This window comes from Lactuca virosa, chromosome 3, assembly GCF_052849685.1.
Source record: "Lactuca virosa cultivar CGN04683 chromosome 3, Lactuca_virosa_CGN04683_v6, whole genome shotgun sequence".
Lineage (NCBI taxonomy): Eukaryota > Viridiplantae > Streptophyta > Magnoliopsida > Asterales > Asteraceae > Lactuca > Lactuca virosa.
This window is the reverse complement of record NC_136428.1, coordinates 61,287,493-61,359,581: the sequence shown is the minus strand read 5'-3', so window position 1 is coordinate 61,359,581 and position 72,089 is coordinate 61,287,493. Positions and strand designations below refer to the sequence as shown.

Below are 72,089 nucleotides of genomic sequence, written 5' to 3'. Positions count from 1 at the left end.
CCTTTCTTTTCTAATAATCCTTTCCTATCATTTGTCAAGTCTGTAGACAAAACAAAAGTATAAAACATCTACATGTTTTAATACAAAAACTAATATTACAAAAGTACCCTTGAAAGCAGGTGGAGCCCCAACACACATATGATAGAAGATAAGAAATGGTCGTTCTCCACAACATATTTGAGATACTCTAAAGTGCACAAATCGAAATTACCTCAAAACTTATACTCTAAGCAATACTACACAAGTAAATACCTTTTCAAGAAGAATTGTTGGCAATACCACAAGATGTTGATGTTTTTCCCATGAAAATATCAGGTCAGTATCCAAGTAAGAGTCAAATTAAAATAATGGTCAATTTCAAACTTATGTGTTTTAATACAAGCACCGGATATTGTCCCCTCTATGTTATAATAAATATCGATTAATTTCCCATGCATTGCAAAAAGAACTCCAAATCAGATACATTCAGGGAATAGGAATATGAATAGGAATAGGAAATCATAGCAATCAATCACTAGAAAGGGAATGGAACCCACAAATCGGCTGGAATTGCAATTCTAGGATGTTTTGCATTCCCAAAATGCAACTGGTATGAGTTATTTTGGATGCCAACTCACAACTCTCAACACCTCCAACAGATGCCAGATACTGTAGTGCAAACTTTGTTGTTTCTGTCTTCCAAGACCCACTTTCACCCCCAACAACAATAGATTGATTTTACCATCTGTAAGAACTATCAATAAAAAAATATGAACTATGATCAAACGATTCAATATGAACTCTTTATTGAATCTCACATTTCATCAGATTATTGTAAACAGTGTCAGTTGTAGCATGTACATGAGGGTTCTCCAAAATCTTTACCCTATAGGCAGTCACATAATCGTCTCTATAAATGTGAACATCTTTGAAGGGATTGATTGCTAATAGGACGGGACCCACCTTACTCTGTAAAAGCAAACTGAAGTGCGTTAACATCAATAAAATGTTGGATTAAAGAGATTTGTGATAATTAATAGACTCGCACTTCCATCCAAAAGCATAACAGGGGCTTCATCTCCTACGGTTGATTTGATCTTTGCCAACTCCCATTAGTCATTGCATTCTTTTCTTCTAAAACCCGTCAAATGCAGCAAAACACATACACATTAAACCACCATAATCAAATAATAGAGTGGAAGTAGGTGTGAAGCTGCCATTTTCTTCTATTTGCACAAAAATAGACAAATAATAAATGAATTGATAAAATAACATGATAAAACCCCAAAATCGTATAGAAACAAAGATGGATGTGTAGTGGTGTGTAATTTCCAAAAGCAACAAAATTCATAAAATGACATGGCCCACAACAAATCTGTCACATTAAAAATAACAATGGTTTCTAAAAGTATACGAAAAATTACCTGAAATGACTAAAATTCATAAGTATCAAGAATGCTTATTGTGTTTTGGAATTTATTATTTTTTTTTTTGTCTTTGCACCCCGTGAAATTCCAAACGGATCCCCTTTATCCTGGAAATTTAATTAGTCTATGTTTATTTTCTTGTCAATAATTGTTGTATTATACGTAAAAACTTATAGAATTCACATATTAAGGAGAAAGAATTTTGACCTATGCTGCGTAGAAACAAAAAAAAAATCACAAAGAAAGGAGTGGGTGGGTCTGTTACCTGGTGGTGAAAATGGAGATGATCGTTTGATTCCCAAATCTGATGACAACATCTGGTCAACCAACAGAAACCCTACAAAATGACCCCTACTCCAACATAATCAAAATGCCCTAAAACGGAAACATCAAACATTAGATTTATTAAGAATTATATTTAGTCATTTATTTAAAATAAAATAAAATGCCACCTGGACACTTACATCACTATGGAGGCTCATAAACTTGAATTTCTCACAATATTTGGCAAGAACTTCCTTTTCAAATCCATAAATTGAGGTGCTTTATTTGGATTCATGGTTCCCATGAAGAAGGAAAACTTTTTGTAGCATAAAGACCTGATAGCATGCCATATTAGTATAAATTTAGAATCCTGAATCTTTTCTGCATCTTAAGTCTCGTGCTTCACACAACCATTACTAAGTTAAGAAAATAGTCAAATTCATGATTACTACTAACAAGGTTGTAGAACTCGTTACTCGGTACATGTTCGGCCGACTACCGAGTAGCGAGTACTTGAGAGTACTCGGGGAGTACTCGGATTCAGTAATTCATGTAGAAATATTTTTAGGGAATTTATATGTCAAAATCATAAGTTAAAATCATAAATTGTTTGAAATATATAACAAAATTAGATACATGTGAATACACAAAAACTGAAAAACACATAATCGTCTCACTTCGTGAATAATTACTGAAAGTTTAAGATATATATGTAGTAATAATCACATGTGTGTGTGTTATATAATAAATCATTAAGTATATTATATATATTAATCACCGAGTTGACCGATTTTTACAACACTGCTCAGTTCAGTAAGAGGCCGATCGGGGAGTAATCGAGATTCTATAACTCGCCTCGGTAAGGGGTCGAGTAGCGAGTACTCGTAGGAGTAATCGGCTAACTCGGCGAGTTTTACAACACTGACTACTAATGTATTAGACTGAAAGAACAAATAAAAATCATAACTTTTTTTGTTGGAAACTGAAAATCAACAAAGAAAAACCCAAAAATTGATATGATTATACTTCTTTGTGGATAAAGGCATAATCAGAAAATATAAAATCAAACATAGATGGTGAGATGACAAATGATCTGGTTCATAATTATAATACGTAAATATTTATTCCAATCATAAAATAACTACCTTGTATACGAAAGTAGATCCTAAAGAGAAACTTGATTATCTACAATTACTTGGAAGAAACTTCTTTTCTTCTGGTCATTCCTGTTAGGTTTTGAGCATTCTAACACTCCTAAGTGTACATGCAACCCTAAATACCTTGGATCTATGTTTTCTCTATTATACATGCAAATATGAATATTCCAAGGTATTACCCTAACTAGCATACAAAACATTGATGCATATGTAATATAGCAAGTTAAAAGACATACCTTTTGATGTATCTTGATTCTATGAAGCTTAAGAGCCTAGTGCCCCAAGTGTGACACCTCAAATGGTTCACACAACATCAAATACACTTGGAATAACTTAGAGAGAAATGAACCACTTCATAAAATCGGCTAGCCCTCACCATACCTTCATAGTCGCCGATTTTGGGAAGAATAAGATGCTTATATAGTGTGTCACAATTAGGGTTACACCATGTAAACCCTAATTGTCATGGCCTTTCATTTCCATGATCCATGGGTACAAAAACACCATGGAGCATCCTATGGGTTTTAGCCCAACTTGATAATCCATGGAGCATTAGTCCACTATACAAGTATGGATGATTTACACAATCAACCCATATATTTAATTAGTCTCCTTTTGATCACTTAATTAATTCCAAATTAATTCTTGATCAATACTAATTAAATAATCTTATTAATATATTAGAACTTATAATATATTAGTAAACCTTAAGTGTTATTTCTCTCATTATAGTCTATCCAAATGCATGATGCCATGCAACCCAAATGGACCATGCCAATCGGGTCAAGTACATACCAATTATAGTTGTGGACTTAGACACTAATCCAACAGTCTCGCACTTGGATAAGTCTAAAACTATTATTTTGTATGACTTCAAAACCCGACTAGCAATCGTAGCTCTTAAAAGCTGCTGCCGTCGAACTCTGAACAAATCAATGACGCATCCATCAGATAAGGGATCATATATTCCTCCATTCTAGATATCATATGGACTGAGACATGGATTATAATCATTCTCTCTGTCCATTTGTCGTTTCCTGATTTCTGATTTATGACGACCGACTAATTGAACAAATCACATTAGTCTTGGCTTGGCCAAGCACTCACAAGTGTTATCATTAAATCATCGAGGGGCCCACAGATATCACTTTTATCCCTTTAAGGGTAAAAGGAATGGATAAACTTCGACTCATATAGCTTGTTCTACTACTTGTTGAATCATACACAAAGGCACGTTTTATAACATCGAGTTACCAATGCGTTTTCGTGCAATCAATGTATAACCAACTCATAGTAACAACTCATATCTCTAGGTTTGAAGAATATAAGATATTATCGTCTCATGATCGCTCGTGATAAAATCCATGAAGTGAGTCAAATAAGCGTGGGTTGAATCCAATACTCAGAACTTATGAGCACTCATGAATGTTGCAGCAACTCTTGCTATGTCCACTACCTTGGACATCTACAAACCAGCTTCATGACAGTCTTGATTCATATCTACTTCCAACATATGACCGACTGTGGATGGTTTGCATAACTTAGTCATTCAGGAAGAACAACCTAGTTATTCTGGAAGTCAAAACATGCAAAGTGAAACACAATAATAATCGAATCCAATATGGTCTCAGAACTTATGAATATAAAGAAACATACCTTTTATTTATCACCATATTGATTACCCATCATTCATTGCATACTGTTTCAAACTATCAACTTTATACTTGAATTAAAACAATAGTTGTCCCATGCTCCAAGCATGTACACTATGTTTTTCTAAACACTAGTCATGCCATACACCAAAGTATGCACACTATGTTTGTCTAAACATTAGTTATGCTATACACCAAGTATGCATACTAAGTTTGTCTATGATCTTTACTTTGTGAAATAGATCGATTGAACATAATTCCAATGATTCTCATTTCACAATCCCAAATCCTTACCGCAAATACAAGAATTCCAAATTCTTGCCATTTACCTAAATCTTGTTATATTCTAAACTTATATGCATTGATCCTCTTGTAATCATTATGCACAAAGTCACAATACTTGTCAACAGACATTACAGAGTATTCCAATGGAGATCATTCCATGGAAACGAAGTCTCAAATTCAAAGTACATTGCTTTGAACATCCTTCTTGCATTAAGTTTCCTAATCTTACACAAATCTAATGAATAACTTCCACCTATGGGAATATTTCCATATTCTCATTTTGACTATCACTTCTGAACAAGAGTTGCCTCTTTTCAGAATATGTCAAAATGGTCCTCTCCAAAATTTACATCATACTTCCAACTGTCCCTGAGCAACCAATATTTGGTAAACCTTAGATTGTCCTCGACAATTGCTTAATCATTTTAGTCATATCCAATTCTAGACCTTTTTCCCTTCTTAATGCCCCAGGCATTTGGAAAAAATTTAGAAAGGATGAATATTATAGCACATGCAATCGATCCTATATCTGAAGCATATGGGACACGATTCATGATGTCTCACATAAAGACATGATACTAGACCAGTCCTTTTGCTATAATATTTCTATTTGCCAAGTTCTCATAATTCGGATTATGAAAAGGGATGACGTAATCATAATCGAATTTTAGAACGCAAATAATGGACCCATATATAGAATTTCCTTATGTTGAGCCATTCCAACATAAAATTCATATATATATATATATATATATATATATATATATATATATCCTTGACTAAAGATGATTAAGACCTCAATCTAAACTTTTAGAATTGAAATGAAGTATAATTTCCTCTCCCTTAATTATAGCAAAACAACTTTTCCCAATTGAAACTTTTGTTTTCTATAATTAACTTGCTAACTTGCAATACTTACCATAATTATCATGCTCCCACTAACATGAAAATTATTAGCATAACACTTATGCTCCCACTAGCTTTGACATGTACTCAGAAATCAGCTGGACTTCTAGAAATCAATAATGTATTGACTTTCTTACCAAAGTTCAAATTTCTGAAACGAGATGCTTTGATAAAACTTTATCAAAATCATACACATTTCCTTAGATAGCACACATGTGTGTCTAAACAATTTCAGAACTATGAAAATGGATGTCGTAATCATAGTCTCAATTGTTTAGACCTTTTCCATTTCTCACAAGTCCATGTTAGTGTGCCGGTTAACCACACACGCTCCACTAACGACTTTGAGAATGCAAATATCACAATTACTATCTACTTCAAATCTACTTAGTGAAAGCGTTTCCTCACCATCATTTTCATGAATCGGAGAGAAACCTTATGACACTTAGATTTTATGGTGTATGTGTTCCTATCCATGTGAATTTGTCAAAACCATAATCTCAAGACAAGGTTAGTGACAAATCCAAACTCATATGGACTGGACTTGTGCATCCTTAACTTCTTGCCACCTGGCAGCACAAGGGCCTGTCATTGCTTCCAAGTTGTTATGCAACCAATTGAGAACTATTATAACTCATATGCAAAGCCAACTTTAACTAGAATGGACACAGAAATAGGAATATGTCAACACGATAGGTTATAAACCTCAAGTCGTGTGCTAGTGATAAACTACAAGTTTTATTCTTGATTAGACTCTTTCAAGATCTTTTAGACTCCCATTGTCCTCTTGACATATAAGACTCTCTTGCCAAGACTCATTCCTTGACAAACAAATATTCAAGAGATAGTGCGGATTCTTATCAAGACAAACACTTCCCACAATTGGCCTAAGTTGGTCTCTGTTTTATCCAAAACATCACAACTTACCAATTTCAAATGTACAAGAGTAGGACACATTCTACTCTTACATTTGAAAAGTGTTAGTAATGTCACTCAAATCTTGTTTTTGGAGCAAAGTATGACTCATCTTCTTGATTTAACCATTTCATCAATTCTTGATTCCTCTTCTTAGCCATAGGAATGTACTAAGATGTCCTTAGAGGACCAATTGTGATATGGTTTCTTAATCATTAAGATGATCACAAAGCATGATACTAAAGAACTCTCTTATCTTTTCAGATTTGAGAAACTTTTATCTTTCTGCCTAATTTGATTCTTCTCATTCGTACTTCCATACATCGAAACTTTTCCAATGTTTCAGAATTATACTTAAACTTGTAAGTATAACCATATTTACTAAACTTTAGTAAATCATGACGAATAGTCTTATCGATCTTTTGTGGTGGACTTGACCAGTGCACGCGAATGTGTACTCGATCCCTTAGTCCTTCACTTGACTCACATATACATGTGAACAAGGTATTGGTCTTAATTTTCCAAAGATGAAAATTCTCATTCACCATACTATACAACTTGCATGATTCCAAGTTTCTATCCAAATGAAACTTGGTTGATGAGAATCTTTCCTTATTTGGTAAATTATGACTCTACCACAAATGAAAGAATCATTTTCATATTTCCATTATTGTTATCAATGGAATCATATAAACAACAATTTTTCACAAATGCCATTGTAAGGATACTTAGAATAAATGAAATAAAAAATTTTCCTTTTATTTTAAAACTTTGCAGAAAAACTTATCCTTACAGTGCAAAAGCCTATGAAAAACTTGTTGTTATCTATTCCTAAGCAATATATCATAGCTCCTAAGTAACAACTCCAAAATTCTGATCGCCGAACCATGCGATCGAAATCCATCTTCGTGATCAGAATCAACATATACTTCCTTTAAGTTTCTTCACTTTTCTTTGATTCTTAAAACATCAACATGTGACCCAGTCACATCATGCAATAAGAATCTCAGAATAGAAACTTAATAGAGTTAGATAGTGGACTTTACCTGAAGTAGAGTCAAATTTCTTGACTTGATCACCCTTATGATCTTTCAGGTAAATAGGCAGCTTCGCAATCAATGCCCCTTTCTTTGGCAATAGACACATATGGACCCTTTGGGAATGGTTCATGGGACTATCTCAGACTTAGCCATTCTCTTTACCATTTGGTCAACCGAGTTGACTAAGGTCGATCCCTTTCCATTCGGAAGAGGAAGCATTTTCTAGATATCCAATGTTACCATTGTCAATGTCCATGGAAGTTTAGGAAGTTGATCTTCTAATCAAATTTGCTTTACCAGTGCTCCAAATCATAGCTGATTCAGTATCACCAAGCAAATAGATAAAATCATTAAGGGTCATGTCATATTCTGTTTCATAGTGGTCCCAAAGGAACTCGCTATGTGACTTAGAAAGTGATTGAACAACCAACTTTCTCAAGACTTTGACACCCAACTCTCCCGGCTTGTCAATATGTGACTTCATCTCCAAGATGTGAGCACACATAGACCTTGCTTGCCAATAGGGCTTGAGTGACCTTAAACTTTTCAAGAACTTGTGGGTTAGGGAGAATAATTGGAGGAGGTGACAGAAAAGAAGTATGATTTCCATGAACCAACCATGGGCCATCATCTTCATTAGGAAAGCTTGTTCCAAGAGATTTGGGATGATCATAGATGTCTAAACCAGACATCTAATATGGGAGATATTCAAGTAAGTTGATTAAAGTCCTTAATATAACACCCAATATGAAATATTAAGGCTAGGACCCAACACAATATTTTATAACTTGGAAGAGGGATGCCGTAATCCAGGCTATAAAATATTTGAAGGTAGGTGAATGACGATTCACCAATTTCCACCATGAAAAACGAAATAATTTATTAGGTTTTAATTGGTTTTGAAACTCCTAGATTCTTTTGAGATTTATTGAACTTTTCAATGGCATGTTTCAATCTCGATTGTGCCATTTAGGTTTTGTGACTGGGATGCCGAGGATCACAAAACAAGGTGTGAAGTAACCATGCAAATTACTTGGTACTCTTAAATGTTTATCACTCAACCGATGTGTCGGTTAACCACACACGCTCCACCGGCCTACGACAAACTTTAAGAAACCCTTTGCCTACTTTGATAAAACCAGTTAGTGTGCCGGTTAACCACACACACTCCACTAACAGCTCAAACAAAGTGCAAAGTGTAATTTCATGGATTAGCACCTTATTCACACTTTCCTAAGTAACTAAGATGGGGAATTTATAAGTGTTTAGTTACTTAGTATTTATCATTATACTTATAATGAAGGGAGAATTATAGTCCTTGTCCTACCCGTTCGGCTAATGGCCCTCCACCAGTCAAGGAAGCGGTGGGTGAGAGTGGACACCCATTAAGCTGCCATTTTATAAGCAACAACCTTATACCCCCTTATAGACCGGCTTCGTGAATGAGGCCTACTAACGGTAAGACTGACTTGCTCTTATACATATATATATATATATATATATATATATATATATATATATATATATATATATATATTAACTTATAATACTATAAAGTATAAGGGTTAAATTTTAACTTTTAAAATTCTAAGGGCTTAATTTGGAATTAAAGTATTCATAAGGGAAAACTTTACAAGTTCCAAAACTTGAGGGCAAGTTTTGAAACTATTCAAAACTATTCAATTCCATAACTTATGTGTTTAAAGTAGTTTTAATTCAAAAAACTCTTCAAGTTCCATAACTTGAGGACAAGTTATGGAAGACTTTAAACTATTAAAAGAAAATGACTTTTCTTTGTTCATAACCTATGGAAATATTTATGAGTTTTATGAATCTTAAATGTGACTTTTCATATAACTTGAGGACAAGTTACAAGAACACATTTTAGAACCAACTCTTAGATTAATTTGGATTGAAAACAACAATTTCACATAACTTTTCTATTAATCTAAGCAACTCATAAAAACAAGATAATTTAATCAAACTTTTTCATGTAATTAGCCTAATCATTAAACTAATACAAAACATGAATCTATTGACAATTATCTTTGAAATTGGATTAGCATGAACATTACCACATCAAAAACAGGTTTATAAGTTGGAAAACAGCTTAGGGTAATGTTCCTAGTCCAATTCTAGCCAAAACAGTCGAAGATATGTTGTCTGGGGTCCAACTCGTCGAGTGCATGAACCAACTCGGCAAGTTGGATGAATTTAGCCTTGGACTCGTCGAGTCCCTTTATGGACTCGGCGAGTCTGCTGAGCAGACAACAACAAACTTCGATTTTTCAGCCAATTTTGCAAGTATAACAAGAAAACAAGTGTAACACCGGGTTCATGGTATGATTTTATTTAAGTTTTTATCTTATTTTTGCCACGAACTCGGCGAGTCTGCGTCCCGACTCGCCGAGTAGCAGCAGGGTGGACACGGGATTTGAGCGGTGAACTCGGCGAGTCGATGCATGGACTCGGCGAGTCCACCTGTCTAATGATACTCTATTTTCAGACATTGCACCCTATTTTACCCATTCTAAAACACCCATTTCGTCCCATTCTCTTCCAGAAGAACTGTAGAGCGAAACCCTAGCCCATTTTGATCCTTGTGAGTGATTTTGGTTTGGTGAAGGAAGTTTGAAGCTTAAGAGAAGAAGGAGGAAGTTGGAGGGTGCAAGGAAGTGTGGTAGATCCGAAATCTACCCTGGGAGAAGCTCCTAACCAGGTAAGAAATCTCCTTCTTGATCTTTAGTATAATAGATTCCCTTTGTGTCCCTTATGTGGATTGCAAGACCTTAAACCTCCCAAACTCCGTGTGTTTATGCCCTAGGAGCTTAGATTTATGGTTTGGAACCATTTCATGTCTCAGAATTGGCCAGAATAGGTGAAGAGTCGAAGGGTACTCGGCGAGTGCCAAAGTGCACTCGGCGAGTTCCATGAAGATGGCCTTAGACTCGGCGAGTTGGATAAACAACTCGGCGAGTCCTATGAAGATTGTCTGGTACTCGGCGAGTCGTTCTTCAAACTCGGCGAGTCCCTTGAATAAAGCCTTGAACTCGACGAGTTGTTCTTCCAACTCGGCGAGTCATATGATTAGTCATTAGGATAAGAAGGGTTTAAGTGTAGGAGGTCCAACCCTCCGTAGTCGCACGTGGAATTAGCAATTTAACGTGTAGCTATAGTCCCAGAATCTCCAAACCTCCAGGATTGATGTTCGGATGGAAGATTGGAGCGATTTGGGAGATCTGTTCGTCGGACTTGGCGAGCTCCCCCTTGGACTCGGCGAGTCCAGTCGCGGGTTTGTTAGTTGTCCCCGTCTAGCGAGTCAGGCTGACTCGGTGAGTGGGAACAGGGGCCCGATGAGTCAGAGTCGGGCTAGACATAGAAGGACTCGGCGAGTCCAGTCAATTAGAAGGTTGACTTGGACCAAGGAGTTGACTTTGACCAGTCATTTGACCTTAGGGGTATTTATGAGTACCTAATCCATGTTTACGAATTTATAGCCGGAGGGATTACCGGTGCGGCAGCCAGGAGTAGTCTGAGCAGGTTTTCGGCAGCTACTCTCGAGGTGAGTTTCCTTCCAGTAGGGACGGGTCTAAGGCACCAAGGCCGGCCCGTATAGACGATATGTTAGTATCGGAGTGTGGGCGGAGCCCGTATCTCATAGCTGAGTTTGATTGTGATATATGCCAGTATGATAGATTTGCTTATACTTGTTGTCTGTGTGATACTTGTATGTTATGGTTTAGTAGCGGAGTGTGGGCGAGGACCGTATCTCCATGGATAGCAGAGTGTGGGCGAGGCCCGTATCTCCTAGCTAGTAGAGTGTGGGAGAGGCCCGTATCCCTATGGGTGTGGGCGAGGCCCGTATCTCTTAGCTGTACATTATATGATTGCATGGTATGTAGCATTATGGGGGGAACTCACTAAGCTTCGTGCTTACGTTTTATAGTTTTGTTTTCAGGTACCTCTTCAGCTAGGGGACAGGAGCCGGCGCGGTAGCGGCATATCACACACTCTCATGTTTTCCGCACTATGGATTTTCTGGGATGTACTCTGAATATTTTACTATGATGTTACCGGTTCTCAGACATCAATTAATATTATGAATGTTTTGTAACGATGTTTTTATGAATTAACCTAATTTAAAAATGAAATTTTTAGCTGGTATTTTTGGGATGTTACAAGTTGGTATCAGAGCCCTGGTTTGAGGGATTCGGACACACCTTCGGGGGTGTCTGGACTCAAATCGAGGGATTAAAAGATTTTTATAAGAAATGATTTTCTAAAGACTAAGTAAAAGGGGTTTCTAAAAAGAAAAAGGTGTGTGATGTGCGCGACCGGCCGAGCTCAAGTAAGTTTTCCCCAAAGTACCCATACAAGTTTACGTTATGATTATCAATTTCAGTTTCAGTAGAACAACATGCTAGAATGGGACTAAGGATCTAGGAATGATGCCTTATGTGCCTGCTTTATGTGTTTCGGCTTTTTGAGAATTGTATGCTAGTACAGATCAGTCAGTATGATAGCCAGAGTAGTATATACTTGATTATGTGTACTCAATGCCCGAATGCTGCTTGCTTTGTGCTATTAGGAGTTCTAGTCGTCTTTCACTAACTAGTGAACGAATATGCTAAGTTACATATTGCAAGGATTAAATAATTTCAGAAGGTTGGGTCTAGCCCTATTTCGCAGCTCTTGTTTGAGTCCAACCGTTGTAGGGTAGGACCTCTCATTCGAAGAATTATCTAGTCTGAGTAATATGTAATAGTATTCGCGAGCTAGTTAGGGAAAGAAAGCAGGGACTTCTTGTGCAGCTGATGGCAGAGAGTGGGATGGCGATTACTTAGGGCAAGCCTAGGGCGAGAGTAGCACGAGAACCGCAGTATTAGTAGAAAGGACTTGGTTGAGTTGAGGCAATTCTTGAGGAAAGTACGGATAGACGTGGAAGGTAGTATGGGCCCGTACTACTGAAAGCGGAGGATCCGTACTCGATTCAAAAAGGGCCGAGACGAGACCGGGGACTTGTGATATGAATGTGAGCCTCGTTAGTGGAATATAGTATGATGGTGGTTATGCTATGTTTTGCAGTATGGTGACCACACGACAGGGAGCGGGAGGCTCAGGATCAGGATCGGGTTCGGGTTCAGGGTCCGAACCAGTTGATGAGGGTCTACGCGAGTTCATTGCGTCAGAGATTACCAGGGGCATCCTTGAGTCGACTCCCATCATCTTCGGGTCGATCAAGGAGGGTATTGTAGAGTTGATGGAGGATCGTCTCAGGGCGTTCAGGAGTGATATGGCGGCTAGCCAGTCAGGACCACGCACACTGTCTTTTAAGGACTTCAGGGGCAGTGGTGCATCAGATTTCCATGGGGCGAAGGACCCCATTGCTGCCAGACGATGGATTGCAGACCTTGAGTCTGCACAGCTGATCAGCTTCTGCCCCGAGGGGTCGAAGGTACGATTTACAGCAGGGTGTCTACGTGACAGAGCTAGAGATTGGTGGGAGTCGGTTTGTGACTCTTTGGGAGCCGCGGCCATTGAGGCTATGACATGGCCGGACTTTGTGACACGATTCAGGGCGGAGTCCGCGCCTGCGGTGGAGCTCCAGCAGTTGGCACGGGAGTTCTTGGATATGAGGCAGACGACAGAGACAGTGGCGGAGATCACTGCCAAGTTCCGGGAGAGGGCGTTACTGGTGCCCCAGTATGCAGGTGATGAGGATATGAGGAGGACCCGCTACCATGACATGCTGCGAGCCGACATTCGGGAGCATGTCAGTTTTTCAGCTTGCCCTACCCTGGATTCTATGATTGCTAGGGCGAGGGAGAGGGAGATAGATCTGGAGCACATCCGGAAGAGGAAGGCAGAGGAGGGACAGACGATAGGGACTTCGGGAAAGAAGCCCAAGGGATCAGATGGTAGGCTGAAAGGCCATTCAGGACCGGGCCGCTGCAGGAAGTGCGGCAGATCGCATGAGGGAGCGTGTAGATCAGGATCGACAGGCTGCTACAGGTGCGGCAAGACGGGACACTTCAGCAGGGATTGTACTGCCCCTGCTCCGGTTATTCAGACATCTGAGTTGCTGTGTTTCCACTGCAACTAGAGGGGCCACAAGAGGGCCAACTGCCCCCAGTTGACAGCAGCAGCGCCAGTACAGGCGCCAGCTCCAGCGACCCTGCGGATTACAGATGGCCGGCAGGGCAAGGCAGAGGCTCCGGTGGTGAGGAGCCGGGCATTTCAGCTGACAGCCGAGGAGGCACGCGCTGCACCCGATGTGGTGACGGGTATGATTCTTTCCCTCTGACCTATTTATATGAGATTTATGATATTGATATGTGCTCTGTGTATATACGTTTAGGATCGTTCCATGTGAACGGTATTCCAGTCCAGGTGTTGTTTGATTCGGGGGCTACCCGATCCTTTGTTTCTCTTGCACTTAGCAAGAAGTTTCCTGAGTCCTCGGGCATGTTGGATTGCCCTTTAGAGGTCGATATTGCGGACGACCGGTCGGTGCGAGCATCAGAGGTCTTCCAAGATTGTGTGTTAAGGTTGTTCGAAGAGCGGTATTTGGTTGACCTAGTTCCCATTCCATTGCGGGGAAACAAGGTCATTTTTGGTATGGATTGGCTGAGTCCCAATGGGGCAGTGATAGATTGTGCGCAACAGTTAGTACGAGTTAGAACCCCAAGTGGGGGAGAGTTAGTAATTCAGGGTGAGAGATCACAGCGAGGGCCAGCCTTCTGTTCGGCAGCGAGGGCAAGGCGTTACCTTCAGCAGGGTTGCGCAGGATATGTCGCATATGTCATGGACACCCGGGAGGCGGGTAAGGCGACGGTGGGCGATGTGCCCGTAGTACGAGAGTTCGCGGATGTATTCCCCGAGGAGCTGCCTGGGATACCTCCAGAGCGACAGGTGGAGTTCAGGATCGACCTAGTCCCTGGTGCGGCTCCGATAGCCAAGGCACCGTATCGGTTGGCTCCTGCTGAGATGCAGGAGTTGTCTACACAGCTTCAGGAGCTGTTAGACAAGGGTTTCATTAGACCGAGCAGTTCACCCTAGGGAGCCCCGATTCTGTTTGTGAAGAAGAAGGACGGGTCGCATCGGATGTGTATCGATTATAGGGAGCTGAATAAAGTAACGGTGAAGAACCGTTACCCACTCCCGAGGATTGACGACCTCTTTGACCAGCTTCAGGGAGCATCTTGGTTCTCCAAGATAGATTTGCGTTCAGGGTATCACCAGGTGAGGGTCAGAGAGGAGGATGTGCAGAAGACGGCATTTCGGACACGTTATGGCCACTATGAGTTCGTGGTGATGCCTTTCGGGCTCACCAATGCTCCTGCCGCGTTCATGGACCTCATGAACCGCGTGTGTAGACCGATGTTAGACCGGTCGGTGATAGTATTTATTGATGATATCTTGGTTTACTCCAAGACGCGAGAGCAGCATGAGGAGCATTTGCGGGAGGTTTTGGAGACCTTGAGAAGGGAGAACTTGTATGCTAAGTTCTCCAAGTGTGAGTTCTGGTTGCGCGAGGTGCAGTTTCTTGGGCACCTTGTCAACCAGAATGGGATTTCGGTGGATCCGGCCAAGGTGGAGGCCGTGATGAGATGGGAGGTTCCGAAATCTCCATCTGAGATTCGGAGTTTCCTGGGATTAGCCGGCTACTATCGGAGATTCATCCAGGATTTCTCCAAGATAGCATTACCCCTGACCAGGTTAACGAGGAAGGCTGTGGTCTTTCGTTGGGGGCCTGAGCAGCAGACAACATTCGAGACACTGAGACAGAGATTGTGCGAGGCGCCAATCTTAGCCTTGCCAGAGGGCATGGAGGATTTTGTTGTATACTGCGATGCGTCCATCTCAGGTTTGGGCGCGGTATTGATGCAGAGAGGGCATGTCATCGCCTACGCGTCGAGGCAGCTGAAGCCTCACGAGGCGAACTACCCGACGCATGATTTGGAGTTGGGGGCTGTTGTGTTCGCCCTCAAGATTTGGCGTCATTACCTCTATGGGGTTCGCTGTACGATTTACACGGACCACAAGAGTTTGAGGTACCTCATGGACCTGCCAAATCTGAATATGAGGCAGCGTCGGTGGCTTGATGTGGTAAAGGATTATGATTGTGAAATCCTTTATCACCCGGGGAAGGCCAACGTGGTGGCCGATGCGCTTAGCCGCAAGGCGGCGCCGATCAGGGATATTTGCATGCGGATGACAGTGGTGACTCCGCTTTTGGAGCGAATCCGGGAGGCTCAGCAGGAGGCTATGAAGGAGGAACATCGGAAGAGTGAGCGGATTGTGGGACAGGTTTCCTCCTTCGACTATGACAGCAGAGGATTATTGACATTACACCGCAGGGTGTGGGTTCCATATCTCGGAGGTGTGCGCCAGGTTCTGATGGAGGAGGCGCACAAATCCCGATTCTCCATTCATCCAGGGGCAACGAAGATGTATAGGGATCTTCGTCTGGACTATTGGTGGCCCTGCATGAAGCGGGATGTAGCATGGTACGTCGAGCGGTGTCTGACCTGCAGGAAGGTCAAGGACGAACACCAGAGACCGCACGGCAAGATGCAGCCGTTGGATATCCCGCTGTGGAAATGGGAAGACATCGCGATGGATTTCATCACCAAGCTTCCCAGGACCGCGCGGGGAGTGGATTCGATATGGGTCATCGTCGATCGATTGACCAAGAGCGCCCACTTTATCCCGATTCAGGAGAGCATCTCGGCCGAGAAATTGGCCGATATCTACATCAGAGAGGTGGTGGCACGGCACGGAGTGCCAGTTTCAGTGATTTCGGATAGGGATGTGCGGTTCACTTCCAGGTTCTGGAAGAAGTTTCATGACGAGCTGGGTACTCGTCTGCATTTTAGTACAGCCTTTCACCCGCAGACGGATGGCCAGAGCGAGCGGACCATCCATACTCTGGAGGATATGCTGCGGGCGTGTGTTTTAGACTTCGGTGGTAGCTGGGATACCTATCTTCCTTTAGCCGAGTTCTCATATAACAACAGCTATCACGCTAGTATTGACAGCTCTCCCTTCGAGATGTTGTACGGGAGGAAGTGCAGGACCCCGATATGTTGGGGCGAGGTTGGACAGAGAGTCATGGGGAGCACCGAAGTAGTGCTCAAGACGACAGAGAAGATTCAGCAGGTCCGGAGCAGGCTTCAGACTGCTCAGAGTCGGCAGAAGAGTTATGCCGATAGGCGCCGATCAGACCTGGAGTTCCAGGTCGGGGATATGGTTCTCCTGAAAGTGTCGCCGTGGAAGGGCGTCATCCGATTCAGGAAACGGGGCAAGTTGGGTCCCAGGTATATTGGACCGTTTAGGGTTGCAGACCGGGTGGGCAAGGTGGCATATCAGCTGGACCTGCCAGCTGAACTCAGTCAGATCCACAGCACTTTCCACGTCTCCCAGCTGCGGAAGTGCCTGGTGGACGATTCAGCAGTGGTACCTTTGGAGGACATCCAGGTTGATGACAGCCTGAATTATATCGAGCGGCTAGTGGCTATCCTAGACCGGAAGTCGAAGGAACTGAGGAACAAGAGGGTGGAGCTGGTGAAGGTGCAATGGCAGCACCGGAAGGGCTCGGAATGGACTTGGGAGCCCGCGGATGAGATGGTGGAGCATTATCCGGAGCTGTTCTGAAAGGGAGCGGCAGACTTCGAGGACGAAGTCTAAAATAAGTGGGGGAGATTTGTAACACCGGGTTCATGGTATGATTTTATTTAAGTTTTTATCTTATTTTTGCCACGAACTCGGCGAGTCTGCGTCCCGACTCGCCGAGTAGCAGCAGGGTGGACACGGGATTTGAGCGGTGAACTCGGCGAGTCGATGCATGGACTCGACGAGTCCACCTGTCTAATGATACTCTATTTTCAGACATTGCACCCTATTTTACCCATTCTAAAACACCCATTTCGTCCCATTCTCTTCCAGAAGAACTGTAGAGCGAAACCCTAGCCCATTTTGATCCTTGTGAGTGATTTTGGTTTGGTGAAGGAAGTTTGAAGCTTAAGAGAAGAAGGAGGAAGTTGGAGGGTGCAAGGAAGTGTGGTAGATCCAAAATCTACCCTGGGAGAAGCTCCTAACCAGGTAAGAAAGCTCCTTTTTGATCTTTAGTATAATAGATTCCCTTTTTGTCCCTTATGTGGATTGCAAGACCTTAAACCTCCCAAACTCTGTGTGTTTATGCCCTAGGAGCTTAGATTTATGGTTTGGAACCATTGCATGTCTCAGAATTGGCCAGAATGGGTGAAGAGTCGAAGGGTACTCGGCGAGTGCCAAAGTGCACTCGGCGAGTTCCATGAAGATGGCCTTAGACTCGGCGAGTTGGATAAACAACTCGGCGAGTCCTATGAAGATTGTCTGGTACTCGGCGAGTCGTTCTTCAAACTCGGCGAGTCCCTTGAATAAAGCCTTGAACTCGACGAGTTGTTCTTCCAACTCGGCGAGTCATATGATCAGTCATTAGGATAAGAAGGGTTTAAGTGTAGGAGGTCCAACCCTCCGTAGTCGCACGTGGAATTAGCAATTTAACGTGTAGCTATAGTCCCAGAATCTCCAAACCTCCAGGATTGATGTTCGGATGGAAGATTGGAGCGATTTGGGAGATCTGTTCGTCGGACTCGGCGAGCTCCCCCTTGGACTCGGCGAGTCCAGTCGCGGGTTTGTTAGTTGTCCCCGTCTAGCGAGTCAGGCTGACTCGGTGAGTGGGAACAGGGGCCCGATGAGTCAGAGTCGGGCTAGACATAGAAGGACTCGGCGAGTCCAGTCAATTAGAAGGTTGACTTGGACCAAGGAGTTGACTTTGACCAGTCATTTGACCTTAGGGGTATTTATGAGTACCTAATCCATGTTTACGAATTTATAGCCGGAGGGATTACCGGTGCGGCAGCCAGGCGTAGTCTGAGCAGGTTTTCGGCAGCTACTCTCGAGGTGAGTTTCCTTCCAGTAGGGACGGGTCTAAGGCACCAAGGCCGGCCCGTATAGACGATATGTTAGTATCGGAGTGTGGGCGGAGCCCGTATCTCATAGCTGAGTTTGATTGTGATATATGCCAGTATGATAGATTTGCTTATACTTGTTGTCTGTGTGATACTTGTATGTTATGGTTTAGTAGCGGAGTGTGGGCGAGGCCCGTATCTCCATGGATAGCAGAGTGTGGGCGAGGCCCGTATCTCCTAGCTAGTAGAGTGTGGGAGAGGCCCGTATCCCTATGGGTGTGGGCGAGGCCCGTATCTCTTAGCTGTACATTATATGATTGCATGGTATGTAGCATTATGGGGGGAACTCACTAAGCTTCGTGCTTACGTTTTATAGTTTTGTTTTCAGGTACCTCTTCAGCTAGGGGACAGGAGCCGGCGCGGTAGCGGCATATCACACACTCTCATGTTTTCCGCACTATGGATTTTATGGGATGTACTCTGAATATTTTACTATGATGTTACCGGTTCTTAGACATCAATTAATATTATGAATGTTTTGTAACGATGTTTTTATGAATTAACCTAATTTAAAAATGAAATTTTTAGCTGGTATTTTTGGGATGTTACAACAAGCCTAGGCTCTATTACCACTGTTGGGTTTAGAGCATTCTAACACTCCTAAGTGTACATGCAACCCTAAATACCTTGGATCTATGTTTTCTCTATTATACATGCAAATATGAATATTCCAAGGTATTACCCTAACTAACATACAAAACATTGATTCATATGTAATATAGCAAGTTAAAAGACATACCTTTTGATGTATCTTGATTCCATGAAGCTTAAGAGCCTAGTGCCCCAAGTGTGACACCTCAAATGGTTCACACAACATCAAATACACTTGGAATAACTTAGAGAGAAATGAACCACTTCATGAAATCGGCTAGCCCTCACCATTCCTTCATAGTCGCCGATTTTGGGAAGAATAAGATGTTTATATAGTGTGTCACAATTAGGGTTACACCATGTAAACCCTAATTGTCATGGCCTTTCATTTCCATGATCCATGGGTACAAAAACACCATGGAGCATCCTATGGGTTTTAGCCCAACTTGATAATCCATGGAGCATTAGCCCACTATACAAGTATGGATGATTTACACAATCAACCCATATATTTAATTAGTCTCTTTTGATCACTTAATTAATTCCAAATTAATTCTTGATCAATACTAATTAAATAATCTTATTAATATATTAGAACTTATAATATATTAGTAAACCTTAAGTGTTATTTCTCTCATTTTAGTCTATCCAAATGCATGATGCCATGCAACCCAAATGGACCATGCCAATCGGGTCAAGTACATACCAATTATAGTTTTGGACTTAGACACTAATCCAACAATTCCTACATATACAAAGGGATAATTTGAAAACGATTAATGCAGACAACTGAAAGTAATCATCAAGGAAATAAAAATTTTCTTATGTTATCTGTGTTCGCCACCAAATCTAGATTGGAAAAACTTTCGTACAGGGGAGCACCCTACCCATCTTCCACAAAATACGAATTAAATTCACATCGTCATTTAAAAATTGGTAACTGCAACGTCTTTAGAATTCAGAATTGTACCTTGATTTGTAGAAAAAGATTAATTTAAATTCGGAATCACTCGAAATCTCCGGTTGTTGAACCCACAACAAATCATCATCTTCTTCTTTTATAGCTTTGGATTTACCCTTTGAAGATAGTGATGTTGATGGTGAAGGTAAGATCAGGGTTCGAGACGCTTGGTTAGAGGGATCTTCTGCGTGTATTCCATACCTTCCAATTAAACATCCAATGGGTAATCAGTGGTCTCAGATTTCATATCCGGAGGGTATTCAATGCTGGTCGTTGATTACATGCATCCATTCCATCACCAGAATAGAAATTTGCAATAATATAATAGAACCCTAAATAAAACAAAAGCACCAAAAAAATTAAAAAAAGAAAAAGAAAGTTACGGGAGAAATGTGAAGAACACATTAATCGACTTTGAAAAATTAGATTGAGCAAAGAAGATGATTAGCTTCACCGATTCCAAAAAAAGAAATTGATATGCTTCATCTCGTGTCATTGCTCCCACCTGATGATATCGAATGGAATCGGAGGAGGAGACATCGAGCCAAATCGACATTGGCTTCAGGCTAGGTAGGTGGCATCCTCGTTGGTGCGGTGACGATAGCGGCAGTGAATCGAATCAGGGAAGAGAAGTGGGAGTTCTACAGTTGATTCCCTATGGAACCGAGAGAAACATGTATTAATGGATAAGCTAGAGGAGACGAACATGTTGTAGTGATACATGTGTTGGATTAGGTCTCTAAGCCCATAACTATAATTTGTATATACTTGAATTGATAGTAGCATAGTCCTTTTGGGTTGCCCTCAAACCTAGCAACTGGACAAGATGATTTTGGAGAGAGAGAGAGAGGTTGATTTGTTATTTGAGTAATAAATTGAAATAATTGATTTATTAATATATTATGAAAATAATATATTAATTACAAATCATATTTTTTTAATTAATAATTAATCAGAGATTAATTATATATATATATATATATATATATATATATATATATATATATATATATATATATATATATATATATATATATATATATATATATATTAAAGTTGTGAAGAATAGTAACAGTAAATATGCATCTTATTTGTCTCTTTTGGTCCCTGTACTTCCATTCGTTAGGTTTGGCAGAATTGATCTATAAGTTTAGATATTTTCATTTTCTACCCTAGTCTGTTCCTATGGGTTGAATGTTACCCGACCACGGTTACTGTTTATGGGTTACCACATCAGTTCCGATGTCGGTAGTGGACCTTGCGACGTGTCCTCCACCCACGATGGACCGACTCAAACTTCCAATACCATTGCTCCAGCTACCCATCTCCTTCCTTTTACCGTTTCATCCCAATCTTCTTCTCTCCACCGCCTTTTCACCTAATATCGATGTCTCCACCGCTAACTTCCCACATATGGTCATTTTTTTCGCTTTCCCCTCTTTCATGCTTTCCAGATATTTCTCCTTTCTCATCCTTAATATTGATCTCCACCTCTCTGTATCGCCGCCCCTATCATCGGTCGGACCTGCTTAAGTGAGGAAATTGTGGCTTTTTCCCTTTTGTTTCTTCTGCATCCTCTACTTTCGATTCTTCACAACTTCTGACGCTATTTGGAATTTGCGTTTTCCCTCTTCAATTGAAGCTTCAAACGGGTCTGAGGTTGTTTATAGGCGACGTAGCAACATCCTGATAAGCCCTAATTTTTAGCAATTGGTCTACCAAGGTCCTGGTGGAAGTGGAGTGTCGCATGTTGAGGATTCGAGTGAGCTTAAGAACGGATTTGCTCCACTGAATCAGGTTTGTTCGATGTTTACCACCGCTATTTTATGCTTCTCACCGGAACAGAAGGCGGTGATTATCTCAATTCCTTTCAATTGCTCCCCGATTATATGCTTTGTTGCCGAATATATGGCCTCCACAAACCCTACGCACACTCCATCGTTATGGATTCAACTTCACCCAGTCAAGTATACTTATAGTTGTTGTTGATTTCATATTTCACAGATTTTTTTGTTTGTTTCGTTTCGTTGCAGGTTTAATGAAGATTTCAACACTTCAAACTTCTGTTTGTAAGTTTTTTTTTTTGAATATTCTTTTGCGCTTTTTATTTATTATTGTTCTATAGTTGTAAATTTTGTTCTCTAATAGCAAATTACCTTTCAGTAAACCCAGACAACAAAGCTTACTTCAAATCAAGATTTAGAGTGGTATCAGCCACTTGGTCAGGTGTGTGGAATCTGTCGTACAGGAAACTAGAGGAAGGGAAACAATAGCCAGTACTCTGTAGGAGATTATGTGGGTTCGATTTCATTTCCAGGAAGAGGAATGAACAAAAACCCATTCATTAGAATCAAGAAGCACAAGGATTTGGAGGTAATTCCAATTCCAGTATAATTACAATCGTTGTACTTGGTTGAATTTTCGTGTATGTTAGGCTTTTCATAAACTTAGTTTTTTTTTGTTAGATTTGTTGGCAACTTTCAGTGCCAGCCTTCTTGCAATCAACACCTTTGATTTATTGACCATTTGATTTTGTTTACTCTAACATTAACATCTCTTGGCAGCCTCACTATCAGCCTTCTTCCAGTCTTCTGTTACAGGTTTGAAGTGCAGTTCTGGTCAAACAAATGCCTTGGAAAGAAGGGGTTGTTTTGGTAATTTGTTTTATCATGGTGTTTCAGGTTTCTTTGTGATTATTTTTTTGCCTTTGTGATGATGGCTGCCTTAGTGGTTTTCTGATATGTTTACGGTTGCTCATGTGCTCTTGATTCAACAGACAATATCTACACATTTTTGCGTGGAATGAATCTTACAAGTGGAGAATTCAGTATCATATGAATTTTTAGCATTGGAGAAATTGATAGCTGCATGGGCTGTCGGTCTTAGTCTTAAGTTGAACAGGATGGGAAGATGGATGGGGCTGTTGAGACCTGCTGTATAATCTCTTTCAATTTAGCAATGTACATTCTTTTTTTTTCTATTCTTTTTTTATAGCATACTGCAACACTTTGATATCTTTTCTTATTAACACATTGTCCTGTGGAAATTCTATCCAATTATTGGATTGTATTTTCTTATTATAACATTTACACGTTTGTAAATGGACAAATCTCCTACAATGGCAACGTACCTTGTTGTGGCTAACAACTTAGGCAATGTACTTTACTTTGTGTAGGTCCCTAATCTGCTTGTGTATCAATCAGATCCGTTTGATGGTGCGGATTCCCAATCAAACGGATGATGTCAGATCAAATAGAAGAGAGGGAGAAGAAGAATAATATGAATCTCAATGTATTAATGAATAGAATGATGATCCTTTACATGAGATTCACACACACTCATACACACTCTCTTTTCTCTAGTTTCTCTCTCTAGAACACCTTCAAATGCACACACTTAAGCTCCTCTAGTGTTCATCAATCTACTCCTCACCCCTTACACTTATATTTATACATAAGAAACATGGGCTTGGTGAACATGGGCCGTGAATGGGTTTATGGTCGTAAATGGGTTTACGGCTGTAAACACCCATTGGGCCGTAAACAGGGTTTACGGCCGTAAACCTGTTTACGGCCGTAAACCTGTTTACGGCCGTAAACACCGAGCTGTTTACGGTCCTAGACATAAAAATACATTTTCCTAGAAAAGCAAAGTATAAACCATATTTCTGACCCAACAATCTCCCCCTTGGTTTATAGCTTTCTTTTCTTTTCTTAAATGACCCAACAAGCTCCCCCTAAAAAGTAGTTGGCTTTCTTGTTCATCTTCATTGTAAGCTTGGCTTCAGCATTTATCTTCAAATTCTTCACAACTTCAAGATGAACTTGATGAATCTTCAATGAACGACTTCATCTTGAGCACTTGGGCATTTCTTCAAAATTTGGCTTTGAACGTTCGTTGGGTGAGGAGGCTTGACGTACTGATTCTTGAAAGAGAGCGCTTTCAACTTGAGAATCTTCAGAGAGAACATCAGAGAGAACTAATCTTCTGGATCACTTCAGTAGGTACAAGATAGCAGCAGACTGATTGAGGAGGCTTCAATGTAATCCGTCACATAATCTTCAAGTGCGGCTTCACCTTGCTTTTGGGGTTTAAAGATTGAATGTCGAAAGAATAATCTTCATTTCTTGCTCCTTCGAATGAGAATTCTTCGATGATCACGGATGAAGCCTTGGCTCAGAAATCTTCGACACAAACTCCATGAGTTTCATCTTCACCTGAATTCACTTTTCAAGACAAAACAAAACTAAAAGAAAACTTAGCACACGATATTTTTGGATTTTTCATATTTTCTGAAAAAGAAATAAAACAGAAATAACACTATTTTTGGATTTTTGTTTGGTTTTCAAAATTTTTAATTCTCCCCTAATATTTAAATTAGAAGAAAACTATGAACAAATTAAACAAAAATAAAAATGATATCTAACTTTAAGAGTGATTTGGGATCAAAGTTTTTAGACAGCCTTTATCCGTTTATCAGTACCTCTCCCTTCATGAATAGATCTGGTCAATCGCCGGTATTGTGTTCCACTTAAACACGAGAGATTGTGACAAAATTAGGACATACTATAAGTGACAAGACAATGTGATCCTAAGTTCCTAGATAATATTCCTTAAGGACCATTCAGCTGACGACGACCAAAGATATTGTTGTCCACCTAAATTGAGCAGCGAGATCTACAGACAACCTGTAAGTGTTCAGTTTTAGTTGTATCAAAACATGTTTCCCACTTCCTGATATGCTCCAGTAATCAAGGACTTCCAGAATACTCCTTACATCGGGTGAGCAGACAATTATTAAGAGAGAAGATAGATTTAGAATGCATATGCTATACACCCAGGTCGGATCTCTTCCAATCACGCAGAGGGTGAAACATATGACTAACTGAAGTTTTAGAGGGATTGAGAAAAAGAATGATGCATATACTATGTACCAGGTCGGATTGTGAGTCACGCAAAGGAGACAGTATATGGCTAACAGATAGAAAGAATTGCATATATAGAAGATGCAGAGAGATAGAGTTGCATATGCTACATTCCAGGTCGAATCTTTCGATCACGCAGAGGAGGCAACATATGACTAACAGATAGAAAGAAAGAATATAACCTTCTACAGACCTAACTTATCAGAATTCACCAGTCGCCCCATCAATACCGGAATTAAGGACAGAATCCGCACATCGAGGAAAAGTTAATCCACGGTTCCAAGTACAGGTTCTTTAATGTGACCAGTAGATTCCCATATATATCTCCCTGCTCAACCTATCCAAGCGTCGTATTGTCAGGCTAAACGGATCTAACTAGGTCAAGATTTGTCAAGTCTATGAATTCCTTAAGTTCAACTCTGCCTAGTCATGTCCATTTAGAATCTTTCATGCCTACCAACGCATCAAACCCAGAGCATAGACAATTCAATTTTGGGTACATTACGCAGACTCAGAATTGCATATATAGAAGATGCAGAGAGATAGAGTTGCATATGCTACATTCCAGGTCGAATCTTTCGATCACGCAGAGGAGGCAACATATGACTAACAGATAGAAAGAAAGAATATAACCTTCTACAGACCTAACTTATCAGAATTCACCAGTCGCCCCATCAATACCGGAATTAAGGACAGAATCCGCACATCGAGGAAAAGTTAATCCACGGTTCCAAGTACAGGTTCTTTAATGTGACCAGTAGATTCCCATATATATCTCCCTGCTCAACCTATCCAAGCGTCGTATTGTCAGGCTAAACGGATCTAACTAGGTCAAGATTTGTCAAGTCTATGAATTCCTTAAGTTCAACTCTGCCTAGTCATGTCCATTTAGAATCTTTCATGCCTACCAACGCATCAAACCCAGAGCATAGACAATTCAATTTTGGGTACATTACGCAGACTCAGATTGCCTGTTATCACTTGATAATATCACTTCCCTAAACATCTCCCTCAAGCACATTCCATAACCAACATATTTTTTTTGATTTTCTGATTTTTCTAATGTTTTTGGATTTTTTTAAAATTTTCTAATTTTTGTTTTGTTTTTATTTCTCCCCCTAAATTTGTGCATAGGAGAGAAACGAAAGTAAATGCGCAAATTTAAACTATCCTAAAACAAAAATTAGTCTTTAAAGCGAATCAGCTTACGAAAAACTCATGAGTATAAAGAAGAAAACTCAAACCGTAAGTCACCGATTGAATTTGCATCCAGAAGGTCTGAGAACAGCACGTGTAATCTCAGAACAGATCCAAAAATTCTTCACATCGTTAAGCACTAACCCCATGAGTGATCCCTTCCTTTCTTCCCTTCCCGCAAAGGACACATACTCTCAAATAATGTTCTGAGTGTTGTATAGTTGAGAGATGCCTCCTATCATGTGCCAGGAACAGCCACTACCAACAAACCGAAGTCTGATGATATGCCTCCATAGCTGCTCCGACACAGAGCGGGATCAGTTGGTCTTTGGAACCCAGTCCATTTTGAAACTGGGTCGACCTTTGTCATCCTTGCACGGTACTCTCTCCCATGACATATCCTGTTTATCACAAACAGAAGATGAAGAAATATTAGAGTCATTAGTTGATTTGGGAGAGTGAGCCTTTGGAACCCATTTGTAGTTGGGTTTAACCCATTTCTTTTTCGATCTGATGGGTGGCTCGGTACTTGATTTTGAACTTGAAGTCGGCCGTTGAGATGACTTTGATTTTGGCCTCACGGGAGCATCTCTTGGATTTGGCTTCTTGGCCGGCATTCCCTTCTTGCCCTTGGGATTCGGATTCTTGGCCTTGTAGGTTTGATTCTTGGCCTTCTGCGCGTTCCAGTCACCATGGTCTGAACGTGACCTTGAGGGGTTTCTTTTGAAGTATCTCCCTCTTGGCACGTTCTGCCAGCCTTGTGCATAGTAGGGAACATATGCGCGATTAGGACAATTTATGGCAATGTGTCCAGGTGTTCCACAGTGAAAACATGTCTTTTTCTTCACTGTGAAGTTGTTTCTTCCTGCCCCTGGTGGCGTGTCTTTGCCTTGTCTCTTGCTTTTCCTACACGCACAGTTGCAGCATCAAGTTGTCTCTTAATATAGTCATAAAGTTCACATTTGTCACTATATTATGTCTGAATTCTCTTAAAATCCTTTATTTTTGTTTCTAACTGGGCCTTCAGGGGTTTCTGTCCTTTCCTGAGTTGATATCCTTCATATCTCAGGTCCTCAACTTCTCTTTTTAATAAATCATTATGTTCACGAAGAAGTTTAATCGTAGCTTCACATGATTGAGAACATGAAACTTCATTGACCGGGATGTTTGCGGAACTCATTGTTTTTCGACAATTCAAAGCGTCAAGTTCTTCAATTATATCAGCAAGACTAAGACGATTGAGATCTTTTGTCTTCTTGATGACAGCCACGTTCATATCCCACGATTTCGGAAGTGAATTCAATAGCTTTTTGTTTATCTCAGATTTGGTCAAGAAGATCCCATCTATATTCATCTCAGTAGTGAGTGTGGTAAATCGCTGCAACTGAGCTTCCAGGGTTTCTCCAGGGATATAATCGAACATGTTGAAGTTTTGTCTTAACATCTCCTGACGACTCTCTTTCATGTATTCAATTCCCTCGTAGACCTCAAAAACCATTAAAAGCACAACTAGAAGCCAAAATAAAACTCAAAAGTCAAACCCTTTGACTACAAACCTCAAAAGTCAACCTTAAAAGTCAAATTTAAAAAGTCAAACTCAAAAGTCAAACTTGAAAAGTCAAACTTAAAAGTCAAACCGAAAAGCTAAATTTGAAAATTTAAAAGTTAAATGAGAAAGTCAAAGGTCAAACTTGGAAGTCAAAGACAAAATTTTAAGTAAAAAGTCAAAATTAAAAGTCAAAAATTAAAAATTAAAATTTTTGGTTGAAATTGGAATTTAAAATGAAAAGAAATTGAATTTTGGGGCTAAAATTGTCAATTTGCGAAACTGGGAACCGGAGGTATTGTGTTTAAGTTAAAAAGGGAAGGAATGTAACATCCACCAATCTAGATCAACTGGTAAGGCGGAAAGCTGATGAACCAAAGGTTGCGGGGTTCGATCCCCGGCACCCCCAAATCCGTTTCAATTTTTGAAGTGCGAAGGCGAGGAGACTGCTGCGATGCGAGGGCGCTGCTGCGATGCGAGATGCGAAGACCGACGACGCGATGCAAGGACCTGGTGCGAGGCGCGAGACCGAGGCTCCTGAACGAGGCGAGGTGCGAAGCGCTGATGCGAAGCTGCTGTGTGAGGCGAAGACCTGGTGCGAGGATGCTGCTCACCGAGCCGTCCTTCAAGCCGTTCACCGAGCCGCTACCGAATTCCGAGCCGAGGCCGCAAACTCCGGCGACCGTAAACACGTTTACGGCCGTAAACTCCAGAAAACCCTAGCCGCCGCCGCAGACGACCGTAAACCCTTCAAAGACCGTAAACTCTTCGCAAATTACGTGAAAAACAACGTTTTTCACCTCTTTTTGCTCCAAAACTCGATCAAAAACTCGTTTTTATCAAAAACGCGAAGAACAAACCCCCCCCCCCCTAATTTTCAGAGATCTATCCAAAAACGCAAGAATCTTTCAAAAATAAGATCAAATATGCTCCAGATCTGACAAAAATGACTGATACAATCCAAGCTCTGATACAAATTGTAAGTCCCTAATCTGCTTGTCAGATCAAATAGAAGAGAGGGAGAAGAAGAATAATATGAATCTCAATGTATTAAAGAATAGAATGATGATCCTTTACATGAGATTCACACACACTCACACACACTCTCTTTTCTCTAGTTTCTCTCTCTAGAAACACCTTCAAATGCACACACTTAAGCTCCTCTAGTGTTCATCAATCTACTCCTCACCCCTTACACCTATATTTATACATAAGAAACATGGGCTTGGTGAACATGGGCCGTGAATGGGTTTACGGTCGTAAATGGGTTTACGGCCTTAAACACCCATTGGGCCGTAAACACCAAGCTGTTTACGGTCCTACACATAAAAATATATTTTCCTAGAAAAGCAAAGTATAAACCATATTTTTGACCCAACACTTTGACGCAAAAGCAACACCTTCAGCCCCTCGCAACGCGGGGGGAAACTTTCTAGTTAGAATTAATTTTGGGATTAATTAAAAGTGCAGGGACTGTTTGGTTATTTATTGGAAGTTGAAGAAAGAAGGCCCAAGGACCTCATTGGATGAGGTGGACCGAAAATCACTTGGGCAAGCCCACGAGTTTTCGTCCAAGCCCCTTGAATGAGGGGAATGAGCTGCTTGGTCACCAAGCTAAGGAAATTAGGGTTTCTCCATTAAACCCTAGATTTGGCACCAAGCTACTTCAGCCATAGAAAGGACCTAACCCTTCACATTTTCGGCTAACACTCTTATTCCTCTAAGCCTAGTCCGACATTTTGTTCTCTCTCCTCTCTCTATATTTATCATCTTGCTAGCTTGGTTGTGATTCCATTAGAGGCATGACAATTGTGGTGCTTGCTTCCAAGAGATCCACAAGAAGGTGTTCTTTATTAATTGCTACAATAACAACAAAGGTATGTTATCTTAAACACATCTATAGGAAATTTCGATTATACCTAGGGTTAGTGAGTTCTTGTTGTTCAATAGAATGTTACATAAATAGTGTTATGACTTAGATCTTTCGGTTGCATGTATCCTTAAGAGTTAAGGATTTATCTGCGTTAATAAATGCAAAACCCATTAGTGGTATCAAAGTGTATGGTTGTCTAACAAATGATTGTACATTGCTTGAACTTGAACAAGGAGGAAAACATAATCCTCATTCTGTTCCGACACCACGACGTGGTGACCTGCGAATTCGTGTTCTTTTCGTTCGACCACAATGTGGTAATTGTTTACCACAATGTGGTGGACGATCAGATCTATAAAAATCGTATTTTTTCTTAATCTCATGAATTGATTAGGACAATTACCTTAAATAATGTTTTAATTGTGTAAAACTGAATAATTATCTAAGTAATTAGATATCCTTGTCTTGAATTCATGTATTATCCATAATGATTGGTTTACTTTAAATTAAATTAATTCCTTAATTTTCAAAAAAAATTAATAATAAACCTAGTCTTTTTAAAAAGTTTTAAAATACACCTTATACTATATGTAGAATTAAAAGTTTAATTATTACTATATGTATAAGACCAAGTCAGTCGAACCGCTAGTACGCCTCATTCACGAAGTCATACTATAAGGAGAGTTTAAGGAAGCGGCCTATAAAATGACCGTTATTGGGTATCCATTCTTACCCACCGCTCTCTTAAATGGTGGAGGGTCGTTAGCCAAACGGGTTTGATAGGACAAAATTAATTCTCATTAAAAGTATAATGCTATTAAAAGTAACTAAACTTAAAAAAAAATCTCAATCTTAGTTACTTTAGGAAAAAAGTGAATTTGTATGCTAACCCATGAAATTGCACATTATACTTTATAGTAGTTAGTGGAGCGTGTGTGGTTAACCGACACACTAATAGTGACTATAAAGAGTAATAATGGGCATCTCGAAAATTATCGTTGATTAATGGAGCGCGTGTGGTTAACCGACACATTAAAATGAGATGATAAATGACATCGAGAGTGTCAAGCTAATTTGCATGGTTATTCACATCTTGTTTGTGATCCTCGGTATCCCAGTCACAAATAGAAGACCATAATCTGAGATTAAACATGTCATTGAATAGTTTCGATGAGTCTCAAAAGATCTAAGTATTTCACTTAACTTAATTTCCTTCAATTTCATTTTTCGATGGTGAAATTGGTAAATCGTCATTTACCTACCTTTATAGAATTTACAATTAGATTATGGCACCCATTTTCTAAGTTGTGAATTTTTAGTTGGATCCTAGCCTTAATATTTTATTTTGGGTTGTTATATTAAGGATTGTTCTTATCTAACTAAAACTACCTTTCTTTTACAGATGTATGCTCCAAAATGATGCTTCTGGTTCCTCCTCCTCCTCCAACTATAACTTTTCCTTGTTGAACATTTGCTCTAAGGTGACATTGGATGACACCAAATACAATGATTGGATGCACAACATAAAGATGGCCCTTCATTTCAAGGACAAGGAGTATGCCCTTGAGAAACCATTAGATGAGATTGACGAAGAAAAGGCCGCTCCTGAAGAAATGGTCGCCTAGAAGAAACACTAGAATGATGCAACAAAAGTTGCTTGCATCATGGTGGACACAATGACTCCTGAACTGCAAAGATACTATGAGGATTACTGGCCGTACGAGATAAAAAAGGACCTTATGGAGAAGTACCATAAGCGAGCTCATCAGGAAAAGTACGAGGCGGTAAAGTCCCTCATAGCAAGCAAGATGAAAGAAGGAGAATCTGTTAGCAGCCACGTGCAAAGAATCCAGCGATACGTGGACCGACTTGTCAAGCTAAATGTGAATTTTGATGAGGATTTGGCTATCGACATAGTTTTGAACTCCTTGCCAAGTTGTTATGATCAGTTCATCTTCACTTATCATTTGAACAACAATGAGACCACTTTGTCTTAACTTCACAACCTCCTGCGAACAGTTGAAGCGGGGATGAAGGGAAAAAGTTTTGCCTCCGCTCCTGCTAGTACTCTCGTTCTGGCCATTAGTCAAGGGAAAGGAAAAGGAGGAAAGATCCTCCAAAGCAAAACTGGAAGGGAAAATCTCAAGCTAGGTCGTCAAGCAATGGACCCAAAGGAAAATCTAGTTCTGATGCTCCCACTATCTATGATCCCAAAGAGGCCACTTGCTTCTACTGCAACGACAAAGGGCATTAGAAACGAAGCTGCCCAAAATATCTGCAAGACATCAAAGACAGCAAGGTGAAGCTGACTTCTGTAGGTATATACACTATCCTATCTAATAACTCATCATCTCCTCGCTCTTGGTCCTTGATACATGATGTGGTATTCACATTTGTTCTGATTTGCAGTGCTAAGAAGAAATGAGGATGTGCAGCATGGTAGAATAAACTTGATCATGGGGAATATGCGATCTTCACCTGTCACTAAGATTGGAGTTTATGGTCTAGTGCTTAGTGATGGTGTTAGTTTAGATTTTTTGAATTGTTTCTACTCGTCAGAAATGACACAGAACATTATTTCCTTTCATACATTGTTTAAACAAGGTTTTAGATATTCTTTTAATGATGAGAATGGTTCTATTTCTACTTATAAAAAATGGTATTTTTTATTTTGAAGCTTTACCTTGTGATGGTGTGTATGAAATTGTGATGTGTGTAGACAATTTAGGCAATAGTGTATTTCAAATTGATTCATCTAATGATATAGACAAAGCGTGCTTGTGGCATTATCGTCTTGGATGCATTAACAACAAATGCAGCGCCCAACTCCAAAAGGATGGAGTGTTGGAATCATTTGACCTAAGGTCAGACGATGAATGCGAATCTTGTCTTTTGGGAAAGATGACAAAATCACCTTTCACTAGTTCTCGTGAAAGAGGTGAAGGTTTGTTGGACCTCATACACACAGATGTATGTGGGTGATGCGATGCAGACTATACCTTATCTAGCTTTAAATTTATAACCTAACAAACTTATACTAACTATGCACCTATAGGCAGTGTACCTAGTCAGATTATAGTATAGCTTGGGTAAGTCGGGTGTCGATCACAGGGAACGAATTTAATTAACTAATTTAACTACTAAAAATTAATCTAAAACAAGCAAAAGTTAATTGGGTTTTTATCTGATTTTGCAAGTTCAGAGAAACTTAATCACTTAACTATCAAATTCAATCAATTACTAAAAACACTTCTGTTTAGTTCGAATCCACTTCTCCTCTATGGTTAGCTTCTTATTATGGATTATTAAAGTTGGTTACCAAATTTTATATTATTACTAATTTAAGTCCAAATTTAATAATGTTTCACTAATTCATGTAAAACTATATATGGTCACACACAATCAAACACAGAATCAAGTATGGATTATGAATTGGGCTATGTAAGATTTATTAAACAAACATAATTATGGTCATAATTTATGTTCTCCAGCACAGCTAAATTTAATTACTTCAATTACTTATCTAAGATTGGGTCGATCCTAGCTCTAGTAATTCAGTGGTCACTAAATCACTAGGTGTCAAGTTCATGTAATTTAATAGTCACTAAGCTACACAGAACATGAATTCAAACAATTAAAGTATCTACTATTAGCATGCTAGGTATTAACAATCAAACACAAACACATAACCAACTATTAAAAATCCATAATAATTAAACTAATCCATAAAGTTGAAGCTTCATCTAGCTAAACAGAAGCAGCTAGATTCTGCTACTCATGGCTGAAATCACACACTCAAATTCAATAAATAAAGACATTATTAATGTACCAAACTAAATTGATGATTATAATCTTTAATCTCTAAGCCTTTAATCAATCCCCCTTCCTTCAATGCGTGGACTTGGTTTTTCTGATTAAACTTCCTCCAGATTTCGTTCTCTAAACCCTCCAAGTCTCCAGAAAAACTCCCTCAAAATCGTAAGTGCCAAGGACTTCATATATTTTTCGGAAAAGCCTTGCTCACGTCGTGAGAAGGATACCTTACGTCGTGAGCTTAGTTGTAATCTGTATCAAACATGGATTCTGTCCTCTGAATGTCTATCTTCTAGAAGCTCGAGGCTCACGTCGTGAGAAGGATTCCTCATGTCGTGAGGTTGACTTTTCAGTTACATTCTTCTCCTTTTAAGCTTCAATCCTCCAAAGTTCCAATTTTGTCGCTTTTGGTCCTTTATCTTCAAGAGTGCTCATTTTGACTGCAAAATATAATTTAATCTCATAAGTACCCTATATCTTTGCAAATAACCAAAATATTAATCAAATTGCATTAAAATATTGCCTAAAAATGTGTATAAATATGGCAATATCAAATACTTCACACTTATCCTTTGCTTGCCCTCAAGCAAAACTAATTCATTTTAAGTCAAACTTTCATCACAAATATCATATAAAACAATCCATTTTGAACTCAGTCATTATACCAAGACCTCAATGCGTATATTTGTGTCTAAAATCCTAACAACTTCCCCAATCCTAACTACTCACAATCCTTATGAACCTTCACCCCTTAGTTTATACGACACTCATTTCTGCAACCCTCCGAATCAATCCTCAGAAATCTTTCTTAACCTCAAGGTATTTTTGGTTAAGCTACCCAAGCATACATAATCTAGAAAAATTACAACTTTGATACCACAATGGAGTTCTTTCAAGTCTTCGATTCTTTGAATAATTGATCATTAATTACTTTGAATTCACCACATTTTTGTTTGATTTTTGGTATCTTTAACTTTTGATTCTTCAAAAATTTTGATCTTTTGGTCTTCATACTTTGACAGCTCCAAAATTCTTACAACTCTTTGGTAATTTCTCTTTTTTTTTAAATAACTCTCTTTTTTTCGCTCAATTCCTACATGCTTAGGCAAGGGAACTTAACTTTAACCTTTATTGGTTAGAAGTATTAGTCTAAGTGCAATTACTGCATAAGCTCTCCTGGATAGATTTCAGGTGCATGCTGCAAAACTTATTATGTTATATAAACTACCAGATCACCTTTCATATTTCATGGATTTTCACTAAGACTTCGGAAGCCACAAATATACTATAACATATGTTGGCTCAATTAACCATTTGAGCTCGCATTGGATCATCCCATATAACACTAGCAAATCAAGTTTAAACTATTACTAGATTCAATTTTTAGATTATTATTTCAAATTTTTTTCTAATTTTTTAATTTTAAAATTTTCTAGCAATTCACTTTTTTGACCCCCCCCTACCCCACACTTATTACATACAATGCCCTCATTGTATGCATAAAATATTTTAAAAGCAAAAAAATGGAGAAAAATGAACAGACTCCCCTGGGTAGGAGTGGCGAGATCGATTCTAAACGTGTGGAAAACTTGAACATCTTGAATTTGTGAATGGAACTTGGATCTTCATAGATATGTGAATGTGCCGGAAAAATGTGAAGCAGAAACTCGCATCTTCAACAGGTGTGGTATATATAATCTTCAAAGCAATGCATCGTAGTGTGGGAAAGCATACACCACATTTTATTGTTGAGAGAAAGAGTTAACCAGATTTATGATCTCAGGTCATGATAATAGTGAGCCATGACATGAATATGGAATAAAAGGCTTCCAAATAGAAGAAATATATGACCCACGACGTGGGGTATGAAACTCACAACGTGGTGTCATATGAAATTGAACTCTGAATTTTATTATCTTCGAGCTCACATCGTGAGAACTGGGTCTCACAGATTGTCATCTTGCAAAAATTTCTTCGAACAAGTGCAATGCAACTGAATGTCTTAATATATTAAGACCCTTCTATGACTCTATATTTGTTTGACTCTTTCCTCATTGCTAATCTTGTTTCTCTCACGAAATTAACCCTACACTTATTAAAAATTATGGGTCTTGACTCTTGACTCTAAACGACACGGCTTAACTTGTATATTCTCTTATCTCTATATCTCTATTTTCTCTCATGATTTTCTGCAAACAAGCAACCAAAATGTGGAAGGAAGCAACATAATCATCAAAAAGTTTTGTTACACAATCAAACCAAATAAAAGCAAAACAAAAACAAACACACCAAAAATAAGAAAGAAATAAAAACTATAAAGAAAAGGATAAATATCAATCATCGTCTTCTTCGTCGTGTGTCCCACTCGGTCCAACTCCATCTTTGCGTCTCGTCCTATACTCACTCCATGTCGGACAAACTGGATAGTGATCTCCTAAATGAGGTGGTTGCGAAACATTGAAGTGCTAGATCATATTCTCCATCGTCCCTCCAATCCAGGTCATGCTCAAGGTCATTTGATCAAAATAACCAGCCATAGTATCATCGCCAAAAGGTGCTCCTCCAATTGGTGCATTCTGGTGCATCGGTTGTCCTCTCTCACCGCGCCCCCTCACATTCCTCCTTCCTCGCGGACGCAGCTGCTGCTCGGGTTGGTCAAGTTGTTCCACATCATTGTCAGCAGGAATGCTCCAGTGCGAGCCCATATTTACCACAACATACATAGACTCTAAGTATCACACAGAAAGATCATCCCCCCCGCCTTGTATGTTAAAGTCCTAGTCAACCGAGGTGTTAAAAGGCCATAAGATCTCGCCAGGCGAATAACAAAATGTCCCCCATTGATAGGGTTTCCTGCTCGAGAGATGGCTGCCTTGCTACCCAAGTAGCTAGCAAGATGATAAGGGATATTACAAAAAACCGCAGGTGCAATAATTGTCCACAAGAAGAATAAATTTAAACTCGTTACTTTGTCTCCATGCTTCTTGTGGTTGATAGAAAAAGTCGCCAACCGATGAAGGAGTCTATGAATCGGGGACCGAATATGGCTTTCTTGCGAGACACCCGAATGGAATGCTCCTTTTGCGATGGTTGCCTAAAAATCATAGCCACTAACTCTCGGCAAAATACTCCCGAACAGCTGTCCTAAAGAAGATATCAAAAGCTGGTGAGCGCGTCTCACTCTCATCATATATCCCCATGCGCCAAGAAAACTCCGCCAAACTGCATTCCTTGTATTCGCCCCCGAGGCGAAAAACTAAAGCCCATGAATAGTATGGGTCTACGGTGGCACCCTCGAATGATACGGATGCGAAAAATTCCACACATAACTCTTGAAAAACCGGCTCACTTATTTCAAATAAATTCTTCCACCCGTTACAAGTGAAAGAAAAACCATCCATAGTAAATGTTTTTGTCAAATAAGGATCCATTCTTTCCGTAAGCCCCACTTCCCCTAGTTTCACCCAATCAAATCTAGGCGAGATAGCAAATTCCCTGCTATGTAGCCAACCCAACTTGTTCGTAAAATTCATCACCACATTTTAGGACATGTTAACCGGTAAGTGGTACAACGGGTGGCGGTCAAAAACATTTCCTTGGAACTGCACATGTTAACTGTTGCATGCACACGCGTACGCTAAGCGTACGCATATGTACGCCCAACGTACGGAGGGTCCCTTTTTGCCAAAATGCAATACTTTGAGGGTAAACAATGGAATACCTGCATTGGAGTGTTACATGATAAGTAAGGCCTAAGGTAAAAGGATACTCAGGAAAACAAACCCAAACGGGAGAAATAGAATCCGGTTGGATCCTGAGATCAAAAGGTTTGAAACAATACCGGTAGGAAAGGTTCCAATCGAATTCAAAGCTTCGATACTATCGTCGTCGAAGGTACAAGTTTCCTCGTAGGAAAGAATTTTCTGATCTACGAAATCATCATCAGTATAGCAATGATGTTTGCGCGATCGAACTCCTTTTTTGACTATATTTAAAAAAAACGAGGAAGGAGAAAGATAAACAAAGGTAGACCTGGCAATTCGTTTATTCGTGTCATGAAAACGTGTCAGCCACGAATTTCACACGATACGATTATACGATAAGAAATAAGGTTTATCTCAATTTTTAAGATATATTTGTGTCGTGTATTCGTGTCGTGTCATGTCTCTCACAGATTCGTGTATTCATGTCTCAAATTGCCAAGTCTAGACAAAGGTAGTACCTTCGATGATATTCGGTAGACGTTAAGAAGAAGAGCTAAAAGAGTAAGACGAAATTGAAAGGCTGAATACCCTATTTATACAAGAATCAAGGAAAGGTAGAAGAGTGATTTGACCTATTCCAACAGCTAAAAATTTATCCGTTGAAATTTAAATTACCCTATCCGTTAGAACTTTTTACTTCATTTTTACTTCAAAAGTATGCCTCTAAATATTTAAAAACTAACATTTATATTTCGCATGTATAATTTTGGGGCAATTGTTAGGGACAGGGTCCCAGAATCATATTCATGATCCTTAATATTGCTGAAACCTCAGGATCCTTAAATATATCGCAGGATCCTGATTATTATTACTAATATTTCTTAACACTTATAACGGCTATATTTTTCTCTCTTTTACTCACATGTGCATAATTACTCAACACAAGACTTATTCTCAACAGAAAATCACTTCAACCAAGCTAAAGACCCGAGAATACCAAGTCAAACAACGTGCAAATACTTGTTCAAGGAGGATCTCGGAAATCTCGGACTTCTTGTTGATTAGCTTAGACTATGAATAACACCTGTAAATTACACACTACATATACAATTAGCTCTACCATTACACTTGTACTCATTTTATCTTCATCATCTCTGTAATCTCGGATTGAAATCAATAAAACACAATAATGCAAGTGATCATTACCACCTCCCAATGTTTTAGGTCGGAGATCCTACAAAGAATCAAGGGCTTTCCTTGTAACTCACTTGTCTCACTTTGATCATTATTCTATATTTACATTATACTAACACCACAGCCTCTCATATAACTTGGTCGAATTGCACTTGATCGATTTTTGACCAAAACAATAAACAATACATATGTATACAAAAAGCTACTAATATATGTATCACTAGTATACATTATATACAATATGGTATTAATTTCAGCCACAACACTCGAACTAGTGGTACAAGCCCTCACCAGATTGGGGAGAAACTCAGGTTTGATCGTCTCATCCATTTTCATTTTTATATTAACGGGTGTTGAAAATTGTGAACGTGTTTAGACTCAATAAGTCAATGTCTTTATTCCTTGAGGTCACGAGTTCGAAACCAAGCATCACTACTTATTCTCTTTTTAATAAGTTTATATGATTATTGGTATAATATACAAAAAAAAAAAAAAAAAAAAAAAGGTGCTCAGTTGTAAAATATGTACAAAAAAAACTCACAAACTACCACATGGCATGGGGTATCTAGTATTTATCAAGTAAACATGTACAAAAAAAATTCAATGGTATTTTACAACGCTAAAGAATTTTGGTAATACATGTACACTGAACAAAGATTGTTGGTAATACGTATACAAAAAGAGATAAATGATATTTGTGTACGCCAAATAAAGATCATTACCCTCCTAAGTTATTATCCCAATAAAAAATGACATATAAAAAGCTCGTAAAACAGTATAACTAATTGGTCGAGGGATTGGTGTACAAAAAATATAGTTTAGCTACCAAAACGAAACACAAAAAGTCAGACTAGTAAACATGGTGTACCCTATAATAAAGACCTAATCCAGACAAAAAAAAAAGTTTAAGAACTCAAAAAAATATAATCCTTGACTAATCTTGGGACAATATGCATGAGCTGAAAGGTTTTTTCAATTGTTCCCCTTTAGGCCTTTACACAAATGAGGAAGGATTGGAATTGAATTCAATAACTTTATGGAAGAGAAGTTGGATTCTTCACTAGTAGGATTTTCTGAATTCCAACAAAATTCAATTCGGTACTCATTTGCAACCTAACACCGGAATGGAATTGAATTCAATCCCAGCTAAGTCCCATGCGATCCAGCAAACCAAATGCCCCCTACGGATAGCAGCCAAATAGGCGTTTGTAAGCTTGGATGGAATGATCAAACTCAATAAAGCTATGATTCGGGTAAAACAAAACCTTACAAATGTATGAAAGACCCTTTAGAAGAAATGGATACCAAGAGTCATGAGTTGAAGCTCATACACTAGAAACGAACTTGATCTCAATTTGTGTTTAGGGTGAAATTTTGGCAGAATGTTCGGTGTTTGAGCTGACATTTTGGCAAATTCAAGTATGCATCTGGGCTGAAATTTCTTGATACAGCACACAACCAATGCTTGAAAGCACCAATTATTACTCCCATCATAAGTTTTACTCACATCTGAGTTACTGGGAATAAGAAATTATGTTGATTCATTCAAGTAAAGAAATAATCATTCTTGAATTCAACCTAAAAATTGCAGAAGAATTCTATAGGAAGGAGACTCTGATAGCAAATAAATAGCTAAACACACAGATTTTCACAGTTCAACCATAACTTTATTGCATAATTTTAGACAAATGTATCATAAACCAGCAACAACACTCAAATATCTGATAGTAGCATCATTTATCAATACTTAATTCAAGAAAAAGAAACACCTTTCATTACGAGCAGTGACGAAGACGTTTTTTGAGTTTTTTTAGTTTATGCTTGTTCATCTTCTTCTTCCTTTTCTTCTTAACACTATCCGCCCGGATGATATCGTTACTCAAACTCGACCCATCGAGTTCCGGATCTTCCTCGGGCTTAGAAACCGGGAACCCAGTTGAAGAAATCGGATTCAAGAAATGCTCAAATGAAAAACTAGGGTAAACATGGAATCGATTGAAATGGGTCGATTTGTTCTCAGATGAAGATTCGGGAAAAAGGGTTTTGGTGTTGGGTTCAGGGTGATTAAGGAGATGAGGAATTATGGGTTGTATTGGATTGTGATGGTTGAGTAAAGCTCTAATTCTGCTCCCATTGAAGGGTTTGCGTATAATCTTGTAAAAATTTTGAGACATTTTTCATTTTTGGGGGTCTCTTTCTGTGACAGAGACGAAGCTAAAAAAGGAGAAATTATTTGGGCTTGATGAGGCCAAAAGGGGAAGAAGGTTATGGTGAACCGGTGAGGACAAAAAAGAGAAGAAAATAAGAAAATCAAAGTAATAAGAACAAAACTGGTAAAATTTTATACATTTGCCCCCATGCAGGATCGAACTACAGACCTCCAGTTTACAAGACTGGCGCTCTACCACTGAGCTATAGGGGCTATTTGTCTAAATCCAAATGGTCTAAATTTAGAACTAAGAGGCTGTTTGTTTTATCTTTTTAACCAACTTTTGCCCCTATCTTTTCCAAAAAGTTAAAAATAAGGTAAAAGATGTTTGGCAATGGGAAAAGATCTTTTAAAACCAACTTTTGAGAAAGAAGGAAAAGAAGCATTTTGAAAAGTCAGGTATCCGTGTCTTTTTGTAACTTTTCAACCCTTTACACTTAAATTACTCAAAAGCTAATCTAAACACATTATTAAAAACATCTTTTGTAAAAAGTCCTTTTACAAAAAATCCTTTTGAAGGGAAAAAGATATCCCAAACACCCCCTAAATCGGACTACAATTTACAAAATCTGTTTAAAATTACACAAACAATGGTGGGTTTTTTAGCAACCATATAATGGTAAAGTTTTATTGAAACATGGTTCAGAACAATCAATCATGTTTTCGCAATATATATCAGTTGTTCACTTGTTTGACAACAAAAAAGTGTCAAAATGTACCGAGGCTACTGTGTGAACAATACAAAACAGTGACTATAAAGAACTACACTTATTTCATGGATGTTTTTCGATAAAACAACATCGTCTTTATTACTAATCTAAAACACTTTATTTGGATCCATCACATTGATAAACAACAAACGGTTTCATCAGACGCTTACATTTATCGCAAATCACAGGTCCTTGATCATATGGAACCATGTTTGTGTGATCACAAGTCATCATCGTGTTGTTCACTTCATCATCATCAACGCTTCTGATCGCACCCACCAACCCCAATGTTGCAAGTTTTAGAGCCCAAACATGAACCCTTTCAAAGAATGTCAAGATTTTGTTTCCTTGTAACTTCACCAAATCTTTAGAATTCCCACATCCAAAAACAGCCCAATTGTTGTTATCATCATCGGTGTCTAGCAATTCTGAGACTTGCTTCAAAAGGGTTTCATAGTTAGCAAAGTTATGAAATTGGCCTACACGAAGGATTGAATCTTTGATCTTCTCCAATCTTTGCCAGAAAAACCGAATCTTTATGGGAGTGAAGGAGATGTCTTTGTTGAAAAACCCTACTTTTGTTTGCGTGTGTTCACTGGCGTTTCTGCTTCCGATGTAGATTACTTGAATCTGCAAGCCTGCATTTTGTAGTTTCTTGATTCTTGATTCGAATTCCTCTATCCAGTCTAGGTTACTACTTCCACATATGCAAATATTTCGGCCTCCATCCACCTGATAACAACAGAAACGTAAGTATTTTCAAAACCCTAAAAAACATCTTGTTTTATTCCATCTGTTTCGAATCATTGAAGATATAACTCTCTCTGAAAACCGATTTAAAAGACCAATATTTTAATCATATCAATGATGATGAGATCGACAGATAAAACCAAAAAAGATAGGATTCACCGATATAATTAACTAATTTCTTGAATCTTACAGTGTTCGTTAGGGATTGATCTATTCCATCAAACATAAGCTGCAAGTTCCATTTTTGTTCCTCCCAAAGCTCTTTCTCTCTCCATTCCGAAAAAGGAAAAGCTTTTGCTCCCCAAATCAACACCATGTCCATTGCATTGTAATTCGAAACCAATCCATGTGAATCTAATACTACCATTAATGGATTTTCTTCAAACTTCCATTCTTCTCTCATCATTCTCACAACTGCTGAGTTTAGCAACCATGGTTGCCTGACTGACAACCATGGTAACGAGTTCGATAAGTAATCAAAACTTATGAGTTCATCAAGAGTCCATGTTTCTGAAGACGAAATGGGGACCCACACTATTTCGTAATCTTGCTCTATGTTCTTGTTGTGAGGATGCTCATGTGTTTGCTGTAGCAGCAATAGAGTTTGATCTACTGGCAAAAGATCCGGCTTTGAAACCAAAAGCATTACTATCTTCTGTTTCAGTTTAGATATACCTACCTGTTTTATAAAGCAGTTAAAGTTATTAAACTATATTGAGGATTTTCAACCTAAGTATATAATAAAATAACAAAAACTGGGAGTGTACATTGGACCTCATTTTGGGTCCCTACACTCTTTAATAAAAGATAGCACTAATTACCTTTGACTGAGAACAAGAAGAATCTTTGAGGGGCATATCATCATTCAAAGAAAAGAATAAGTGAAGCACTTTTTGATTATCAACTTGTGTCTGATCCTTGAGAAGATCCATCAGCATTTTGTACAATTTCTCCTCTACCAAAGATACACAAATAAAATAACATCAATAAATAAAAAAATCTTTCATTTCCCTAATGACAAGATTCAAGATTCAAGATTCCTTTGTGAGTGTATTACCTATCTGTTTTTGAGATGCATCAACCTGTAGTCTGAGGCAATTGCATAATCTGCTCAACCTAAGAGCCAAACTAGACAAACCCCATGCTGCATTTGCAGTTACATTCGAATTCCTGGAATAAAGTTTGGAGCTTTATTATATAAATGGTTATAATGATGTAACCAAGAAAAGTGAAAAAAAGAAAAAAGAAAAAAGAAAAGAAAAGAACAAGCACTTGCTCCTGCTTCATGGCAATCAAGTCTCTGATCTGAGAAGCAGATGTCAATGAGCTTCTAAAGATCCAATAAGTAGCCAAGTAAATCTGAGACTTCACAGCAGCCATTAAAGTACAACCATGATCATCACAAAGTACAAGTTGAAGAGGCAGGCTTTCAAATCTAATCACACACTTAGCCAGTTCCACCATTTCTTTAATTAGCAATTCCATAGCCCTAAGCTGGGGTCTCAAAGCTTCAAAATTTCTCCAACACAAGTTCTTGAGTGTTGCAAGTGATGCTGCTAGTGAACTGTGTGCATAAACATCAAGAATCAACCTAAATTCACCATAACTTATTGCAAATGCAGTGAGTATTAAAACCACTTTTGCATCCCATCTGTAATTCCCTAACATCTCTAGTAAAACTAGAGTTCTTGTGTGCATATCCATGGTGTCATGACACTGCAATAGTATCGCACGTGAAATTTTATAAACAGCATGATCCAAAGTTTCTTTGGAAGCAAAGTTTTCAATACCATCAAGAATGCACACATCATCAATAACCTGCAACAAGAATTTGACAACTTTGTTATAAAGATCAAGAATCTAAATGATTGAAAGAATCAAGAACTATGGTTATAATACATTGCTGGAATTAGACGCGTAGAACATGACATTTTCCATGGCTTGAAACAAAATCTTGCAATCCACAATATGCTGGTTGGTTTCATGAGTGAGTATAGTCTTATTTATGATGAATTCTTGCTGAAGTGATAGTTCTGTAGAGGGAGATTGATGGGTGAAACTGTCATTTCCACTTAACTCCATGGTTGAGCTTGAATCAACTCCTACCCATTGCTTTGTCTATTTGACATAGTATAATATTAACTGTGGAAAGGATAGTGAGATATACAAGGTAAACATTTAGTAGACTGTTATAGTACAAGTACTTATAGCATGTGTACAACTCATCAAGTGGACTTGGGTGGATCTATTTGCTAAATATGGGGAGACATTGGAAAAAGCAAAAAGTAGATTTATAAAGAAAAAGAAAAAGAAAAAGGAGGTGGAGGTTCTTAAACCGTCTTGTAAGCATGTAATATGTGGGAAAATATCCAAAAAAGCAAATTAAGTATGAATGTGAAGATCCTTGGAACGAAATAAACAATCTGATAAAATCTTTGATATGATCATGGATTAATCAATGTCTATAGAAGTAGTAGGAAAGTAGTTATATAGAATTTCAGATCTGTGGAGACGTTACTTCATATCATCATTATTATAAATAGTATCATCATCGTTACAATTATTATTAAAGAGTGATCATTAGGAAATTACCTATATTTACATCGTAATTTTCAAGATCTATCTACAAACCATACATAAAATTACGAAATAATCAAATGGTATGTATATTTCATTGTACTCAACTACCATGTGCATGACTCATGAGTTGATCACTTCCTGTTATATTCAAATTCCACCTGAAGTGTTTCATTCATCATTTGCCCTTTTCAAGTTCAAACAAAAATACTATCTTAATTTATCAAAAACCCTCATCTGAACTCGTAGTAAAAGCTCGAGCAAGAAAGATTCAAACTTTATCCTCTGCATCTTTGTATAGCTATGATTTTAACATACATATAATATGTCAAAATCAGTCTTGATAGACAAATTAATGGTTCACGTTTAATCCTGAGACTGTTATTCAAGGTCACTTATCATTAATCAGTCTTTCATAAGAGAGTCACCTCGAATCAAATTCAGTAAGAATTCCTCTATATCTTCCTATGCTCTTGTGGCATGCATACAGATAAACAATATGATAAAACCACACTTCATATATAAATGATTAATACACGTACGTGGGGGTCCTGAGATCATGCATTATATATGGCTCGTTAAAGGTGGCTTGATCATTCATTAATCTTTCCAAAGATTGCTCATTAAAATAAAATGTGATTTTAAATGAACCCCTCTCCTACACATCGTGTGAGACCTACACAGATATGTCCCTTCAATGGGTCCATTTAATTAGCACCACCCTAAATAAAATATTAATTGATTACCAAAGATTCAAACTTTATACTTTAAAAGGATCTTAATGATGACTATAAAATAGAATCCTATATATGAAATCTAATATTGATGTTCAAATGAGTAACATTTTGAATTTGTAAGAAAGAATCAAATTAAACTGCTATAGTCATATGATTTTTGTGACATCAATGATTTTTTTTCATCATTTCTTATCAAGTGATTGAAATTTGGGACAAAAAAAACTTCTCCACACGTAAATATATAACACGAGTTTTGTACTTAAACTTAGATAAAAACTCACACACAATTTGCATGGTAAGATGGTTGTTACAAAATGAGTTACAACTTACCAAAAGAGCCGTCTGAAACTTAGAACAACTTATATAAATATATATGCATATACTTAACCGAGATCCATAAAGCACACCAATCTCACGCCCTCTCTCATGCATATACATAGATACATAGATTTGTATGTTTCATTACATTTGACTAGCTTGATGTACTCTCCTGAATACTCTCTCATATACAACCCCTCATCTATTATTTCATGAAACCAAAAAATCCTCGTCACAAAAACAAAAGATGGAGTACAACATGATCACGAGCCTCATATTCTCCTTACCAAAATGGTTGTATTCCCATATATGGCTCTCAGACATAGCCATAGGACTCCTTATTGTCTTCATCTTCAACTCAATAGTTCAAAGACTCACCACAAAGGGTCCTATGACATGGCCGGTTTTTGGCATACTTCCAACGGTACTCTTACATGTGACCCACATTTATGAATGGGGTGGCGAAGCTTTGGTCAAATCTGGTGGAAGCTTTTACTATAGAGGTATGTGGATGGGTGGTACCTATGGGATTGCCACGTGTGATCCTGAGAAAATCGAGTACATACTCAAAACAAATTTCAAGAACTACCCGAAGGGTAAAGCTTATAGGGAAAGATTTTATGATTTTCTTGGAGATGGGATTTTTAATGCTGATGATGAGTTATGGAGGCAACAACGTCGTGTGGCTAACTCTGAGATGCACTCAACTCGCTTCACACAATTCTCCATGAACGCCATCAAAACGTTGGTGCATGAGAAGTTGTTGAAGCTTTTAGAGGCGAAAAAAGGGTGTGTTATTGATTTACAAGATGTACTTCTTCGTTTCACTTTTGACAATACTTGTGCTGTGGCATTTGGTGTTAATTCGGGGTGTTTGGAAGTTGAATTACCAGAGATACCCTTCGCCAAGGCATTTGAACAAGTGACTTACGCAAGTTTGCTGAGGTTCTTGATGCCTCCATATGTGTGGAAACCAATGAAGTTTTTCAGATTAGGGTTTGAGAAAACACTACATGAAGCTGTCAAAATTGTGCATGGTTTTGCTGAGAAAACAGTAAAAGAAAGAAAGATGGAATTATTAGGTAACAAGGAGGCTATAAATAACAACTCAAGGTGTGATCTTTTGTCAAGGCTTATCATCATGGAACAGGATAGACAAGAAGTGTTTTTTACTGATAAACTACTTCAAGATTTCTGCATAAGTTTCATCTTAGCAGGTAGAGACACCAGCTCTGTTGGACTAGCATGGTTCTTTTGGTTAATTACCAAAAACCCATCAGTAGAAACTCGAATACTCGAAGAAATCCATCAGATTTTACAACAAAGAGAAAACCCCAGCAAGGAAAATCAAGAAAACACAACCTTCACAGAAGAAGAGCTAAAGAAAATGGTATATCTGCAAGCAGCAATAACAGAATCCTTACGACTATACCCTCCTGTCTCATTTGACCACAAAGAGCCACAAGAAGACGACATGTTCCCTGATGGGACCCCAATCGAAAAGGGTGCACGAATAGTATACGTCATGTATGGCATGGCTAGGATGCCGACCATATGGGGTAAAGATTGTTGTGAATTTAGGCCTGAAAGATGGATCAGAGATGGTGAATTCATCAGCGAAAGCCAGTTCAAATACACGGTGTTTAATGCAGGTCCACGGTTATGTGTGGGCAAAAAGTTTGCATATATGCAGATGAAAATGGTGGTTGCTTCGATTCTATGGAGGTACACAATAAAAGTGGTCAAAGGCCATAAAGTATGTCCAAAAGTAAACACTACACTCTATATGAAACATGGGTTGTTGGTTACACTGGAGCCTAGGGCCAAGTTCATAGATTGATGTTGATTTTGACATCATGATGTTGCTTGCTTCTTTATTTTAATAGTTATGAGCTTATTTCAATTGTTAATTAGAGTTCAGTGTTATATATGCATGTAATATATAATGAAATTTCATGTGGTCAATGTTTCGACATGATCTCTTTATTTTAAGGTTATGTTAAATAGTTTGTACTTCATTTATCTGCTCCAAAAGAATGGGGGCCCACAAAGTGTTATACCTTCTAGTAACACCCTGTTTCCGAGTTCAAAACATAACGAGAGAAAAGAAAACAAAATGGTGGAAATAAGAAGAAAAATAAAAGAAATTGGTGTTCCCGAATTTTATTAAAGGAAGGAAGTGGAGGGAAATGGAATGATATTTTCTCTCCTAACTTTCATTTCGATTTGGAGGATTTGGAAAGAAAGAATAAAATGATTAATTTTCCTTCTACTTCTCTCTAACTCGGAAACACATAAGAAATTTTGTTTTCCTTTCATTTCTCTTCTGACTTTCTTTTTTCTTCTTTTCTTTTTTTTTTTGTTAAACTCGAGAACTAGGCATCATAGGTTAAAATGAAATTTTTTAAAAAAAAAATCACTTGGTAGGCCTTTTAGTTTTTGTTAGCATGTCTTTCATGTACAACAAGCAAGGCTCACTAATTTCATTCAAAAAATACATTATTTCATATAGAACCAATAACATGAAACTAAGGGTTGTTTATAGTTTACTTACTGAGTCAGATCTGACTGGGTAAACTCAACCCTGATTCTGACAGTGACCGAATAAGAGACATTTTAAAGACAAAACTACAAAAATAGTCCTTGTTGTATGCATTTTTTCCGGATTTTAGTCCAAACCCCGACTATTTTGGTTTCACGGTCCTTTTGACCATGTTTCTATGTGAAAATGGTCACGGACTTAACTCCCGTTAAGCTGTTGTTGTTAACTACCTCATGTGACACTCACATGCGAGCAAATATGTCATTTTCTTCTAAAGGGCCTTGTTTCTTTACCGATAGTCTGTATCACGCCTCTCCTTAGGAATGTCAAAAAGTCTCGTGGGACCCCAAATGCGTAGGGCCCCGATCTCATATGGGGGATATTTGTTAAAAAGAACATGGGACAGTGGCAGGGACAGGGTAGGCGGTCCCGTCCCAAATCCCCATGGAGGCCCCGTTAATATACTATATAATATTTATATATATTAATTATATAAATATAATAAATAATAACAATGATTCTGAGCTTCCAAAAGTCAACAAAAAATCATGTTTTTAAGTTGTTAGTATAACGTTTTTGAGATGTGATAATATTTTTTGTTTTTAACATGTAAAATTATGTTATAAATAACTATTTTTAACCAACAAAAATAGCTTCTTTAAGCCCAAAAAACAACTTCTTTTAACCCAATAAAAATATCTCAAAATCAATCGGAGGCGGTGAAACGGGGCGGGGGCGAGGAGTAATCCATGAATTCGGGGCAGGGGCGGGGGTGGGGAGACTGGAAATTTCCGGGGTGGGGACGAGGGAATGGGAAAATTTCTTGGGTGGGGGCGGGGGATGCAATCTCCGTCCCGTTTGCCGTCGTTGACATCCTTATCTCTCCTTCCTCCGTTATATCTCATGTGAGGATGACGCTGCCAACAGTCACCCACAACCACTGCCCTCGTCACTATTCACACCGATAAACTCTCATCCACAAGTATTCTACTCGTTTTCTCTCTCCTTTGACCTGCAAAGTCGTTGCTCTCTTCTCTTCCGTGGCCAACCCTTTGTAATTTGGGTTATTCTGAAAATCTAAACTTGATTGATTGACCTCAAATTTGGGGCATGAAGTTGAATCATCATCTTATCATCAGAATTTAGGGTCATAAATCTGAAATTACTTGTTGCTTGCTCGGTTTCATTTTCTTGCTGGGTCACAATGCTGTAAACTTAATTAGTGTAGAATGTTAATATCCATCTGTCAAAAGATATGAATTCCAACCAAATTTAGTTTCATACTCATTTACAACCAAACATGGAACTAAAACATAATTGAATTCCAATTCTCGATAAAATCAACAAATCATACACCCCATTAACTTCTTGAATGCTCACAATATTAAAATCAGTTCCTTCACTTATTTCCTCCTTCAAAGCATATTAATTTTGTTGATTACTAGTTGACTGGGATGAATCTTAGAGTTCTTCAGTAAGAAACATTTGGTTAGCTAAAATTCTTATTAGGTTATGCCTTAATCGGTATTTAAATATGGTTGTGCTTATATTTCCTTGAATATTAATATGGATTAGTTATATATACATGTTTATATAGGCAAATGAGAATAAAACAAGTGGTTCATCAAGCAAAGTTGGAAATTAGGCTTGATGGGTCATAAAACTGATGGTATTGTGTTCCCATTTGAATAATTAGTTTTGTTTTCCAATTGTTGTATGTATTTATGGGTAATTAAAATTAATTCTCTACTGAGTTTGAACTTCAATACTTTTTCTTGTTTTACTATACATCGTCGATATAGATTCAGAACAATGGAAGGTGACGATATCAGGAAATGGGTGTTTTGAAACGAAATCAACATATGAATAGTCATATTAAGAACATGCAGCAGGGGAAATGGGATGGAAACAACCAACATCAACAATAGGGGAAAGGAGGGAAACCATTATAAAGAGTAAACTAACTATCATCTCTTTATTTCTTAAATATTTATGAATTCCATTGATCAAGATTGCATTTTATTAAAAAAAATCTCTGTAGCATCCGGGATTTTCCAGGTATTATTAATCATTTTAAAATTGAAGAATGGAATGGTCTGGTTTGGGCTTTGACCTTTGGGCCTTATTAGTGGACTGAGGAAGTGACGTACGCGGGGCGTACACAGCCATGTATGCCCAACGTACTCGTGAGAATAAACCGCAGAGGCCAGGTGCGTACGCCCAGCGTACGCATGCAGCTCATTAAACCCTAAAATTTAGGGTTTACTCCTTATATAAAGAACATAACTCCTATTTGTTCAGCCTCCCTTCACTCTTACCCAGCCACCACGAAAACCCTAGCTCCCTTTGTGTGCCTTTGTGTTCTATAAGCCATTTGAGAGTGCTTTTGATGTTGTTTTAGTGAGAAAAGAAGAAATGAGCTTGAAGAAGAAGCAAGGATCCACCAAGAGCTGGTAGATCCAGAGGTTTGACACCATTTCTGACTCCTTTGAGGTATCAAGCTCCATACTTGACCATTGTATGCTTAGATTTGTTTATTTGGGGGTTTTTATGTCCTTTTTCACCCCATTGTTGGGAGTGTTTGAGTATTGTGGTTCTAGAGCATAAGAACTGTCCTTTTGGGCTCTTAGAGGCACTAAGAACCATAAAAATCGGACATTGATGGTTAAGCCACAACCATGCAAGTGTTATTGGGTCTTAAAGTTTGTTAAAAGGACCAAAATCATGTTTTGACCCCAACCTTGCATGCAAGCACATAAAGTTTGTGACTTTATGGTCTAGGAGGTCTTAAACGACCTAGATCTGCATTTTGGATGTAAAGACTTAACTGATTAAGTCATGGATGAAGTCCCAAAGAAGTTGGCCAGTACGCCGCGCGTACTGGGTCAACTCCCCGATCTGGTCAAGGCCAGCGTACGCTGGGCGTACATGCCAAGTACGTCGCGCGCACACATGCAGAATGAGTGTTTTGGGCTTTGGGCCTTAAGGAAATGGGCCTGGACTTTTGGGCCCAGTGGCCCACTGGGAAGTATAATTCTGGACTTGGGAATCTGAATTTAGGGTATTGGGCCTATTGGGCCACAATTAGACCCCTTGGAACCATTATGTTAGGACTTGAACTTTTGGGCCCATTTGGGGTTAAGGCCCAATTTAGAAATTGGGCAATTAGTGGGCCCTTAGGGAACCGTTATTAGGCCATATGAGGGTTGGACTTCATGAGCTAGAATCTGGAACTTATGTATGTTCCAATTAGACCGAGGGGTAAAATGATCATTTTACCCTGAGCAGTGTTGTGGACCCTGATTGAGTATTATTATTATTATGATAGCTGGGAGTCATCGGAGTAGCTGTTAGAGGTTACTTCCCATGAGATTCGACACTCAGCTTTACGAGGTGAGTTACCTTCCAGTAGCGGTGGGTCTACGACCACAATGTCGGCCCACCAGTAGGAGTTGTATTCTAGATGATTGTTTTTGTGATATTCATCTAGGTTTGCTGCTATCTGATATGTTTATGTACTAGCATGATATGTTATGTGTGATAGTGGTAGTAGGGGAAGTATAGTCCCCAAGTTCGGTCGTCAAGACCGAAGGGTAGGTCGGGCACCCAAGAATTGTCTGACAGTATGTTTATGCTATGATATTATGTGTTAGTAGTAGTAGGAGGTGAAATAGTCCTCGGATGTCGGTCGTAAGGACCGACGGGTAAGTCAAGCACCCCAGAATGGCTTGACCTGGGTAAGTCAAGCACCCCATAATGGCTTGACCTGGGTAGTCAGGCACCCCAGAATTGCCTGACAGTTTGTTATTGTACGGTGTGTGGTATGATGGGGGAACTCACTAAGCTTCGTGCTTACAGTTTTCAGTTTTGTTTCAAGTACCTCTTCAGCGAAGGGGAAGGAGTCGGCGCGGTAGCGGCACATCACATTCACGCATGATTTCCGCATTGAGTTTCTGGGATTGTACTCTGATTATTATTATTATTACCTGATGATATGTTTTTGAAACACGACGTAATGGTTTTATGAATTGATATAATATTAGAAATGTTTGGAAAATGATTTTATATGATTACTTAATTAAAAATGAAATTTTCAGCCTCAGAAATTAGGATGTTACAAGTTAGTATCAGAGCCTTAGTTTGAGGGATTCGGTTACACTCTTGGGTGTGTCTGAACTCAAACTGAGGACTCGGTATGAAAATTTTCAAAAAGAAAAACATTTTTTTTTATGAAAAGAGTTTGAAAAGAGAAAAAGGGACTTTGAAAAAAGAACAAGATGTGTGATGTGTGCGACCGGCCGAGCTCAAGTAAGTTTTCCCCAAGATACCATACATGTTATGTTATGATACGATATGATTATGAGAACTGCATGCTAGATTAGGGCTAGAGGATCTAGGAAGGATACCTTATATGCCTACTGTATATGTATGAAAAATGCATGCTAGATTATGGCTAAGGATCTAGGAAGATGTCTGATATGCCTGCTATATGTGTTTTTGAGCTGCAAGGTGTTACTGGTTAGTCAGTTATATGATAGCTTGGGTAGAGTATGATTGGATTGGATACTCAATGCCCGAATGTTGTTGCTTTGTGCTTCGGGAATCCTAGTTATCTTTAGCTAACTAGTAAGCGAATACGTTAAGTTACATGTTGCGAGGACGAAATAATTCCAGAAGGTTAGGTCTAGCCCTACTGCGCAACTCTTGTTTGAGTCCAACCGTTATGGGGTAGGACCTTTCATTCGAAAAATTATATGGTCTTAGTAATATGTAATGGTATTCGCAAGCTAGTTAGGTGACTGTAACAGGGGTTCCTTATGCAGCTGATGGCGGAGAGTAGGTCGAAGAGTTACCCTAGGGTAAGCCTAGGATGGGATTAGCAAGAGAGCAGGAGTAGTAGAAGGGACTTGGTGAAGTCGAAGCAATCCTTGATGAAAGTACGGATATATGTGGAAGGTAGTATGGGCCCGTACTACTGAAAGCAGAGGATCCGTACTCGAATCGAGGAGGGCCAAGATGGAACCAGGAAACTTGTAGGGTGTATGAAACCTCCCAAGGTTTATGTATGATTCTGACAATTATGTGTTATGTTTCAGAATGGTGATGATCACGCGGCACGGAGGAGGAGGTTCAGGGTCAGGATCCGGTTCAGGATCAGGTTCGAGAGCAGGTACCGAGCCAGTTGATGAGGGACTACGTGAGTTCATTGCTTCAAAGATCATGAGAGGTATCCTTGAGTCGACCCCGATGATTTTTGGGTCGATCAAGGAAGGGATCATTGAGTTGATGGAGGATCGCCTCAGGGCATTCAGGAGCGATATGGCACCCAGCCAGTCAGGATCGCGCACACTGTCCATCAAGGACTTCAGGAGCAGTGGTGCGCCAGATTTCCATGGGGCTAAGGACCCCATCGCAGCCAGGAGATGGATTGCAGACATTGAGTCTGCACAGCTGACGAGCTTCTGCCCCGAGGGGTCGAAGGTGCGATTTGCCACAGGATGTTTGAGAGACCGTGCTAGGGATTGGTGGGAGTCAGTTGGTGACTCTCTGGGAGCCTCGGCTATCGAGGCTATGACTTGGTCAGATTTTGTAGCCCGGTTCAGGGCTGAGTTCGCGCCAGTTGTGGAGCTTCAGCAGCTGGCCAGGGAGTTTCTCGATATGAGGCAGACGACTGAGTCAGTGGCGGAGATTACCGCCAAGTTCCGGGAGAGGGAATTTTTGGTGCCCCTATATGTGGGAGACGAGGAGATGCGGAAAACTCACTATCATGATATGTTACGAGCTGATATCCGGGAGCATGTCAGTGATGGGTTTTGGGTAAAACAAATAAACTAGAAAACAATTCCTAAGTTCACATGCAACCTACTTTGGATCTATGTTTTAACTATTGAACATATAACTTTGAATTACAAAACAAGAACCCTAATCAGAGAGGCTATTTTCGAAAATACCAATTAGGGTTTAAGAGTTACATACCTTTCAATTGTTATAGCAAACAATTGGTAATCCTCTTGATCTTGATCTTCTTGGAAGCCTAGCACCACAAATGTAATGCCTCTAATGGAGTCACACCCAAGAGCTAGCAAGAAGGAAACTTGTGAGGAGAGAGGCTAGGGTATGCAAAAATCGGCCTAGGGTTTCTTCAAGGTAGGAGTGGCCGATTTTGAGAGCCAGGAGACTCCTTATATAACTGAGGGATCTAGGGTTTAGGGAAAACCCTAATACTCCTTTGCTTGGGGCCTAAGCTTATCCAAAGGCCTTATCCAAGCCCCTTGGACGAAATCATTAGGGTTTCCCCTATAGATTTCGTCGACCCCCTTCCAAGGAGGTTCTGGAGCCTTCCACTCAACTATTTGATAATTGCAAACTAGTCCCTACACTTTATAATTAATACAATTAACCCCAAAATTAATTCTAATTAATTTCCGGCTAACTATTAATTAAACCTTATGATTTTTAATTAATATATTAATCTTTTAAAATATTAATAAATCATTTATATTAATTTATTAATCTTATAATAAATCAATATCTCTCCTTTCATAATTTCCTTGTCCAGTTGCTAGGTTTGAGGGCAACCCAAAAGGACTGTGTTGCTATCAATTCAAGTACATACCAATTATAGTTATGGGCTTAGACACCTAATCCAATAGTCTCCCACTTGGATAGGTCTGTAACTATAATTGCTAGTATGACTTCTAAATATGACCAGCAAATTGTAGCTTCCAAAAACTGTTGTTGAACTCTGACCCAGTCAGTTACGTGTCCTTAGATAAGTGATCATAAAATCCTTCGTTCTGCTAGATATCCCTAGACATAAGACATGGAATGTAATCAATCTCTTTGTCCAGAATCTATGTTTCCCGATTTCTGATTTGTGATGATGTAGGACTTCTAATTGAACACATCAATTTAGTCCTGGCTGGGCCCAGCACATAAGTCAACACCAAATCATCGAGGGGCCCACAGATATCGCTTTTCCCGTTAGGGCAAAAGGAACGAATAAACTTTGACTCATATGCTTGTATCTTTTACTCATCAAATTATACATAACAATACGTTTTATAACACCAAGTTATTGATGTGTTTTCGTATCACCAATGCATGACCGACTCGTAAATTACAACTAATATTTCTCCGCTTCAAGATTATAAGATATTATCGTCTCAATATTACTCGTGATGAATTCCATAAAGTAATACTCTGAGCGAGGGTTTATCCAATACTCAAATCTTTATATCTAAGTACTCATGAACATTGCAGCAATTCTATTGCTATGTCTAACTCCCTTAGACAATCTGCAATCCAATTCATGACAGTCTTAATTCACTACTTACTTCCAAAAGTACGAGCGACTGTGGAGTTTGAATAATCATATTATTCGGGAAGTAAAACATGCAAAATATGAAACACAATAATAAACAATTGACAAGGGTAGTAAATAAACTCATAACTAATACTTTATTATTTAATCACCAAAAGTCAATTACATTTACTTTGTTACAAGTTTCAGAACAAAACTAATCTAACTACTAAACCTAATATCATCTCTCAGTCCAATGCTCCGAGCATGTTGAATATGCTTAACCCTACTCAGACCCTTTGTGAGGGGGTCTACTGGGTTGTCTTCAGATGATACCCTCTTTACAACAAGATGGCCTTATTCTACTCTATGTCTTATGAAATGGTACTTTCTGTCGATATGTCTAGTTTTACCATGATCTCTGGGTTCCTTTGTTAAGGCAACCGCTCCTTCATTATCGCAGAACAGTTCCATAGGCTCCTGGATGGTTGGAACAACTCTGAGATCTCCGATGAAGTTCCTCAACCAAGCTGCCTCTTTCGACGCTTCACTCGTTGCTATGTACTCTGATTCACAAGTAGAATCAGCCACCGTATCTTGCTTGGAACTTTTCCAAGTAACTGCTCCTCCATTTAGTAAAAATACCCAACCTGATTGAGAACGGAAGTTATCTCTATCCGTTTGAAAGTTGGCATCACTATAACCATCTATTATCAAAGTATCTTTGCCACCAAGTACAAGGACCCAGTCCTTTATCCTTCGCAAATACTTGAGTATATTCTTAACCTCTATCCAATGAGCTCTACCCGGGTTTCCCTGATAGTGACTGACCATGCTCAAAGCAAATGCCACATCAGGTCGAGTACATGTCATAGCGTACATGATCGATCCGACAACGGAAGCATAAGGTACACGACTCATGTCAGCTATTTCCTCATCTGTACTCGGGCATTGAGTCTTACTCAATTCGGCATTGCTTTGGATAGGTAGCTCTCCCTTCTTGAAATTTTCCATACTAAACCTCTTCGGTACCTTATCCAAGTATGTGCTCTGACTAAGTCCAATTAGTCTCTTCTTTTTATCTCTCAATATTCTAATCCCAAGAATATAGGCAGCTTCTCCAAGGTCTTTCATGGCAAAACACTTTCCAAGCCAAGACTTAACATCTTTCAAGGTTGGAACGTCGTTACCAATGAGTAATATGTCATCGACATATAATACCAGAAAAGTTACTATACTCCCACTAGCCTTGATATACACACAAAATTCATCTTCACTTCTAGAGAAACCAAACTCTTTGACTTTCTCATGGAAGCAAATATTCCAGCTGCGAGATGCTTGTTTCAATCCATAAATGGACTTCTCAAGCTTGCACACTCTATTGGGAAACTTTACATCAACAAAACCCTCTGGCTGATTCATGTAAACATCCTCAGCCAACTTCCCGTTAAGGAAGGCAGTCTTGACATCCATCTGCCAGATTTCATAGTCATGAAAGGCAGCTATGGCGAGCAATATCCTAATAGATTTAAGCTTAGCTACTGGCAAGAAGGTCTCATCATAGTCAACCCCTGGGGTTTGAGTGAAACCTTTTACAACCAGTCGAGCCTTGAATGTGTGCACATTTCCATCCATGTCTGTCTTCTTCTTGAAGATCCATTTGCACCCAACTTTCTTACGACCTGGTGCACTATCAACCAAATTCCAAACTTGGTTGTCATACATGGACTTAATCTCGTCGTCCATTGCCTCTTTCCACTTGGAAGCCTCTGGGCCTGCCATTGCTTCCTTGTAAGTAACTGGTTCATCTAAATTTACCAGTGTCCTATCACTGATGAATGTGTCACCATCTGATGTAATATGAAAACCATACAACTCAGGTGGAACACTCACCCTAGTGGATCTTCGAAGAGGTAATGAATTATCAACTGGCTCAACAGGAACTGTTTCCTCTGGTTGAGTGCTAGTGTCATCTAAGGTTCCTTCATTGGCTAACTCTTGAATTTCTTCAAGGTCAATGGTGCTTCCACTGTCCTCTTTGAATATGAGCTCTCTTTCTAGAAAGACTCCTCTTCGTGCTACAAAGACCACGTTTTCACTAGTTCTATAGAACAAATATCAAAAAGACTGTTTTGGGTAACCAATGAAAACACATTTCTCACTTCTAGCTGCTAGCTTTTCGTAAGTCTCTCGTCTTATGAAAGCTTCACAACCCCAGACTTTAATATGTGCTAACGAGGGAACTTTCCCCGTCCACATTTCGTGAGGTGTTTTGGTAACCTTCTTTGTAGGGACAAGATTGAGGATGTGGGCGGCTGTCTCTAAGGCATACCCCCAGAAGTGAATAGGAAGCGAATCATGACTCATCATAGAACGAACCATGTCTAACAAGGTTCAATTACGCCTCTCAGCTACACCATTTAAGTGTGGTGTCCTAGGAGGAGTTAATTGTGAGACTATCCCACATTCTTTTAGATAGTCGGTGAACTCGATACTAAGATACTCTCCGCCTCTATCGGATCTAAGTACCTTTATCTTCCTGCCCAATTGATTTTCGACCTCATGCTTAAACTCTTTGAACTTTTCAAAGGTTTCTAACTTATGTTTGATTAAGTAGATATATACATATCTGCTATAATCATCAGTGAAAGTCACATAGAACCGATTAGCATCCCTTGTAGTTGATATGAAGGGCCCACATACATCTGTATGTATGAGGTCCAAAAAACCTTCACCTCTTTCACAAGACCCTGTGAATGGTGATTTTGTCATCTTTCCCAAAAGACAAGATTCACACATATCATCTGATTTTAGGTCAAATATTCCAACACTCCATCCTTTTGGAGTTGGGCTATGCGTTTCTTGTTAATGTGTCCAAGACGACAATGCCACAAGCATGCCTTGTCTACACTATTAGACAAGTCAATATTAAACACACTATTACCTAAGCTATCAACACAAGTCACTGTTTCATACACACCATCACAAGGTAAAGCTTCAAACACAAAGACATCATTCTTATAAACAGAAATTAAACCATTCAAATCATTAAAAGAATACTTAAAACCTTGTCTGAACAATGCATGAAATGAAATAATGTTTCTCGTCATCTCAGACGAATAGCAACAATTAAATAAGTCTAATCTAACATCATTATTAAGCAAAAGTTGATAAACTCCGATCTTGGTCACTGATGAAGACTTTATGTTCCCCATGATCAAGTTTATCCTCCCTCGCTCCACCTCCCCACTTTCTTTTAGCCCCTGCAAATCAGAACAAATGTGAAAACCACATCCTGTATCAAGGACCCATGAACGATAAGATAATGAGTTATTAGAAGAAATAGTGTAAATACCTACTGAAGATGGCTTCACTTTTCTATCTTTGATATCCTGCAGATATTTTGGGCAGCTTCTCTTCCAGTGCCCTTTGTCATTGCAATAAAAGCAATCAGCATCCTTTGGATCAGAAACATGGGGAATGGTAGCATTGGGCTTAGCCTTTGGGCCATTACTAGATGACCCAGCTTGAGCCTTGCTCTTCCAATTTTGCTTAGGATGACATTTCCTCTTTTTTCCCTTTCCCTGTCCAATAGCCAAGACAGGGGCACTTGCAGGAGTGGAGGCTATACTTTTACCCTTCACCCCTGCTTCAGCTGTCTGCAACAAGTTGTGCAATTGGGCCAGTGTCTGCTCAGTGTTGTTCAAATGGTAAGTTAGGATAAACTGACCATAACAATCAGGTAATGAGTTCAAGACCATGTCAATGGCTAATTCCTCATCAAAGTGAATGTTGAGCTTGACCAAACGCTCTATGTAGCATTGCATTCTTTGCACATGACTAACAACCAACTCCCCTTCCTTCATCTTGCAAGCCATGAGTGACTTGACTACCTCAAACTTTTCTTGACGAGCTCGCTTATGGTACTTTTCCATAAGGTCCTTTTTCATCTCAAAAGGCCAGTAGTCCTCATAGTACCTCTGCAGTTCTGGGGACATGGTTGCGACCATGATGCATGCCACTTTGGTGGCATCGTCATAGTGCTTCTTGTAGGCAGCATATTCTTCGGGAGTGGCTTTGGATTCATCAATTTCTTTGAGCTCCTTTTCAAGGACATACTATGTGTCCTCAAAACGAAGCGCCATTTTGATGTTGCGCATCCAATCGTTATAGTTTGATCCATCCATAACGACTTTGGAGCAAATGTTGAGCAAAGAGAAGTTGTGGTTGGAGGATGATGAAGCAGAAATGTTTCCAGGAGTAGACATCTGAAAAGAAAGATTTTTTTAGTTAGATTTCAAGATACCTCAATATAGTAACCCAAAGATACAATATTAAGGTTAGGATCCAACTATGATGATTCACAACTTAGAAATGGGATGCCGAGATCCAAGTGTAAATTTCATAAAGGTAGGTGAATGACGATTCACCAATTCCACCAAAGGACGAAATGAAGTGAAATTCCTAATTCTTTTTAGATACATTGAAACTATTCAATGGCATGTTTTAATCTCGGATTATGCTCTTCTATTTGTGACTGGGATACCGAGGATCACAAACAAGATGTGAATAACCATGCAAATGTGCTTGGTAACCTCATTGTCTTTATCATTACCTATTGATGTGCCGGTAAACCACACACGCTCCATCAAAATGATAATTATGAGATACCCATTACTACTCTTTATTAGTGCCTATTAGTGTTCTGGTTAACCACACACGCTCCACTAACGACCAATAATGCATAATGTGCAATTTCATGGGTTAGCATACTTTTCACATTTTTCCTAAAGTAACTAGAGTTGGGATTTTGTAAAATAATGTTCTAGTACTTTCTTAATAACATTATACTTTTAATGAGATTTAGTTGTCCTATCAAATCTGTTCTGCTAACGACCCTCCACTAATCAAGGAAGCGGTGGGTGAGAGTGGACACCCATTCAACTACCATTTTATAGGCAGATTCCTTATACCCCCTTATATACTAGCTTCGTGAATGAGGCATACTACCGATTTGACTGACCAATTCTTATACATATATAATATTTAACTTTTAATTATAATATATAAGGTGTGTTTTAAACCTTTTTAAAACTTTAGGATTTATATAAATTTCGAAAATTAAACTATTAATTTAAATTTAAAATAAACCAAATAACTAGATTTAATAATTATCTATTAATCAACTTTTAAATAATTTATTAAATCTTGTAATGATTATCTAATCAAATTAAACAATTAATTTAATCCTAATCCTTATCCCTTTAGATTTCGAAAATTAGGGTAAAGGATAATTTCCTTATTTTTCTCAATTATCCATTTAGGCAATAATTATCCAATAAGGCAATAATTATCCAAAATAAGATAAAACCCTAAAATAAAAAGAAAATTTTGAAATTCAAGGGAGGAGGCTAGGGTTTTTCAAAACCCTAACCCTAATTTCGATTAGGGTTCATGGAGGCTAAGGTTTTTCGAAAAACCCTTTGAACCCAAAAACCCTAAAAACGAAAACATGGCCATTTAGGGTTTAATAGCTATAAACCCTAATTTGCAATTCAACCATTATAGCAATTGAATTTAAAACAAACAATGGCTCTGATACCGCTGATGGGTTTTGGGTAACACATATAAACTAGAAAACAATTCCTAAGTTCACATGCAACCTACTTTGGATCTATGTTTTAACTATTGAACATATAACTTTGAATTACAAAACAAGAACCCTAATCAGAGAGGCTATTTTCGAAAATACCAATTATGGTTTAAGAGTTACATACCTTTCAATTGTTATAGCAAAAAATTGGTAATCCTCTTGATCTTGATCTTCTTGGAAGCCTAGCACCACAAATGTAATGCCTCTAATGGAGTCACACCCAAGAGCTAGCAAGAAGGAAACTTGTGAGGAGAGAGGCTAGGGTATGCAAAAATCGGCCTAGGGTTTCTTCAAGGTAGGAGTGGCCGATTTTGAGAGCCAGGAGGGTCCTTATATAGCTGAGGGATCTAGGGTTTAGGGAAAACCCTAATACTCATTTGCTTGGGGCCTAAGCTTATCCAAAGGCCTTATCCAAGCCCCTTGGACGAAATCATTAGGGTTTCCCCTATAGATTTCGTCGACCCCCTTCCAAGGAGGTTCTGAAGCCTTCCACTCAACTATTTGATAATTGCAAACTAGTCCCTACACTTTATAATTAATACAATTAACCCTAAAATTAATTCTAATTAATTTCTGGCTAACTATTAATTAAACCTTATGATTATCTAATTAATATATTAATCTTTTAACATATTAATAAATCATTTATATTAATTTATTAATCTTATAATAAATCAATATCTCTCCTTTCATAATTTCCTTGTCCAGTTGCTAGGTTTGAGGGCAACCCAAAAGGACTGTGCTACTATCAATTCAAGTACATACCAATTATAGTTATGGGCTTAGACACCTAATCCAACAGTCAGCTATTCAGCTTGCTCGACCCTGGATTCCATTATCGCCAGGGCAAGGGAGAGGGAGATTGACTTAGAGCACATCAGGAAGAGAAAGGCAGAGGAGGGAATGATGACTAGGGCTTCGGGGAAGAAGTCCAAGGGAGCAGACACTAGGCCGAAGGGCCAGTCGGGACAGGGCCACTGCACGAAATGCGGCAGGACTCGTGAGGGGGTTTGTAGGATGGGATCATCGGGATGCTACAAGTGCGGCAAGACGGGGCACTTCAGTAAGGATTGTACCGCCCCTGCGCCCACTTTCCAGACATCGGAGTTGTTGCGCTTTCACTGCAACCAACGAGGCCATAAAAAGCCCAATTTCCCTCAGTTGACAGCAGCAGCGCCAGTGAAGGCGCCAGCTTCCGTGACCCTGCGGATTACTGATGGTCGGTAGGGCAAGACAGAGGCTCCAGCGGTGAGGACCCGAGCCTTCCAGTTGACTACCGAGGAGGCACGCGCCGCACCCGATGTGGTGATGGGTATGATTTCTTCTCCCTAGCTTTTATTATATGTTGTTTACAGTATTGATCTGTCAGGTTGTATGTTGTTTAGGATCGTTCCATGTGAACGGTATCCCAGTTCAGGTGTTGTTCGATCCGGGTGCTACCCGATCATTTGTCTCTCTTGTGCTTAGCAAGAGGTTCCCTGAGTCTTCGGGCATGTTGGATTGCCCACTAGAGGTCGAGATTGCGGATGATCGATCTGTGCGAGCGTCAGCGGTGTTCAGAGATTGTGTTCTGCGGTTATTTGAGGAGCGCTACCTGGTAGACTTGGTTCCCATTCCGTTGCATGGGAACAAGGTGATTATAGGCATGGATTGGTTGAGCCCCAACGGGGCAGTGATCGACTGCGCATCAGTTGGTTCGGATCAGGACCCCGAGTGGGGGAGAGCTAGTGATTCAGGGCGAGAGGCCACAGCGCGGACCAGCACTATGTTCAGCAGCGAGGGCTAGGCGCTATCTTCAGCAGGGTTGCGTTGGGTATGTCGTCTATGTTATGGATACCCGGGAGGCGGGTAAGTCGATGGTGAGCGATATTCCGATGGTGCGAGATTACGCGGATGTATTCCCAGAGGAGCTGCCTGGGATACCTCCGGAGCGGCAGGTAGAGTTCAGGATCGACCTAGTCCCTGGTGCGGATCTGATAGCCTGTTGGATAATGTGTCTAAGTTCATAACAATATTTGAGATGCACTTGACCCGACCCGGCATGGTCCATTTGGGTTGCACTTCACCCGAACAATTTGTATGGATAATCTTTTGAGAATTGTATGTTTATGGTTTGTTAATATATTATAAGTTATAATATATTAATATGAAATCATATTATTTAATTAGTATTGATCATAAATTAATTTAGAATTAATTTGGTGATCAAAAAGGTGACTAATTAAATATGGGCTCTTGTATTTTATATAGTGTGGGCTAATACTCATTTGGAATGGGCTAGGCTTGCATGGGAGTCCATGGATGGTCCATGGAGCTTTTAACCCATGGATCCTTGGAAAGGAAGAGTCATGGGTATTAGGGTTTACATGGATGTAACCCTAATCCTCCACACTATATAAAGGAGTCCTTGGCACTTGATTTGGCACTAATTGTGTGTGTATAAGAGTGGTGGCCGATTTCAAGAGTGTGAATTATTCTCTCAAGAGTTTTCCAAAGTTTGTGGTGATTTGTGATTTCCATTTGAGGCATCCACACTATTGGTGCTAGGCTCTCAAACTCCAAGTAATCAACCACTACTAAAAGGTATGCCATTCTACTAGTAATTTTATGATTCAAGTTCCCCATCCCATGCTAGTTAGGATGTAAACCTTGGAAATTCTTATTTGCATGTACTTTAGAGAAAACATAGATCCAAGATTTATAGGGTTGCATGTACACCATAGGAGTGTCAGAATGCTCAAAACCTAACAGTGGTATCAGAGCCTAGGCTTGTTTTCTTGAATACTTGATGCAAACACTTGAAAATTCAAAAAAACTTGTTGTCTGGACAGTGGACTCACCGAGTCCATGGGGGGACTCGACGAGTCCATGCATATCTTCATCCTACTCGTCGAGTAGGTTCATGCACTCGACGAGTAGGAGTCCCAGAGTGTATTTTTTCGAGTTTTTAAGCTGGAATTGGACTAGAATCATTACACTAAACCGTTTTGGACTTATAAAACATGTTTTTGATATTGTAATGATTATTCTAATCCAATTTCAAAGGCTATTATCAAAATTTTAAGTTTTGTATGTGTTCATATGATTCTTAAAAATTGTTGATATGGATGTTCATGAACTTATGAGTTTTGTTAGATCATAGGAATTATTTTCAAATTGTTTGTTAGTTAATTTTTGATCTTGATGTGTTTTAATGGAATCCATAATTTGTCCTCAAGTTATGGATTACCAAAAGTTTTTCTTTTAAAGCCCATTAAAAACCATAGGTTACACAAGTTGAAGAGTCTTTTCCATTATAAATAGTTTTAAGGACTCCATAACTTGTCCTCAAGTTATGGATGTCCAAGAGTCTCTTCATTAAAAAGTTTTTTAAACCTTAATTAAACTCATAAGTTATGAAAATCCAAAAGTTTTTGAATTGTTCAAAACTTGCCCTCAAGTTTTGGAATTTGTAAAGTCTCACACACACTTTAGTTCTAACCCTTAGAGTTTTAAAAGTTAAAATTCAACCCTTATACTTTATAGTATTATAAGTTAATAATATATATATATGTATAAGAGAGCAAGTCAGTCTTACCGTTAGTAGGCCTCATTCACGAAGCCGGTCTATAAGGGGGGTATAAGGTTGTTGCCTATAAAATGGCAGCTTAATGGGTGTCTACTCTCACCCACCGCTTCCTTGATTGGTGGAGGGTCGTTAGCCGAATGGGTAGGACAAGGACTATAATTCTCATTAAAAGTATAATGATGAATATAAAGTAACTAAACCTTTTATAAATCCCAATCTTAGTTACATTAGGAAAATGTGAATTTGGTGTTAACCCATGAAATTTACACTTTGTACCTTACCAAGTCGTTGGTGGAGCGTGTGTGATTAACCGGCACACTAACTTGGACTAGTAAGGATGGCAAAGGGTGACTTAATGTTTATCATAGATCGGTGGAGCGTGTGTGGTTAACCGACACATTGATTAGGTGATAATATTAAGGTTACCAAGTGAATTTGCATGGTTATTCACACCTTGTTTTGTGATCCTCGACATCCCAGTCACAAAATCTGAAGGGCACAATCGAGATTGAAACATGCCATTGAAAAGTTCAGTGAATCTCAAAAGATCTAGGAGTTTCAAACCAATTAAAACGTAATTTTATTTTGTTTTTCATGGTGGAAATTGGTGAATCGTCATTCACCTACCTTCAAATATTGTATAGCTTGGATTACGACATCCCTCTTCCAAGTTATAAAATATTGTGTTGGGTCCTAGCCTTAATATTTCATATTGGGTGTTGTATTAATGATTTTAAATCAACTAACTTGAATCTCTCCCATTGTAGATGTCTGGTTCAGACAAGTATGATCTTCCCAAATCTCTTGGAACAAGCTTTCCTCTTGAAGATGATGTCCCACAACATCATGTTTCACTTCCTCCACCTCCTCCAATGATTATCCCCGACCCACAAGCTCGAAGACTTGAAAAGTTCAAACTTACTCAAGTCCTATTGGATAGTAAACACAAGGATGGAAAGTCAGTGTGCACATGTTTTGGAGATGAAGGCACACATTGACAGGCTAAGGATGATGGGTGTTGGGTTCCCAAGGAAGTTGGCTATTGACTGGGTTCTTCAGTCACTTCCTGAGTCATATAGTGAGTTTGTTAAGGACTACTATGTGACAGATCTCGACATGACCCTAATAGATCTTACCTATTTGCTAATTGCTGCTGAATCAACAATGATTTGACGTAATGGTCAAGCAACTTTGATTGGAAGGTCTGCCTCCCAAGCTGACATGGACATCCCAGAAATGATTCCTTCTCCTAAAGGGAAGGAATTGGTCATGGTCAAAAGTAATGATCATAAGAGAAAGGCCATTTCTGAGACTGCTCTATGTGATGGCTCAGATGAGCCTATGTGTTTCTATTTCCAAGGAAAGGGACATTGGAATCGAAGCTGCCCTGACTATCTGAGATCTTTAGTCAGAATGTATGGTTCTGCTTCAGGTAAGTCCACTATCTAACTCTGTTAAGTTCCTAATTGTTGATTCTTAATACATGATGTGACTGGGTTGCATTTTAATGTTTTGCAGGATCAAGCAAAGGGAAGGAAGCTTAAAAGAAGAGTATGTTGAATCTGATCGCGAAGATGGATTTCAATCGCATGGTTCGAAGATCGGATTCTTGAGCTACTACTTAGGAGTTATGATAGATTGCTAGGAAATATGTAATAGCATAGTTTCCATTTAAAGTTGCATTGTAAGGAAAAAGTTTTTCCGCATTTTATAAATAAATAAAATTTTTGTTTTACTTTATTTTATATCTCCTTGCAATGGCATTTATGGAAAGTTAATGTTTGTGTGTTTCTAGCAATAATGAATTTGATTCTTTCATCTGCGGTAGTGTCTAAATTTACCAAATAAGAAAAGATTCTCATCACCCAAGTTTCAATTGGACCGAAACTTGGAATCATGCAGGTTGTATTGCATGATGAATGAGAACTTTCATCTTTGGAAAATTAAGACAAATTCCTTGTTCACATGTATATGCGAGTCAAGTGAAGGACTAAGGGATCGAGTACACATTCGTGTGCACTGGTCAAGTCCGCCAGAAAAGATCGATAAGACTATTCGTCATGATTTACTAAAGTTTAGTAAATATGGTTATACTTAATAGTTTAAGTATAATTCTGAAACATTGGAAAAGTTTTGATGTATGGCAGAACGAATGGGAAGAATCAAATTTGGCAGAAAGATAAAAGTTTCTCAAATCTGAAAAGATGGGAGAGTACTTTAGTATCATGTTTTATGATCATCTTAATGATTGTGAGACCATATCACAATTCATCATTTAGGGACATCTTAGTGCATTCTTATGGCAAAGAAGAGGATTCATGAATTGTTGGAATGGTTAAAATCAAGAAGATGAATCATACTCCATTCCAAAACAAGTCTTAGAGTCATACTCCAAGATTGTAACTTGAGTGAAACATCTTAAAGAAGGTTTATAACACTTGTCAAATGTAATAGTAAAATGTTTTTCTACTCTTGTACATTTGAAATTGGTAAGTTGTGACGTTTTGGATAAAACAAAGACCAACTAAGGCCAATTGTGTCAAGTGTTTATCTTAATAAGAATCCGCATTGACTCTTGAATATTTGTTTGGTTGTCAAGGAATGGTTCTTGACAAAGAGAAACTTATATGTCAAGAGGACAGTGGGCGTCTTAAAGGTCTTGAAAGTTTCAAGAACTAATCAAGGATAAAACCTATAGTTTATCGCTAGCACACAACTTGAGGTTTGTAACCTATCGTGTTGACATAATTCTTGTTTTTGTGCCTATTCCGGTAAAGTTGGCTATGTATGTGAGTTCTGTGAGTTCTCAATTATGTGCATAACAACTTGGAAGCAATGGTGGGCCCTTGTGCTACCAAGAGGCAAGAAATCAAGGTTGAACGAGTTCAATTCATATGATTCTGAGTTTGTCACTAACCTTGTCTTGTGATTATGATTCTGATAAATTCATATGGATAGGAACACATACACCATAAAATCTAAGTGTCATAAGGTTTCTTTCCGATTCATGAAAATGATGGTGAGGAAATGCTTTTACTAAGTAGATTTTAAGTAGATAGCAATTATGATATTTGCATTCTCAAAGTCGTTAGTGGAGCGTGTGTGGTTAACTGGCACACTAACATGGACTTGTGAGAAATGGAAAAAAGGTCTAAACATTATGATTACGGCATCCCTCTTCATAATTGTTTAGACACACATGTGAGCTATTTAAGGAAAGGTGTATGAGTCTGAGAAGCTTAGATAACGTTTTATCGAAGTATCTCGTATCAAGAAATCTGAACTTTGGTGATGAAAGTCAATAAAGTATTGATTTCTAGAAGTCGATTTCTGAGTACATGTCAAAGCTAGTGGGAGCATAATTGTTATGCTAAATAATTATTATGCCAGTGGGAGCATAATCAATTATGATAAGTATCGTTAATTATAGAAAACAAAAGTTTCGCTTGGAAAAGGTTGTTTTGCTATAATTAAGGGAGAGGAGATTATACTTCATTTCAATCCTAAAAGTTTAGATTGAGATTTAAACCATCTTTAGTCAAGGATATATATATATATATATATATATATATATATATATATATATATATATGAATTTTATGTTGGAATGGTTCAACATAAGGGAATTCTATATATATTGTGTTCTCAAAATTTGATTATGATTACAACATCCCTCTTCATAGTCGATTTTTGAAAACATGGCAAATGAAAAAATATTGTAGCAAAAGACTGATCTAGTATCATGTCTTTATGTGAGACATCATGAATCGTGTCCCATATGCTTCGGGTATAGGATCGATCACATGTGCTATAATATTTATCCGTTCTAAATTTTCAAAATGCCTAGATCATTAAGAGGGAAAAAGGAATAGAACCGGATATGACTGAAATGATTAAGCAATTGTCGAGAACAATCCGAGGTTTACCTAATATTGGTCTCTCATGGACAGTTGGAAGTATGATGTTAAATTTTGGAAAGGGCCATATTGACATATTCTGAAAAGAGGTAGCTCTTGTTCAGAAGTGATAGTCAAAATGGGAATATGGAAATGTTTTCCATATTGGGAGTTGGATTTTAAGAATCTATGAGAAAGTTAGAAACTTTTATGCAAGAAGGATATTCAAAGGAATGTACTTTGAATGTGAGACTTCGCTTCCATGGAATTGATCTCCACTGAAATACTTTGTAATGTCCGTTGCTAGGTCTTTGTGACTTTTGTGCATAGTCATTGCAAGAGGATCAATGCATATGAGTTTAAAATCTAACAGATTACAGTAAATGACAAGAATTTGATATTCCTACATTTACGGTAAGGATTTGGGATTGTGAAATGAGCATCATTGGAATCGTGTTCAATTGATATACTTCACAAAGCAAGGATCATAGACAAACATAGTTTGCATACTTGGAGTATGGCATGACTATTGTTTAGAAAACATAGTGTACATGCTTGGAGCATGGGACAACTATTGTTTTAATTCAAGTGTTAAGTTGATAAAACGAAACAGAATAATGTGCAATCAATATGGTGATGAATAAAAGGTGTTTTATTTATATTCATAAGTGTTGAGACCATGTTGGATTCAATTATTCTTGTGTTTCACTTTGCATGTTTTGACTTCCATAATAACTAGGTTATTCTTTCTGAATGACTAAGTTATTCAAACTTCCACAGTCGGTCATACGTCGGAAGTAGGTATGAATTAAGACTGTCATGAATTGGGCTTGTAGATAACTAAATGTGTTTAGCCATAGCAATGGTTGCTACAACATTCATGAGTGCTCATAAGTTGTGAGTATTGGAATAAACCCACGCTCACTTGCATCACTTCATGGAATTTATCTCGAGTGATCGTGAGACGGTAATATCATATAAGTCTTCAAACCTAGAGATATGAGTTGTTGCCTATTAGTTGATTATGCATTGATTGCACGAAAACGCATCAGTAACTTGATGTTATAAAACGTGCCTTTGTGTATAATTCAACAAGTAGTAGAACAAGTATATGAGTCGAAGTTTATCTGTTCCTTCTAGTCCTTGGAGGATTAGAAGCGATATCTGGGCCCCTCGATGATTTTGTTTTGACCTATGTACCGGTCCTGGTCAGAACCTAATTGATGTGTTCAATTTAGTTCTATGTCAAACAAATCGGAAATCGGGAAAAAAAACTGTTGGACAATAAGTATGACGTTGTTCCATGTATTTGTCCGGCTGATATCTTGAGAACAGAGGATTATATGATCACTTATCTAAAATGGCACTTCATAGTTCAACAGAGTTTTGAGAGCTACGATTGTCGGTTGGTTCCTGAATTCATATATGCAAATATAGTTATTAGACTTATCCAAGTGGGAGACTGTTGGATAAGGTGTCTAAGTCAATAACAATATTTGAGATGCACTTGACCCGACCCGGCATGGTCCATTTGGGTTGCACTTCACCCGAACAATTTGTATGGATAATCTTTTGAGAATTGTATGTTTATGGTTTGTTAATATATTATAAGTTATAATATATTAATATGAAATCATATTATTTAATTAGTATTGATCATAAATTAATTTAGAATTAATTTGGTGATCAAAAAGGTGACTAATTAAATATGGGCTCTTGTATTTTATATATTATGGGCTAATACTCATTTGGAATGGGCTAGGCTTGCATGGGAGTCCATGGATGGTCCATGGAGCTTTTAACCCATGGATCCTTGGAAAGGAAGAGTCATGGGTATTAGGGTTTACATGGATGTAACCCTAATCCTCCACACTATATAAAGGAGTCCTTGGCACTTGATTTGGCACTAATTGTGTGTGTATAAGAGTGGTGGCCGATTTCAAGAGTGTGAATTATTCTCTCAAGAGTTTTCCAAAGTTTGTGGTGATTTGTGATTTCCATTTGAGGCATCCACACTATTGGTGCTAGGCTCTCAAACTCCAAACAATCAACCACTACTAAAAGGTATGTCATTCTACTAGTAATTTTATGATTCAAGTTCCTCATGCCATGCTAGTTAGGATGTAAACCTTGGAAATTCTTATTTTCATGTATTTTAGAGAAAACATAGATCCAAGGTTTATAGGGTTGCATGTACACCATAGGAGTGTTAGAATGCTCAAAACCCAACATAGCCAAGGCACCATATCGGTTGGCTCCTCCCGAGATGTAGGAGTTGTCTACACAGCTGCAGGAGCTGTTAGATAAGGGATTTATCAGGCCGAGTAGCTCGCCTTGGGGAGCCCCGATCCTTTTTGTCAAGAAGAAGGACGGGTTGCATCGCATGTGCATAGATTACCGGGAGCTGAACAAGGTAACGGTGAAGAACTGTTACCCACTTCCGAGGATAGATGATTTGTTCGACCAGCTTCAGGGAGCGTCTTGGTTTTCCAAGATTGACTTGCGGTCAGGATACCACCAGATGAGGGTCAGGGAGGAGGATGTACAGAAGATTGCTTTTTGGACTCGGTATGACCACTACAAGTTTGTGGTGATGCCCTTCGGGCTCACCAATGCTTCTGCCACGTTCATGGACCTCATGAACCGCGTGTGCAGACCGATGCTAGATCGGTCTGTGATAGTTTTCATTGATGACATCTTGGTGTAATCCAAGACACAGGAGCAGCACGAGGAGCACTTGTGAGAGGTGTTAGATACCCTGAGGAGGGAGAGCTTGTATGCCAAGTTCTCCAAGTGCGAGTTCTAGTTGCGCGAGGTGAAGTTTCTTGGACACCTTGTCAACTAGAACGGGATATTGGTTGACCCGACCAAAGTAGAGGCCGTGATGAGATGGGAGGTTCCGAAGTCTCCATCTGAGATTTAGAGTTTCCTCGGACTGGCAGGCTATTATCGGAGATTCATTCAGGACTTCTCCAAAATAGCCGTACCCTTCACCCGGCTGACGAAGAAAGCCGTTGTCTTTCGCTGGGGGTCTGAGCAGCAGACAGCATTTGAGACGTTGAGACAGAGGTTGTATGAGGCACCGATTCTCGCCCTGCCCGAGGGCGTGGAGGATTTTGTGGTATATTGTGATGCGTCCATCTCAGGGTTGGGCGCGGTATTGATGCAGAGGGGGCACGTTATCGCTTACGCTTCGAGGCAGCTGAAGCCTCATGAAGCGAACTACCGGACGCATGATTTGGAGTTGGGGGCGGTCATCTTCGCCCTCAATATTTGGCGACACTACCTCTATGGGGTCCGTTGTACCATCTACACGGACCACAAGAGTTTGAGGTACCTCATGGATCAGTCGAATCTGAACATGAGGCAGCGTTGGTGGTTA

General features: G+C 38.9%; 1 protein-coding gene, 1 long non-coding RNA gene, 1 other non-coding gene and 1 pseudogene across 4 annotated transcripts; 1 reads left to right on the top strand and 3 right to left on the bottom strand.

The window, feature by feature from the left end:
* Positions 1-33,419: 33,419 nt before the first annotated feature.
* Positions 33,420-40,837, bottom strand: LOC145165817 (uncharacterized). Of its 2 annotated transcripts, XR_013740195.1 has the most exons (3): positions 40,214-40,741; positions 39,715-39,961; positions 38,960-39,625 (listed from the first exon to the last, which is right to left on the bottom strand). It is a non-coding gene; the product is annotated as an uncharacterized LOC145165817 (long non-coding RNA). The 2 variants fall into 2 exon arrangements; XR_013740194.1 differs by lacking the exons at positions 38,960-39,625; positions 39,715-39,961 and adding an exon at positions 33,420-33,986 and having other exon boundaries at positions 40,214-40,837.
* On the bottom strand, positions 40,795-40,866 carry TRNAT-UGU (transfer RNA threonine (anticodon UGU)). Its single transcript has one exon. It is a non-coding gene; the product is annotated as a tRNA-Thr (tRNA).
* A 428-nt stretch (positions 40,867-41,294) lies between these two features.
* Positions 41,295-44,304, bottom strand: LOC145165816 (sieve element occlusion protein). Its single transcript, XM_079084717.1, has 6 exons — positions 44,013-44,304; positions 43,390-43,931; positions 43,171-43,283; positions 42,935-43,068; positions 42,304-42,792; positions 41,295-42,095 (listed from the first exon to the last, which is right to left on the bottom strand). Exons 1-6 carry the CDS (start codon positions 44,193-44,195, stop codon positions 41,481-41,483), a joined length of 2,076 nt encoding a protein of 691 aa, XP_078940843.1. The 5' UTR covers positions 44,196-44,304; the 3' UTR covers positions 41,295-41,480.
* A 1,489-nt stretch (positions 44,305-45,793) lies between these two features.
* LOC145162351 (cytochrome P450 86B1 pseudogene) lies at positions 45,794-47,702 on the top strand (annotated as a pseudogene).
* Positions 47,703-72,089: the final 24,387 nt, after the last annotated feature.

Coding starts and splice junctions, on each gene's coding strand:
- LOC145165816 (XM_079084717.1), bottom strand. CDS start 44,195: ATGGAGTTAAGTGGAAATGACAGTTTCACCCATCAATCTCCCTCTACA. Junction 43,069..43,170: donor TGCATCTCAAAAACAGATAG/GTAATACACTCA, acceptor TATCTTTGGTAG/AGGAGAAATTGTACAAAATG. Junction 42,793..42,934: donor CTTCTTGTTCTCAGTCAAAG/GTAATTAGTGCT, acceptor TTTATAAAACAG/GTAGGTATATCTAAACTGAA.